The sequence below is a fragment of the Equus caballus genome, chromosome 13 (assembly GCF_041296265.1).
Source record: "Equus caballus isolate H_3958 breed thoroughbred chromosome 13, TB-T2T, whole genome shotgun sequence".
NCBI classification, from domain to species: domain Eukaryota; kingdom Metazoa; phylum Chordata; class Mammalia; order Perissodactyla; family Equidae; genus Equus; species Equus caballus.
The window spans coordinates 33,197,994-33,270,082 of NC_091696.1; the positions used below are offsets into that span (position 1 = coordinate 33,197,994).

General features: G+C 41.0%; 1 long non-coding RNA gene across 1 annotated transcript; it reads right to left on the minus strand.

Moving 5' to 3' along the window:
* Positions 1 to 272: 272 nt before the first annotated feature.
* LOC138917149 (uncharacterized) lies at positions 273 to 52,182 on the minus strand. Its single transcript, XR_011424701.1, has 4 exons — positions 51,956 to 52,182; positions 48,418 to 48,589; positions 11,069 to 11,243; positions 273 to 5,306 (listed from the first exon to the last, which is right to left on the minus strand). It is a non-coding gene; the product is annotated as an uncharacterized lncRNA (long non-coding RNA).
* Between the last annotated feature and the right edge of the window lie 19,907 nt (positions 52,183 to 72,089).

The window sequence follows — 72,089 nt, forward strand, 5'->3', positions numbered from 1 at the left end:
ACCAGGAAGTCCCTGAAATTGATCAACTGTTCTTAAATGGAGGTCTCAAGTGTGGGTGACAGAAGGGAGAGAGAGAGGAAAGGCAGGAGGTAGAGAGGAAGGAAGGTGTAAGGAAAGAATGAAATAAAAGCAGGACAGAGGAAGGAAGGGAGGCCACCAGGGAAGGAGCAAGGGAAAAAGGAGAAAGAAAGACAGAAAGGAAGAGAGGGAGAACAGAAAAAGTAAAGGAAATAAATAAGAAAAGGTGAAAGAAGATGAAAGGAAGGCAGTGAGAGAGGGAAGTATATTTATTGAGGGTGCCAAGCACAAGGTAGACATCTTTTGCTTATTTCTGTAAGGGAAGGACCTATTGCCTCCATTTATGATGAGGAACTCAGTGAAAGTCAACTTCTTTATGGTCATATGTATGACTCAAATCCCAAAGCTCTTTGTACCCCAATACGCCACTGGCTTTCCCCCAGTTTTCCCTGAGCCGAATGTTTAAGTGTACCTGCTTGTTCAAGGCTGGGAAAAATTACGGGAATGCTTAGCATCACAATTTTCTGTTCCATGTCAGATGCTCTGCTAGACATTTTCAAACAGATTAATCCTTATAACATTACACACGTTTTATAGATGAAGACACAGAGGCTCAGAGAAGCCCGACAGAGGCCGCACAGCTATTCGGTAGGGGAACCAAGACTCTTACGGAGACTGCCTTAGCTTAGAACCATTAACCTCAGTTCTAGTTGTGACTCAGCTATTGTCTTAAGCAGTGACTATGGGGCTTCTACCTTTAGAAGCCTATGGTAGGCTGAATATCGGCCTCCACAAAGATAACCCTGTCCCATTCGCTAGGACCTACAAATATGTCACCTCACATGGCAAAAGGGACTTTGTAGACGTGACTAAATTTAGGATTTTCAGATGGGGAGATTTTCCTGTATTATCTGGGTGGGCTCAATATGATCACAAAGGTCCTTACAAAGGAAAGAGGGAGGAAGAAGGATCAGGATCAGAGTGGGAGAGATTTGAAGATGCTGTGCTGCTGGCTTGAAGATGGAAGGGGGCCAAGAGCAAGGAACGCAGGTGGCCTTTCCAAGCAGGAAATGGCAAGGAAAGAGATTCTCTCCTAGAACCTTCAGGAGGAATGCAGCGCTTGCTGACACTTTGATTTTAGCCCAGGAAGATTCATTTTGAACTTCTGACCCCTAGAACAGCAAAATAATAAATTTGTGTTGTTTTAAGCCATTTAGTTTACGGTAATTTGTCACAGCAGCAACAGGAAACTAATAGCAGAGCTTCAGTTTCCTTATCTTTCAAAGGGAAATGATCATCTTGAAACTGCCTATTCTATGTGGCTTTGATGAGGATAAAATGTTGTGTTCTTATGCTGGCTCTGAATACCACCTCTGCTAGGACACCTCACATGGACTGTGGTGCCCAAACTAGTCTTGCCCTGTCCAAGGAAGCTCTTATCTAGATTTTCCACATCTCAGCCTATATTCTTCCAGTGCTCTGTTCTGCTCCCTCCAAAAAGTAGCCAGCTAGTCTGCTGGGATCAGTGAAGAATGAAGTCAAGCACAGAAGAAAACAGAGGCCAAAGATGGAGAAAGACTGAGTCCTGAGACATCGTTTGAGCCCCTGGATCCAGCTATGCCTGAAGCTGGTATGCTCATGAAATTTTCAGTTAGGCAAGTCAAGAAATTCTCATTTTTGCTTAAGCTGGTTTGAGCTGAATTACTGTCACATATAACCTAAAGTATTTAACCTATCCTACTATGTATCAGGTCCTATATCACAAATCTTTGCTGCAACAATCCCATACAGTAGGATTACTTCCTTTAATAGATGAGAAAATTGAGGCACAAATTAGTGAAGCAACTCGCCCAAAGTGCAATAGCTTGCATAAGTGAGTAACAGTACAATTCAAACCCAAGTTTGGGTCCAAAGTCTTTGCTCTTAGTACCAAATTTTTAACTTTCATTTAACTTGAACACAATTTGGGGGGCCATAAAGTCAAATTGAAAATGCTATTTCTCTCAGGTCTTTACTCTTGCACTAAAATAATATATCACAGTTGTTGTTAACCCGTATGACGGATCCTCTTAAAATCTCTGCTGAAAATCTTATTAAGTTGTTTATTCAGAATTCGATGCTCGGTAGTAAAAAGATACAAGCTCTTTGTGAAACAGCTTGTATCAGAAAACGTTGTAAAAGCTGTTGGCTGCAAGGTAGTCGTCGAAGGAGTCATTTTACTTAAATTCAAATAACATCTAGAACACTTAACAGCTGGCGATTTCCGTTAGGAAGGAGCTGTTGGTTCATTACTACGTAGGGGAGATTGAAGCTTGCAACTAGCAAGGCAGGAAATATCAACACATAACCCACAGCTTCCCCCTCCCCTCTCCCGTTCTAAAAAGGTTTCTGTGTTGTCTGATCAACTGGGTTTTTGTTGTTCTGTTGATCTCCACTTTAAGGTGAAAAGGGGTCTTTTTCTGTTCTGTTCATCTAATCTAGATTTCACCAACTCAGGTGCCCACAAGAATATGTAAGTGAGTAAGCAGCCACGGTTGTATTCCTTTTTCAAAGACACTTGATCTTTTTCTTCTTCTTTTTTGAAAACAATCTTAAAACATAGAGGATTACTATTTGCATCCACAGTGAAATATGGGATTTTGAGACATGCAATGTCTTCTCTCTCCCTTTCGTTTTCCTGTCTTTAAGGAGACTCGGAAACAAGTCAGAATAGAACGAAGCCTTGTGATGGAGAGACAATGAGAATGAACGGTGGGGACGAGACTGACTGGAGAGTGTGTGTGATGGGGCGGCCAGTGATGCAGACCTACTCTTGCTAGATCTTCTGGAAACCAGGCAAGGGCAAGCCAGAAATTGGAAAGTCTGTGTGAAAGCCACTGATTTTTCAGTGTTGCGTAGGATTGTTTTAAAAATTGTGTTGGCTGAACAAAAACATATCAAGTGGTTGAATACAGCCCATGGGCCATCAGTTTGGGGCATTTGGCATTGAGAGAAGAATTGGATAAAGCCAAAAAGGTTTGATGGATTTTCATCAGAAAAGGCACAGAATTACTCCCATGAGAAAAGAGATCTGCCATGGAAGGAGCAGGGGAGGGTGAGAGAGAGAGAGAAATAGTGATGGGGAAGTTTAGAGGAGACCAGGAGAGAAATGGTAGGTATCAGCCATGCTTGTGATGTGTGGGAGAAGGATGGAGAGAGGGATTATAAGAGGCTTCCCTTTATAGCTAGCAATGGAATTCCCTTTGCTGCTCCCACAGAAGGAAGACTTCAGTATCTATTTAAATTGTTTGTTTGTTTGTTTTTGACATAAGGGTGACTGTTTTGGCTACACCACACAGGGGCTGGGTGGCCTCGGACCCAGCATGTCACTCATGTCTCTGTGCCCTAGTTTCTTCATCTGTAAAATGGGAATCCTAAGAGCACCAAACTGATGGGATTATGATGAAGATAATGTTGGTAAAGCACTCGGCAGTGCCTGACCCATATTAAATTCTCAATAGACGTGAGCTGTTATTTATTACCTCATTTACTTTGATAAGTTGTCTAAACTGTCAGAATTTCACTTTCCTTACATTTCAATGGGAGCTTAAAAAATATCTGCCCCTTGGGGAGGATTATTAAATGGCCTGGTGTACACAAAGCTTTAGCACAGTGCCGTGCACATTGTAGGCACTCCACAAATAGTTCAGTGTGCCGGAATCTCCTCTTCCTCCTGTCTCCCCTCGCCCTCTACTCTGTTCTTCTTTTTCCTTCTTCCAGGGAAGCTCTGCTGGGAGTTACTTGCAAATACGTTCAGGAAAGCAGTCCAGGAGCAGATGAGGCATCCGAGAGGCCCTGGTTGGGGTTTATTTCAAGATGATGGGGGGGGGGGGGGCGGGCCATGAAGGTTATTATATAACAAAAATGTTTGCAATGATTTTGAGCGGAGGGAGAGAAAAGATTAGAAGCTATACAGCTGAGAGGTGATGAGAACTGAACTAAGGCGGGAGAGATGGGAAAGGAGGGGAAGAATCGAACACGGGAAGTTAGGAGGCAGCATCGATAAAGCTGGGCAACAGAATCGATAGGAGGTTATGAGAGGAAGGGGTGAAGAATGAGGATGAGGTTCAACCCCACGTGACCAAGAGACTGTGATGCCCTTAACAGAAGTCTGCCAGGCAGAGGACAGGTTGGATGGCCAAGATAATAAATCCAGACTGGGACAGGTTTGGGGCACATGAAAGCCCAAACATCTAACAGATAGCTAGAAGAGTGAGGATGGAAGTTCCATGAGAGCCCACTGTGTCTATCTGTCATATGCCCAGTGCCTAGGGTAGGGCTGGGCACAGCATAGACGGTAAATAAATGTTTTCTGAATGAATGAATAACTGGACCAGACCATGGGCCTGGAAATGAGTGTTTTGGAGTCTTTTTATGTAGATCCATTAGCTGAAAACAAGCAATTTAATGGGGGTAGCTCAAGCAGAGAGTGAATAGGCAGAGAGTCAGAGGAGGACAAAGGAGAGATCCTCACCGTGAAGATGTTGAGAGGCGCTGGCAGGTCTTTAGAAGGAAGGGTAAGAGGGCAAGGAATGGGGATGAATACACAGCAGACAGATCATATCAAAAAGTGGGTCTTCTATTCTGAGGCTTAGAACCATTACATCAGCCTCCCAAGAAGCTACAGCTTGGAATCCTAGAAGGACGAGGGCCTGTTGGCACCTGAACAAGAAAAGAGTTGCAGAAAAAGCAGCAGAGCGAAATTCTCCCCAGCTTGTTAAATCCTCCTTGAGGCAAAAAAATTCCAGCAGATTCCAGGAAATTGTCAAGAGGAGGAATTGCCCTCCCCAAGATAGCCTGGCAACCACATCCCAATAGGGCCAGGACATCTCGCCAGGGTGTCATGGAGCAGGACTCGCAGCAGCAAGAGAAGCCAGTCTGCCAGGGCCGTGGATCCTCCATTGTCTCAATCTGTCCCTCCAAGCAGTTCCAAAGACTTGCCTGTTCCCCTTCGGTCTGAGCTGCTTGCAACAGTGAAAGTATTTTCCCACTCAGCAACTATGATCCTTGCTAGTCTCGCGTGGTCTTTGACGAATGATTTTGCTCATCATTTAGTCGTCTCCTTGCTGTCTTTCCTGGGTAACCCTCAAGTTGTTGCCATTGAGGTAGAAGGGCCATTGTACTGGTGCATGTGGAAAGTCCTGAAGGGGCAGAGCTTGACACTGATCTTCAAAGGGCTATGGTGTTACTTCTTTTTGCTGTGGACGCTTTCACTGTTCTTTAGAAGAGAGGAAATATCTTTTCTGGTTCTGTAGGAGGAGAGGGAGAGAGATGTAAAATATTCAGTTCCAAAGACTTTCTTGACCTTCACGCCTTACACAATCCCTTGTTCCATGTTGCACCACCAAGGGCTTAATAAATGGTTGGTGAAGTCAATTCATGCAATCAGAGGGCTTTCACGCACAAACAACTCTTACTGTGGGTGAAATACAAAGATTTAAACCTTCAAGGTCAAAAAGTACTCTCCCAGCTGGTGCTCTGTCTGCCCCATCTAAGTCAGCGGCGTCTCCAAGACAAACACTCAAAGCCATTGTTGACGTTCCTTTTACTTTGTCATTTAGTCCCTCACCAAGCTATTTGATCTTACTTCACAAGTCCCTTTCAGATCTGTCCTCACCCTTATTTCCCTACTGTCACGGCCTTCTCTTAGTGTTTCTCATCCTGAGCTAGAAAGCATTACAATAACTTTCTCTCCCTGTTCTAGTCAAGAGGGACTTGTCCTAGTAACTCTGTCCTTTACTTCTGCTAGTTATCTTTGTCAAATAAAATTAGATCCTTATTCTCTTATTTAAAAACCCTCCTAGGAATCAAAATTTTTCAGAATAAAATCTAAACTCCCTACAAAATTTTCCAGTCACGCCCCTTGCTCTTATCCCGTGTCAGCCTGTGACCCAGCCACTCTGAGCTTCTCCCCACACATAGAACGCATCTGCTTCTAGGACGCTCTTGTACTTTTGTTCCCCCTTCCCCAGAATTCCATTCCCCCTTTTTCTTGCAGAACAATTTATCATCTATGATCCCCTTGCCAGTCCTTCATGGGTCTGAAACTTGGTCCCACTCACCCTAACCTGCTCTGCCTATACCCTCAGTGTTGAGCAAGAGATTTGTCATGCCCTGTCCTATGGGAGCTGCAAGAGAGGACACAGTCTTCCAAGATAGCCAGAGTTTTATCTCCACTGTTTATTTCTTGAAATGTTCCCAGAGTGGAAATGACAAATAGTATCACATCTGTTCGACATGTGGGGAAGCGAAAGGTGACGGTGTTGGGTGGCAGATGTCATAGCAAGGTGAGATGAGAACAGCAGCACAAACTTGCTTTCTGGCTCTGTATCTTCTTTGTCCACTCACTCAGCAGCTCCACAAGGCACCACCTCGTACCCAAGAGCTGTTCTCATCCAGAATCCCAAGAAAAGAACCACAGCTCTCAGCAGGAGCCCGGGACAACCTGCTCTGTCCTGCCAGCCAGGTAGCCTTCTAGAAAACTGTTCTGGGGGATGTAGACATTTGCCTAGAAGGAATGAAGCAGTCTCCGGGAGAAATTAAGCCTGAAAGTAAGTGCACACAACCACACAACTCGATTTTTATTATTGAAAAAAAAAACATACATAAACATGGTAAAATAAGCAAATAATACAGAAGGACATGCAAGGAAAAGTATGTCTATCTCTCAACGCTGGTGCCTCAGGAGCTCACCCCTGCCGTCGTTGTTTACCTCCTAAAAATATTCCACCCTATAAAAGCATAAGTGAGTGTCTGCACATTTTTTAAATGAATAGAAACACAGTACAAATACTAACCAACACCTTGTGATTTTTCCTTAATATACTTTGGAGCTCATTCTGTATGAGCTGTAGACATCTTCGTCCTTTCATAGCTGCATGCATTCAATTGCGTGGATGTGCCACAGTTAGTTCAACTTCCCTACTGATAGGCCCTTAGATGGTTTGCAGTCTCTAGTTATTAAAAATGTTGCCACACGCAGCAGTTAAGTGCGCATATTTCGCTTCAGCGGCCTGGGGTTCGCCGGTTCGGATCCCGGGTGCAGACACGGCACCACTTGGCAAGCCATGCTGTGGTAGGCGTCCCACATATAAAGTAGAGGAGGATGGGCATGGATGTGAGCTCAGGGCCAGTCTTCCTCAGCAAAAAGAGGAGGATTGGCAGCAGATGTTAGCTCAGGGCTAATCTTCCTCAAAAAAAAAAAAAATGTTGCCACAAACTGGTCACCCATATGTCATGGTGCACATATGCCAACTGTGACATAAATTCACAAAAAAGGAGAGTAACGGTCAAAAGATATGAAAGTACAATTTCTTCTTAAAGATGAAGATCTTTCTGTGGATGGTCCATCCCTGGAGTCGTGACCCACTGCACATGGCTCTGTGGCCTTCAGTGGGAACTGCTGACTCCAAATACAGGGGCTGGCATGACATGACCCTAGGCAGCAGAACTTGGGGTGCTTTGGAGCTTTCAAACCTGTTGTCCATACATAAACCATTAGCATGGCATTCAAGACCTTTTATCACCCGGCGTATCATATAATAAGGTGACTTGGGCCTTACCTATAAGTCAAACTCCTTAAAAACTTGAAAGCAGATTATAAGAGGTGCCAAGATGAACTAAAAGTAGGCTAACTTTCCCCAAGGCATATAGAGACCTGGCCTCGTGTTACAACATCTTCCTAATCTGCCCCAAATGACTAGCCACCCTCCGTGCATATCCCATAATAGTCATTAGCCTCTTCAAAGAGGCAGAGAAAAGACTTTTAGCAATTTAAGACCTAGGGCACACCCAATTAGGAATAAAGTTGTAGATCTGGAGTTGCAAACTCATATACCTACACAGGCCCCTCGCCACACACAGACACGCACACACACACACACACACTTTGTGCTATGACCAAAGCTGAGCGGGGTCAACTGGAGAGCTCAGGCTTGTCCAGAGGGAGCCGCCTCTCCTCAGACCAGCTCCAATTCCACTTCCTTTTGGGAAAGCAGACCTAGTATCACAAGAATTTATATGGCTTCAAGACAAATTATAAATCCAGATTTGAATGTAAATCCTCCCAATTTTACAGAATTTGAAAATAGCATTTTAAAAAGTTGATCCTGCAGGCTGAAAAAAAATGTATATAGTCAGATTAGGTCGATGCGTCCTCAGATCTCTCTGCTCTAGGTGTGGCCTGGCTGCTCACATATCGTTCCACCTTCTTATCCAAGCAGGTTCACTCCGGTCCTCAGCATCCATGCTTCCATCCCAAATGATAGACATGTATGAAGGTCTCCAACTTACAGCTGAAACAGAGGCTGGAAAGCAAACCTGCTTTTGTTCAAAGGAGAGTTCTGAAGCACTCTTTGAGCTGTGCTCCAGCTGCGGGAATGAGGATCACACATTGGGCATTCTGAGGACCTCAGAAGACACCTTATAACTAAGAGCTAAATTACATATGACCAGTGGGCAAAATGAGTTGGTTGGGCCATAATAGCCACAATCAGGTGGATTCACTTAAGAAAGCTACATTGCTTGTCAACACAAAAGCTGCTTCATTATTAGAGTCTTCTTGAGCATTTCCCACTTCCCAGGTGGTGTTCTTTCCTTGATCCTTTGAAATGAGTCGTGTGATCCTTCCTAAATTGCCTCAGAGGAAGAGCAGGAAATCCGGGGGCTCCTCACACCCATCTTTGCCATTCCCCCTTTGAGTGGGATGTGCAAATTTGCTTCTCCTTGGAACAGCCTCTGTACATATGGCATGTTCTTGGAGGAAATGTGCCTGCAGCTCAGGGAACTCACTCGGGGCAGGGCTGGCACTAGCAAATGGCCTTCCCCACCAGAACTAAAACAGCAGAGACACGGGACTTCAGGTCACCAGTCAACAGCATCCCAAATCTGGCTACCATTGTGTGTGCAGGAAAACAGGGATGCATTTAGATGCATTCTGACCCTAATGCCTTGTTACCATCTTGAAATGAGAGAGAGGTTTAATGTTTTCCATGTTTGTGGTATAAACTTTGCTGGGAGATCAAAAGCATCTCTCTACATACCCCACTCTGTTGGCTGCCCAGCACCCATCCAATTCTCTCTTGATAATATCACCTTGATTTCCTTTTGGAAAATTCTCTCTTCCCCGCTGGCTTGGGCCTTAGGGACTATTTTTCCAGATGCTCTATCTTACCCCAGTCAAAGAGTGAAAACATTCTGTTATTCCTGAATTGGTTCATTTCGCAAATACTCACTCAACATCTACTTTGTTTCAAACACTGGCTTGGTGCTGAAAACATAGATTGATAATTAATAGTCAATGTCTTCTCACTTCAACTTTAGGAAACTTACATGCTAGTGTACAATCCACAGCTCCCCTTGACCTAAGCCAGGCTAACTGTCGAGCTCCCTCTGGAATTAGGATCTCATACAGAATGACACAATAGCTAAAAATGACTGGCCTCATCTATTCCAGCTTGGCACTCTTGTAAGACTTAGAGGAAATCTGATTCTTAGACCCCCCCCCAGAATTGTTCACATTTCTATCCACAGGGACTCCTGGGTGCTTACTCATATCTATATCCCATTTCCAGTCTTCCCATCAATGCCATGAGTACCCAAAACTTCCAATGAAACCCTCTTTTATTTTTGTTTACTGGTGTCGGTCTTTGTTGCTTGTCAGCACAGAACCTCCACTGATGTTGGAGCTGCTTTTTGGTTATCTGGTCATTATGTTATCTTGGCACCTCATCCTTCCAACACCTGGAGTGTTTTTTTTTTTAAATCAGGATTTGATAAAAACAGCAAAGCAACTAGTTGAAAATAACTAAAGCCATGCTGTAGAAAACATTACCTGCAATTTGACCCCCTCTTTCTCTCTCTCTTTTTTTTTTTCTTTTTTTTTGGTGAGCAAGATTGGCCCTGAGCTAACATCTGTTGCTAATCTTCCTCTTTTGGCTTCAGGAAGATCATTGCTGAGCTCCGTCTGTGCCAATCTTCCTCTGTTTTGTGTGGGATGCCGCCACAGTGTGGCTTGAGGAGTGGTGCTACGTCTGCACCCAAGATCTGAACCTGTGAACCCTGGGCCGCTGAAGCTGAATGTGCAAACTTAACCACTATGCCACCAGGCCAGCCCCTCTCTCATTCCTTTCTTGACCCTCATCTTCAAAATCAGGGATATCTAAAGTGCAGTTTTAATGATAACTATCAATGTCTTCCACATTTCTTAAACAGTAGTGCCCTAGGAATATGTATGACCTAGTTCTTACCTATCTTGGTTTCTTCTATGTTTAATTAACCCACTTGCCTATCCCTCAGTGACTGCCATGGCTCACTGTTTGGGACGTGCTTGTACCCGCTACTTAGTAATGACTACTTCGTTTCAGGGCAATATCCTAATGGCTTGTCTTTCAGACTTTCTGTATATAGTAGCTTCAAGTCAGTCCTGAAGGGAATATGAGTCTGTGAGATATGCCACAAATGCAGCCTGTCTCTTTCTAAGCTGACCTCCTACATGGAAGCTGAAAAGATAAATTGTTTTGGTTATTTTCAGAGTCCCAGTAGATACTATAAACAAGTAACGATAGCTGGCTGTAAGGCCGTACAAGGTGGTAGGAACCTAAAAATAGGAGAGTATGTACCCTGCCTATAGAACCAGCCACTGCTCGAGGATGCCATGTAGAAATGTGGGCCCAATTTTGGCAGATCTTACCATTTTTCAAGAGAAGTTTTGAAATCTGGATTTGTGGGTGAAATCTACCAGTTTTTAGATGTTGGCAATTAACTAAAACGGAACTCATGGTTGAAGACCAAACAAAACACGCTTATGGGCAGATTTCAGCCCACAGGCTGCCAGTTTTTAGCTCTGGATCTCTCTTCACCTATTCTGCAACGCATCTTACAATATGTCAGCTAGCTGTGCTTCTGCGTACTTTTAGCTTTATATTTTGGTTCTTCCTTATTCTCTTGCCTTGTTTGGAATTGATAACCTTCTTCTAGATCACTCGCTTTATGGTTTCACTCTAGGAATTACCTCAGGCTTCAATCCTCGTGTGCAGCTTGACTTCATTCCAGGCCTGGGGACAGTTAGCCAGGCCTTCCAGCCTCCAGCCTCTGCTTGAATGCTCTCCGCGGCAGGGAATTTATTACCACCTATCAGTTGATTCCATAAAATGAAGCCATATACTGGAGTGGAAAAGATGTGGATTCTGGAGAAAAACAAATAGGAGTTCAGCTCTCATCTTGGTTGCCTAGCCTGTGCAAGCCACAGTTTCATCTGGTAAACAAATACTTGTTTGGGGAATTAAATATAATAACGTTTGACAGCATATTGTAGCTTTCACATAGGAAGTAAGAGGGTCACAGTGGTACCTTCTCTTCTTGCTGTTATTTCCTGTTCATTTGCTCTGGGAACGCCCTCCTGAGCAGATGTCAAATCTCACTTTCACATTACAGTCTTTCAAAATTAAGAGATCATGTTCACATCCCCCCTTTTTTCTCTTTTCCAGACTCAGTAGAACCAGTCATTTCAAGTGCAAAGGACCCCATATGGACATTAAGCCCAGTCACTCCTGGGATTCAGGGAAGATGCGGAAGTATGCTGGCAGTCAGGATGGAGAAGGCCTTCTGGAAGCCTGTTTGAGGCACTGAGGATCCACCTGGGAAGGGGGCATCTTAGGAAGGGGGGCCCTGGGGAAAGGGTTTTGTTCCGTTACAATGCTTCTATTTGGGAGTGAGAGGCGGGAGTAGGGAAAAGGCCTCTCCCAGCACAGTGCCTACGGGCACGTGCCTAAGTCTCTAAGGAGAAGGCAGAACATCAAGAAACGAGTAAAAGAAAAACAAAGGGGAAAGAGCTGTTGCGGCGTTGTAAAACAGTGGGACACAGGGAGGCACGGTTTGGAAACTCGTGAGACAAACTGGACTGGACCGTGAGGGTGAGAGACGGTCTTCCCGCCGACCCCCAGCTTGGCTCCTCACTACCACCAGCTCCAGCAGATTCCTCTCAGGATTAAGGGGATACTGGCTCTGTAATGCTCTACACGTGAGACCTGCAATAATTGCTATTATTCGGTGTGATGGCGTGTGGCTTATAGGGTCCGTGACTTGACAATCAAGTAATGAGCTATTGATGAGGGAAATGAACCTGATGACAGCCGAGGCTGGAGACTGTTAACACATGAGCCTTTTCCTGCTGAATGTTATCACCCAGGACTCTTGGATAACAGCTAACAATTATAACTACAGTTATTGAGATGTTATTCTGTGCTGAGTGCTTTATACAGATTATTCCACGTAAGCCTCACAACAACGCTATGAGAAAAGGATTATTACTATTCTGATTTACAGATAAGGAATCTGGGCAGACAAAAACAACGAATACCCACCAAGTGTTGGGAAATGGGGGCTCACTCACCACTAGAGAGCTTGTTAAGAAATACGAGTAAGGAAGACAGAGCACACATGGTCCCCTGAGCTCTGATGGGCCTCAGAGGAGGGATGCTCAGGCCGGGCAGAGCTGGGCTGGAAGCACCACGGGTGAGAGAGAGATGCTGCTCTTGTCCTGGTACATGGTAATAGGGGAAGAGCAGGGTCATGCCCCTCAGACTTTAATGTGTGTGTGAGTCACCTGGGGATCTTGTTGAAGATGTGGATTCTGACTCAGTAGGTCTGGGTGAGGCTCCAGATTCTGCATTTCTTAAAATCCCCCACGGGATGTCAATAGTGCTGGTCCACAGATTACATTATGAGTATCAAGCATCTAGGCAACTCCGTAGCAATGGAGCTTTTGGTTAGAGAAGTGACCTTGTTGGGAAGCAAAACTTCAGCTCTAGTCTCAGCTTATTTTGCCACTGAGCGAACTCCAACCTGGTGAGCCAACTCCCTGCTATGTCAGCACAAGGGTCGGGGGTGAGGAAATGAGGCCCCAGGGCCAGCCACAGGTATCTCTCCTTAGTTCTCCAAATGAAGCTAAAATGCGTTGTTATTACCCAACTAAAAAAATAGCAAATTAAACATAAGCAAAACCACAAAATTAATAAAATTAAAATTGTAATGTTAATTTAACATGACATTAATATCGTTAGTATTGTAGTAAATCAGCACCCATTAAGTGAATGGGATATAAATTACTATAGCCTAGTTTCTTCTCATGTTAGCAACGCCCCTCCAATTTTTAGCGTGAACTAACTGCAAAACTTATTTTTGGACAGCTCCCTATGATGTTATTTGGCCTCCGTTTGATTCAACAGTATCCTTTATATATCATGCTCACCTCTCTTATTTCTGTATTAGCCTGTGAGAATTGCAGTCATATGATGTTGCTTTCATGATGACTAATCAAAATCTTGATTTAATAACAACATCAAAAGCTAAAGCTTTTTTCATGAAAATATCTTTTGATTTCTAAAAAGACTCCTCGTTTTTATTCCTGCCAAAATAATTCTAAATGAATACAGGAGCCAGAAGAAGTGAAATTATGTGTCATTTTGTTTGTCTGTTAATTTTTAAAAATCATTTTTAAAACACTTTATGTTTTCTTCCATCAAAACAGTATATTTTTGCTTCCTACTTTCTAATGTGAGAATATAGGTACCCATTTCAGTTCTGCTCCTGTTTCTACTTCCCAACTTCTGAATGGTTACTTTTACAGTGTCAAATTTACAAGACTTACATTTTGTTCTCTGACGATAATTAGTACTCTGAGTGTTATTAGTGGGTTGATTCTTTTTTTTTTTTTTTAAGATTTTCTTTTATTCCTTTTTCTCCCAAAGTCCCTCGGTACACAATCGTGTATTTTTTTCAGTTGTGGTTCCTTCTAGTTGTGGCATGTGGGATGCCACCTCAGCATGGCTTGATGAGTGGTGCCATGTCCGCGCCCAGGATCCGAACTGGTGAAAGCCTGGGCCACCGAAGCAGAGTGCGCAAACTTAACCACTCGGCCGCTGGGTCAGCCTCAGTGGGTTGATTCTTAAAATTGAAAATCCATAGTGATTTCATTATTATGACTGTTTAAAAGTGGTTCACTACACAGCCATTGCTATGATTAAATGTTATTTCTCGTATGATTTTTTGCCTGGAGTTCAATTTTTGGGGAACTAATTACTTTAGACTTATTTTTAATTTTGTGCAACCTCTCCTACAAATTTGATATTCTTTCTAGTCCTCCTGTTTCCCCGGAGAGTCCCTTCTGGGCCTTACATTTATGATAATGTCTTTATTCTCCCATCATATTTATAGAACTTTAGCCATGTATTGAATCCTGAGTTGACAGGATTTTCCCTCAGAAAGTCAAAAGCTCCTAATATCTAGATTTGCTGATGGTTAGTTTGATGCTGAATTTTTGTTTTCATTTTGGATTTTTTCTCTTCTTTGCTTTTAGGATTTTCCTTTTATCTTTGATGTTCTGACATTTTGTGGTAATGTTCTACGTGGGGTTTTGTGTGTGTGTGTGTGTGTGTTTAATTCATTGTGCTGGGCACTAGGTGTACATTTTCAATCTGAACCTTAAGTCCTTCAGTTGTGGAGAAATTTCCTGATTACTTGCTTCATACCTTCCCCTGGCATTTGTCTCTTGGTCAGATGTTGAATGCTCCGGTGTCGACCCTCTGGTTTTCTTTCTCATATCCTCCCCCTCTTTGTTTCCCTGTTCTACTTCTGAGAGATTTCCCAGGTCTAATATTCCTACTTTTCTATCGAATTATTTTCCACTCTGACAAATGTATCTTTACTATCTAGGAGGCATTTCTCGGTATATATTTATTCCATTGTCACTGTGCCCTACACTTGTTTTCATATTGCAACGTTTTCTCAAATCTCTCTGAGAACACATATGACAGTTTATGTTCCCTCCTGTTCTTTGCAGGATGTCTGTTTCCTCCAGAATCATGTTTGCGTCTGTTCATTTTGATGTCTCTCCTCTATGTTGGAGGGTCTCCCATTGGAGACCTTTGACTGTTCATGCTCAAGAACAAGTCGATCAAAACTGACGCGGGTGCTGTAACATGAACAGACCTTGCTGCTTTTACCAATTTGCTCTAAGTGAGACTCATTTGAGGAAACAAGTGAATCATTACCCGGTGAGCACCTAAATGGTAAAATGTAAAAGACATTCTTCTGGGGACTTCCAATTTCTCTGGAAGAGAATACTTCTCTTTTTGAAGTCTTGGCATGGAAGCCTGGCTTCCAAGAATTATGCCCTCCAGGGCATAAGTGGGTTTGACTGTTTCGTATACACACTTTTGATTAATCACCTTGTTTTCTGCCCCACATGGTAATCCTACCCTCTTTTGTAAGTGATACTTCATAGTGTTGAGGTCCTTAAATGCATGGAAAGGCATACTAGCTCCCTCCTTCAGTTCATACTCTGGGCTGTGGCTTCCTTGATTCTCCTTCACCAGTTTTCAATCCTCCATATCATATCTGTCTTCCAAAAATTTGATGAACTCTTTCTTCTGATGACTCTCTTTCATCTTCTTATCACTGAGTATTTAAACATTCTTTTCATTCCTATACTATCATTTTATTGAGGCACTGGTAGAGAGAGGGAATAAACTCATGTGGCCAGTCAACTTCAACCAGAAGTCATTATTATTACTCAGGCATTGGAAATGCCAATCTGCTGACAGCCTGATCTTCTTTTCTAGATCTTTAAAGGTAAGTGCTGCCTTTAATTGGCACCAATGATTACGTGGTACCAACGAAATTATAAACTACATGCAAAGACAGTACTTGATCATAAGGATATGTGTCAAATAAGATGCTTTCACCTGTAAGTACTAGGAAACCTCAGCTTAATCTATTTAAACAATAAGGAAAAGTATTATCTTATATATTATTAAGTCAGGATTAGGCAGGATCCATAAGTAAGTAAGATCAGGACTCTGTTTCCATTTCTCTGAGGTTTTGTTGACTGTTTTTCTCTGTATGTGGATTCACATTAGTTTCCGTCCTTGCACAAGATGGCTTCCTGCATAGACATAAGATTAATTCCTGCATGTACACAAGATGGCTTCCTTCATGACCACTAGAGGCAAGTGGAAAAATTGGTTTCCCATTTTTACATCCTGTGAATGAGAGAGGGGAAAAAAAACTCTTCCCCCGACTACAAAATAAAAGGTCATCCAGGCAATCTTATGCCTACTCCACATGTTTAAGTCACCAGGGAATGCTAATTTACTTAAGTCTGGGCTTCTGAAACTAATACCTGAAGGGAAATAGGATTACCATGATTTGCATAAAGAAACCAGAATTTGTCTTTAAAACCTGGGCTGCATGGGGGATGGAAATACCTGAAAAAAGATGCGGCTTTGAAAAAGATGAATGGGAAATAGGACACAGGTTAGGTAAACAATAAGGTCCACCATTGGTGGTCATCTCAGTGACCCAGGACATGCTTTTAATTATTATTCATGCCAACATAGCAATGTACCATTTAAATGTCCTCATAGAGAACTCTCAGGCATCTGACAACACATTTATGAAATACCTCCCCTGACCACACTACACTATTTCTCCAGATGTGGGCCTCCCCTTCAATCACCCTCTCTGTGCTCCCCACAGAGAGCAAGCTCAGTTTTCTCTGCCCTCTGAGATGCAAGTTGCCTGGAGGATCTTAATTGCCTGAGAAAAGAGTGCCCAGCAAAGGTTTCTGGGAGGTAAAGCTACCCTGCTGTCCCAACCCCAGTGACGTTTGAAAAGGAATTACTGTCATTATCATTCTCCGACACTGCCATTCCTTCCTACTGCCGAACTTCAATTTACGGCTCATGCTCAGTTCTTGATCATGCTGCTGTCTGCCTCCACCTCCCACATTAATACTGTGTGTGCAAGGAATTCATCTTCAAATGTATTACAAAAGTGTCAACGTGCGAGGTTCATCCAGGCAACCTTAAAGTTCAATTAAAATAGAAACTTACAAAGTAAGTGAATCAAAGTTATCTTACCTAAGCCCAAGATTAATTTCTCAGACTTTGAAGGTCCAAGTTTTATTAGTAAAATCATAAAAATTGTGTAGCTTGGGAAAATTGTCCAGGTCAAGTCAGGCAACTTTGTTTTCGCTCATTCATGCATTCCACAGACATTCCTGAATGTCTACTGTGAGGAAGCTGCTGGATGAGGCCCCTAGGAAGAACTAGACGTTCTCCACCCAGAGAGGGTGTCTTATACAGTTCCCCAGGGCACAGACTGCTGAACTGGAAGTTTGAGAGCAGGAGGTCTTTTAGGGATGCTCTTGGAATTAATACCTGTAAGGCAGTGAGTGAAGCAACACGGATAATAGGAAGAAGTTGGACCATAGTGAGGGTACAGCAAAGGCCTGAGCTCGTCCCACAGGGAGGCCTGGATAAGGGATGACCTTCTGTCCTTGTCCTGAATTAAAGGAAGGGGATCAGGCCTCTGTATCTCCACCTGACCAATCACTGGACTGTAGCTGCTCCCAAGGAAAGACCCTAAGCTTGGGCAAGGCAGCTCCCTTCAGGTGAAGAAACTTTGTGCGGAGTGACCCAGCTGTGAGCAGTGAGCAGTCAACACTCCTGGAAACTGGGGAATGAGAGCTTTAGTCTGGAGGGGAACCTGGGCGGTTCTTCACTGCATCCATTCCAGGCAGCGGAGTTAAAAATGTATAGCTTGACTTCTGGTCAAGGAAGAATTATAAGGTACATGTCTTGAAGCCCAACTGCTATTCCAAACATATGGCAACAAAAGATAAAATATAAAAAGTAATAAGTAGAAATGAATGTTTAAATAAGACATAAAAAGCAAAAATTAAACAGATAGGTTCATATACTTGACACATTGTCCTGATATTAACTTTCTTCATGGTCACAATATGGTTCGTTATAGTGAAAAGATGACTTTCTGTAGCAATTAGAGTAACGGGCTTTCTTATTTCCATCCTGTGAGAGTGAGATGGAAAAATTAACCTTTCCTTTAACCACAAAATAAAAGTCCTTCCCTCCAGGCTTGTGTCACACCAATCCAAAAGCAGCCAAGGATAAGCATAGCTGTAGATCGGAAACCCAAGGTGGTAAAGGAGCTGCTGGAGCGGACAAAAGGCAGCCGGGAGCCTGGCTCCCACAAGAAAATAGAGACTAAACATTCCCCACAATGGGAAGGGGACAAGAGCCAAGATGACTGCTCGAGCGCAGAAGCTAGACTATCTTTTCCCACCTCTGAAAGCAAGCTGAAAGAGCTGAGACTTACCACAATGGGATAATGAGGCAGGCAGGAGGTAGTAAACACAGCCCCTAACCCAAACTCGGATGAGCAGCCCAATGGCTCAGTAGCTGCATCTGTGTTATCTCAATATTATCAACAATAGCCTTAATTCAACAAGAGGAAATGGCTCTGAACTGGGGGGTGGGGTGGGGGGTGAGGGCCTGAAGAGCCAGCTGCAAAACTGTTCAATAGGGAGGAGTGAGCACAGAGAAAAAGAGGAAGGGAAAAATGGTTTTCACTGACAATGAGCCTACAATACAAAATAATAAAATATACAGTAAGATCTAATGGTAAAGAAGAAATCCTATAGAATCAACTATGAGCAGTCCACAATGGGTGATTATTAATGAAAATAACAATAATGAAAAGAACAGAATATTCTGAAATTAACATTAAAATAATTGTGTTCCAGAGGGTGATGTCAGCATCACGATGGCAGAAGAAGTCCCTAATTTTTGTCCCCTCATGCCCAACAACAAAAATTCAGCGTCCATCCATGGACAAAAGTGTCTTTAGGGAGCTGTGGGATCCAGCACCATACACCAAGGGACCTGGGAGGAGTATCGCCCATCCATTTGTTAGATAACAGGCAGACAGACGTTGGTCCTGGCTGTGGACCCTGCAGTAGCCCATGTACTGGCTCTAGCAGCGCTCAGCCACAGTCTGAGCAAACACTGTCTTAGAGAATCACCCACAGATGACAGGGCCTTTGTGGAAGTCCAGGATTCAAGAGGAGAAGTTTTAGCACACCACTGGAGCAAAAAAATATGAGTTTGGATGCATTGGATGTGGTTTTTAATGGAAGAAAATACGGGGTATATATATAATGCAGTATTATTTAGCCATGAGAAGGAAGGAAATCCTGCCATTTGCAACAAATTGGATGGACCTTGACAGCATTATGCTAAGTGAAATAAGTTGGACAGAGAAAGGCAAATACTGTATGCTCTCACTTATATGTGGAATCTAAGAAAGCCAAACTCATATAAACAAAGAACAGAATTGTGGTTACCAGGGGCTGGGGAGGGAGCAGGAAGATGAGGGAGATGTTGATCAAAGGGCACGAATTCCAGTTATAAGATGAACAAGTTCTGGAGATCTGTTGTATAGCATACTGATTATGGTTAACAATACTGTATTATACACTTGAGAGTTGCTAAGGGAGTAAATCTTAAATGTTCTCACCACAAGAAAGAAATAGTAATTACGTGATGAGGATGTTACTAACGATATGGGTAATCATTCTGCAATATATGTGTATCAAATCAACGTGTTGAACACCTTAAACTTACACAATGTTATATGTCAATTATATCTTAAGAAAACTAGAAAAAAGTGAAAATCTAATTAAAAATAAATAAACTAATGTTTTGAATCCTTGAAAGAAATAAAGGCAGGAATAACGTTAATTTTAAAAAAGAACAAGAAGTTATGAGGGGACAGAAATGATTCTAAAATGTATATTTAAAAAGTGTCTCCTAGAAACGTCAGAAAAAAAAATATGGTCCTTAAAAATTTTTAATCATTAGATGATATAAACTCCAGACTGGATATAATTAGCAAGAATTAGTGAATTGGAAGATCCTACTGAGAATTTAACAAGAACACAGCATAGAGAGAGAAAAATACTTTTTTATTGAACAATGTTTAAGAAACATGGAAAATAAGTTGATAGGCTCCAAAATAAGTCTAATAGGAATGTTAAAAGTGTAGAATAAAGCAAATGGCTGAGTAGAAATATTCAAAAAGATAATGGCTGAGAATCTTCCAGACTTCCTGAAAGAATGCACCAAATCCAGGTAGTAAAAATGAAAATAAATGTACATCTGTACACACCCGAGTGAAATTTAGGGACAAGAAAAAAGTCTTGAAGTTACCAGAAAGAAAATACAGATTACCCACAAAGGAATGACAATTATACTCTCAGCAGACAACAAATGATGCCAGAAGTCGGTGGAGTAACAGATCTTCACAGTGCTGGGGGAAAATAACCATAATCTGTAATTTCATTGTGGCCAAATGAAAAGGCAAAAGAAAAGGGTTTTCAAATATACAAAGATTAAAAGAGCATCCTTCCTACAGACCCTCCTGGACATGTGCAGAAAGAGTTGTAAAAAGATAATTCAAGAGCAAAGAGATAATTTTTGAGCTGGGTCAGGCAGTCAGTAAACAAACTATTTATTGAGCATCTATTCTCCATGAGGCACTGGGTTAGACACTGCAGGTATGTATCCCTGCCCTCATGGAGTTTGGAGTCTAAGCTCTGAAGGATTAAGTTGAAGAGTATTTCAGAAAGAAGAAACTGAGGGTAAGAAGGTATATGGGCATGAAAGCACATGGGGTGTTACAAGAATGAGGTCAAATGGCTCATGGTTAAAAGAGCTAAAGCTGAAAAGACTGATTGAGTCCAGGATGTGCTCATAAGCAATGGAGATCCATTCAGGGATTTTATGAGCGCTTCAACTGTGGGGTCTGCCCCATGGCCGAGTGGTTAAGTTCGCCTGCTTCTCTTCAGTGGCCCAGGGTTTCACCGGTTCCGATCCTGGGCACGGACCTAGCACCGCTCATCCAGTCAGGCTGAGATGGCATCCCACATAGCAGAACTAGAATATGCAACTATGTACTGGGGGGCTTTGGGGAGAAAAAGGGAAAAAAAGAAGATTGGCAACAGATGTTAGCTCAGGGCCAATCTTTAAAAAAAAAAAAAAAAAAATGGAGTGATTAAACTGAATTGAATCCTGATAATTTCAGTTTGGTATCAACGTGATGGCATGAGTTGTTAAAAATGAGAATATAGAATGAGTAAATCCCAAAACCCGCCTTCCACGGAGAATAAAGTTAAAACTCTCTATGGAGACATTTAAAGGATGTCAGCCTTTTTCTGCACACCATTTGATGCATCTGAATTTTTCCAGTCTTAGCTATTGGCCATCTGTATATTTTGATGCTGTGGGTCAGAAAGGGAGAGAGTGAAAACAGGATAAATCCCAAATAAAATAGCAACAAGCTGAAATAAAAAGATAAACCCCTGACCTTTAGTCAGTTTTGTTTTCTAAAGAAAGATGTGCACATGAATTTGCTTCCCTAGCTACTATGCAGAAAAACAGAAGATGAGGTATTTGGTAATTTTATAGCCATTGGAGTGATAAAGTGTCACAGAAAGTTATTGTATTTTAAGACAGTATTCTCCTTCAGGCACAGACTCTGGGGAGCAGGAAAAGACGGGGGAGACGTCATCATGTACAGAAATAGTTCATGGGTTTATAGGTTGTTTTAGAAAAGTTCTGTGTGCACAGCAGGCAGGCAGGACACTAGACAGCAGTGACTGTACTGTCTGCTCTTGGGAACCAGCTGACAAGGTAGCTCTGCTGAAGGTAAATACAATGTAACAAATCTGATGCTGGAGTTTTTTCGTCCAAAAGGACATAAAACTGGCCAATTTGATTTTGTGCTGAAGGAAAAATAGGATAACACGCGAGTAGCAAACACACAAATGCAACCATGAATATGCCTTTTCAGGGACACACAGGGGCTTTCAAGAGGGCACATGGAGGGCAAGGAGTGTTTGCTACTGTAAATGGTTGGGAAATTGGAAAGCTTGGCTTTTGTCTAGGAAAACTACCAGGTTCTACATCTTGAAAATTATAAATTCAGTCATTGGAGTTGAATGGGAAGAAATTTAAGGGAAGGAGATTTTTATGAAGCTAAAAGTCATTGAGAAATCATTCAATCCAACCCTTGGAATCCAAATACATCCTAATTATATCCACAAAAAAGGGGACGGATATGCCAACCAATGCGATGGCCTTCTCCAGGATTCCATGATCTTTGGCAATAGGAAGTCTTTCTTTGTGCTCCTGAAGGACTTGAGTAGATTACCCAACCCTCAAGCAACACCATAGTGAAACCTTATCAGATGAAAGCCCATGTTTTCAAAAGTATCAACAATGCCTACTCTCTTTGTCATCTATCTCACCATTAGGAAAATCTTCCTAACATTTCAACATGTTGACATTGCTGACATTCTCCACCTTCCCTAGGTTTATATGCTCCAAAGGCCCCCATTGCCTTTGGATTCAAACAAAACCCCTTAGAATAACAAATACGGCTCCTCTTCTCCTTCCCCTACATACATGCTCTCCAGCTTACTCTCTGGACTCATATTCTTTGACTGCACCATGAGTATTCTGTGTTTCAGCCATACCAAAACATTCCGGCTTTTCAGGATATGCTGTGCTTCCTTGACTTCTGTTCTAGATGGTCCCTGAGTTAGCTTAAGGAATAAGGAAGCGCGAACTGGCATATCCAATCCTTCCTAATGCACTCCCACAAACAGAGAAATTAAGTGTTCTTTACCCAAGCTCTTGAAATCCAGGGTGATCAAAGAAGAAAGTTGGAGTTGCGCCCATGCCCCATCCCTTGCCTGAATGCTGGTGGTATACACTGAGATGGTGGTAGCTGACAGCAAATGAGATGTTCGTTGTTGATTCCACTTAGACCATGGTTTCACCATGGCTGGGCCATGACTCAGCAACTTTTTCAAGAGATAGACCAAAAAGTCAGGTCTAGAGCTGAAGCAATAGCTGAACAAGCACCAAAAAAAGGAAAAAAAAATCATTCCTATGACCAAGGTTCTGCCTTCCACCAGTTTTTTAACCTCCACCTGGTATCCATCAATGGTCCAAATACTCCAAGATTGGTATATCAGAATAAAAACTCAGCTCCTAACTGTTTTGTTAACTCTTAAGTCAAACATATGAGAAGCAAGAGCCTTTTACTTATTTAGTCAACTATTTTATCTTCGTTAACGAAGAAAATTTTAGTAATAGGAAAACAAAAAAAAAAGCTGACGATATTGAATATAAGGTTTTGACTTGCCTCTTTACTCCAGGGCGCTCCCAAACCTAAAAGTTTTCTTTTCTCTCACAAGTCAAAGTAATCATAACAATTCTTGAAGACACTTCACTATACGGCATTCATTACACTTTACACGTTTCTTCTTCTAGCTGGTTAATTACACTTAAAAATAAATATGCATGCATTAAAGAGCTAACAATGAACTCCTTCTAAATATTAATGATTAGATTTAAAATACTATACTCATTGCAGAGCAATAAAACAATGGGGTATAATAGATATTCTCCCGCAATTTGGCCTCCTCCCAACTTTAAACTATATCTGCCTTGAAAGTTCTCTCATATTTCTTCTATAAACCTTAAATCTGCTTCAAGATCAGTCTTCTCGTCCACCTCCTTTCTGAATCCTTTCTTCAACCTTCCAGCTGGTGGTGTAACAAGGGGTGGGAACGGTCAGTCCCAGTGGAGAGAAGTATTTTATCACTGATGCTATTTTGAATAGCTGACATATAGTAACAATAGAAAGTAGACTGATTTTGAGTTGGTTTTATTACTGTTTTTGAGTTTCCTATAATTGTTTGCACCCAGGGCAAACTTCATCCCACTTCCCCAACCCCACATTGGGGTGCCACTGCTTGCAAATGGGAGTAATACTTCCCTTCTTTTTCATCTCTGGTTTCTTTGATACCACTTACATGGAACTTATCAAATTTTGTCTTCTGTGGAGGATATTGGTGTCCATACTTTATCCTAAGCTGTTTGAGAGCAGGGACTACACCTTTTCCATTCCCCCAGTGCTCAGCAGGGGGTCTGAAACAAACAAGGCCATCAGTTCACACTAGTTTAATTAATAAGACATGAGTGAATATAGGTAAGAAAGCTGAGACCCAGAGAAGTTAAGCAACTTGCCCAAAGTCACAGAGAGTTGTCAATAATGCCAATATTGGAATCCATAACTTCCCGATTTAAGTAAAGCCACTAATCCTGCCGAAACTGCCCATTCATACGACTAATCTAAATTCACAGAAGGCTGACCGCTTATTTCGCATCAGCATTGACTTACAAGAGTATCCGAGGTTAAGGGTTTATACTTTTCTCTAGACAAATGTGAAATACCAAAACATTGGGAAAGATTGCTAGTTTTGATTATTTTTTGAGTGTGGTAGGCCTTTTTATCTTTTGGGGAAGAATGTAAGGAAGAAAAAGCACTCGCAGGTTTTTTCAGCCTAATTGAAATATTCTCTACATCAAATATGTTCAGTGTAGTAGAAACTACACATGTTATTGCTTTAATTTTATAACCCAATTATTCTTTTATTTCTAGTTGTCTTCAGGATAAATTAACTCTTATCAGCTATTCAAATAGGTAATTATCATAAAGCTAAATACCACACAACCTCATAATCCATGTCAATTTATAGACTAAAATGGAATAAAATCACACTCTGGAGTTACAGGAAAGGAACTCCAGATTTTTATTATTTCTCAACATTTTTTCCCAGAATACCCAAATGAAATTTAACAAGGGGATGATTTCTTTTTGTGAAGAAAAGGATCCAGAATTGGCTTTTTTATTGTAGCAGAATGAATGCTAAACTTGAGGTAAAAGATAATGAGTTTGGATACAAGATCTGTAATTTACCAGCTATGTGGCTTTGGCCAAATTATTTTACCCCTCTGAGTTTCAATTTCCTTCTCTCCAACAGAAAGATTTGGGATAGTTTATCTCTAAGATCCTTTCTACCTATAAAACCCCATGACATTAAGCTTCTAATGGTGCTGTAGTACTCTGGCCAGGACCTCTCAGGATTCAAGGCCTTATGGTTATAACAGATAATGAGGTCAAGTCACATGGCCTTCAAGAACAAAACTGTATTCATCTGCATCGCCTCAGGGCAAGGCCGGCATTAGGGTAAGGCTAGTGAGACACTCAACTCAGTGCAAAAGTTAAGGATGCCTTCCCAAAAACTCAGCCATCAAGATTAATATTATTAATGCAATATTTTTAAAAATCCAAATTAATGCAAAAATCCGTAATGAACAAATATCAAAATTTTAAATAAAGGTAGAATCAATGCTCAGGGAGAAGAGGTGTGCATTAGTCAGAATAGGCTTATTTACACTGAAAGTCTTTTTAAAAAACATAACTCCCCTATCTCAGAAGCTTAACAGAGAAAACATTGTTTTATTGTTTCTGTTATAAGTCCGGAGAGGGTCTACATAAGCTGTTCTCCCCACGGTCAGACAGGGACTCAAGGTAGGCAGGCGCCTCTAAGATTGCTGCAGCAGAAAAAGAGAGAGCTGGAGGGTCGCTGTGTGAATCAGCTGAGGTTAAGAAATGCTACAGTTACAAGTGACCCTGAAATTTCAATGGCTCACAGCAACAAAGGTGGATTTCTGGTTCACATTACATGTCCATTATGAGTCAGCTGCTAAACATATATTTCACCCCAGGTCCAAGGCTGAGGAAGCAGCCCTTATCTGGGACATGCTGCTCTCATGGTGAGAAAAAGATAAAAGGGAAGAATCTTAAGGTAATTATGAAACTCCTGCTCAAAATGGCACACCTCACTTCTGCTCACATTTCATTGGCCAAGGAAAGTTACGTGGTCTATCAGTTATCAATGGAGTGGAGAAGTATAATACTCCAGAAGGGGGGCTGGCCCCGTGGCCGAGTGGCTAAGTTCACGTGCTCCGCTGCAGGTGGCCCAGTGTTTCGTTGGTTCGAATCCTGGGCGCGGACAGGGCACTGCTCGTCAGACCACGCTGAGGCAGCGTCCCACATGCCACAAATAGAAGGACCCACAACGAAGAATATACAACTATGTACTGGGGGGCTTTGGGGAGAAAAAGGAAAAAAATAAAATCTTTAAAAAAAAAATACTCCAGAAGGAACAACAAAAACTGTCAATATAATGCTATGTTCCACAGTCCACCCTCTTTTCACAAATATTCACTTTTCTCCCTTCTACATATACACACACAAAACACTCCTCTTGTCCCTAAAGGAGTCAGCCTGAAAGTCCCATTCAATCATGGCATTAGGCACAAAGCCCAAGATCTCTACATCAGGGCCAGATATAGTACCCCTCAAGCCATAAACCTATGAACTAAAAAGAAAAGTTTTCTGCCCCACACATATCCCACATACTGTCATGAGAAAAGGGTGGAATGATATTATTCTATTTGAATTGAATTGAATAATATTATTCTGTTTGAATTGAATAATATTATGCAGTTATCTATCGCTGCATAACAAATTGTCCCAAATTTAGAAGGTTAAAACAACAAATACTTCTCTCAGTTTCTGTCAACCAGGAATCCAGGAATAGCTGAGTAGTTATGGTTCAGTATTCTTCACAAAGTTACAATTGAGATGTGAGCCAGGGCTGTGGTCATGTAAGGGCCCAAGTGAGGGAAATCCACTTTTACACTCACTCATGAGGTTGGGTGCAGGCCTCAAAAGACCCACTACCAAGATCACTCACATGTTCATGGTGAACCTCAGTTTCGTGTTATGTTGACTTCTCCATAAGCTACCTGAGTGTCCTCCTGACATGGCTTCCCTCTCCTGAGAGCTGTCTCATGACATGGCAGTTGGCCCCAGAGCAAGAGAGAGAAATAAAGAATCCAAGATGGAAGTCGTTCTTCCATTTATGTCCTCAGTCAAGCTATCCTAGCCATCTCCAGCCCTTTGAGCATCTCTGAGATCCCAGGCATTGTAGAGTAGAGATAAATAATAACAATCCCCGTTATGCCCTAAGAGGATCCCATACTCAAATAATTTTGAGTGTAATAAAATGTTGTTGTTTTATGCCTTTAAGTCTTGAAGTAGTTTGTAATACATCAATAAATGATGAGAACATAAACTGGTACTTGGAGTGGGGTGCTGCCATTGAAAAAAGAAACAAACCAAAAAAACTAAGATATATGACATTATTTTTTGGACTGAATTGTAGACGAGAGCTGGAAGAATCTCAAGGAGTCTTAGTGAAAGCTTAAAGTTCGGTAAGGAACTTGTATTAGAGACTAGAATAAAGGTGATATGGATCCTTAATGGTGAAAAGTTTAGCAACATCATTGCTAGTGTTAATGTGGAAAACAAAATATACATAATAAACTTACAGATTTGGCTAAGGAAATTCCCAGGAAGAACACTAGAACTGCCAGTTGATTTTGTTTGGCTACATATAATAACGCACTGATGGGGAAAGATGAGCTGAAAAAGGAACTCTTTAGTTTTCAATTTCAATAAGAATTTAGAAGAAATATTAGGAAGCCAGGACCTATAGTTTCAAAGAAGAAAACCATCCCTCATTCCCAGACTCTCAAGACAGCAAAAAGATCTCGCTACAAGAACTAGCCTCAGGGTAAAGGTCATCTCAATCATGAGACTGAGATCCTTTCTTAATACTTCAGAAAAGATTTATGGGCATGCCTCTTGGACTCTCTCAACTAGACAAAAAAGCTTCTAAGCATCTTAAGAGTATTGTCTCACAGCGCTCTGACTCTAAAATGAAGCCAGAGAAAGCCTGTCATGAGGAGATTTGTGAGTGTTGTTTTTGTATAATGGAGGCCTAATCAGATTTATAGGAAACTCACATATATTTAAGAGAATTAAATTGGTGGAAGTACTGGCACTTTAGTAAAAGAGCCAGAAATAGCATATCATTATGGGTCTCCAGCTTTCTATGGGAAGAAAGAAGGCTAAGAAGGCTATTCAGTTACATACCTGAACTGTTTCTTATAGAATAAAAAAGTCTCAGAGTGTAGAACCAAGAACCGTGGAAAATCATTACCAGAGAGTAAAACTGGGCCCAAATCAAGGAACAAGCCATGTGTTCCTGACTGGATTTCAGAATTGCTGTAGACTAGTAACTGCTGTGTGCACCTACTTTCCCCCCTTGCAGTATCTGCTGTGGTTATCCTATCTTTGTCTTTCTATTGCATGTAGGGTGTATTTGGGAAATAGATAGCTTAGCTCTTTAGTTCACAGGTCTTCAGATGGAGAGGAACCATACTCAAGGGGACCACATCCAAAGAGCCTCATCCATACCAGGATCTGATTTAGATGATAATACCCTGAGACTTTGGTGGTTTTGGAAAAGAGTGAGTGTGTTTTTCATGTGAGAGGAATATATTTGTGGCCAGAAGCATATTGTGACAGATGAAAGATGGCCACAAATTCTTTGACACCCACCTCCATTCTTTTCCCCCTCTTTTGATTCTGAGCTGGCCTGTGAATTCTTTGATCACTAGAGTATAGTAGAGGTGACATTGTGTGAGTTCAGAGCCTAGCCTTTAAGAGGACTGGCAGTTTCCATCTTGGTCTCTTGGATTTCTGGCTGAGCTGCTACAAAAGAAAATGATGCCAAAATCTCACTAATTTGTTCCTTACTCCTATTTCAAGTCTACTGCGAGTAAGCTCTGGCCCACGTCTTCTCCATTACAGGTCACAGGATGAGTGAAGGGCCTCTGTCTGGACCATAACAGTCTCATGGCAGAGGGAAACAATAAAATGGATTAATCATATGTTGGCTCCTGGAGCTTCTCTGCAGACATGTCACACCTCACATCTGCTCTCAGCCCATGGATGAAAACCAGTCAGATGGCTCATACGTACCTGCAGGGAAGCTTGGAAATGAGAAGACATCACAAATATTTAGTAAGCAGTAAACATCTTCATCACAGAGGGAATATTAGCAAATTCATAGAAGCTTCTCTTGCTCTGAGGGCCATTTAAATGGTCAATAGTGCTTTGTATCTTCAGTCAGAAGATCCAATAAAAGGCGACACCAAATCTCTTGTCCTTTGGAAACATAGGATCCTATTAGGATTTCAATTCAATTTTGAGAAACTAGAAAATATGGCCAGATCTGCACTCTGAATATCGTAGAGTGGCTCAGACTGCTTCAGCTAGTATTTTCCATGGAAATTTTGGAGAGAAAAATTAAATGCCTGTGCTCAAATCAAAATCTTTCCTGGAAGTCCCCCAGAAGTGCTTTTCAAAAAACCACCCTGGCAACATCTGGCACTGAACTTTAGAATTCTAAATTGGAAGCAGAAAGACTATTTAGGAAGCTGTTGCAGTAACATAGGCCAAAAATAATGAATTCTTAGCCAGGGTAAGGAAATTGGAGGTGAAATGAGGGGCTACATTCCAAAGATATTATAGAAATAGAACTGCAAGAACTTCAGGAACAAATGGTTGTAGACAGGAAATCCAAAAAGGCAGAAACTAGGAGGAAAAAACTGTATCACAATTCACTCCACAAAATAAATTATGGTGAATCAAATATTTTTAAAAATAAAAAATTAAAATTCCAGAACAAAATATGGGTGAAAGTTCTTGCTTTTCTTTTCAAAAATAGAAAATCCAGAACAAATTAAAATTTGAGAAATTTGACTACTGAAACTTTAAAAATGCCTGCATTCTTCAAATATATATGCTTACAACGTCAAAAATGAAGGGAAAATGAAGTACAAAGTGAGGAAAAAATGTTGCAATACCAATAGTTGAAAGTGAATGTCTTAATATATAAGGATTCCTTGCAATCAGTGAAAAAATATGAACTCCCAAACGTAAAATGGTCAAAAGACACAAAGGGGAAACTCACAAAATAAGAAACACAAATCACCAATAGACATGTGATCACTGCTGATCAAATAAATTCATAGTTTAAAATGTGAACTTTCACTACTAGACCACAAATACTGCAAATATTTACAAAATCTAGTCCTGATAATTTTGGGGTAACTATAACTCCAATCACTGTTAGTGAATGTGTAAACTAATATGATTTTTCTGAAGGGAAGTATGACAATTTGTAAACAATTTTGAATTAAAGTATCTTTTGACTAAGTAATTTAACTTCTAGAATTTACGGGAAGAAGAAAATTGTGAGTACTTTCTAAAAGTATGTACATTGTAGGAATGAATCTATTGGGAACCTTAATATCCATTACTAAGGAGAACTTGTTAAATAACTCATAGTGTGTTCATCAAAAATGAAATATAGCCCTGATAGATTTATATTTATTGACCTGGAAAGTTGGCTAAATTATATTGTTTAATACAAAGCAAAGCTACAGTATTATATTGTCTGATTATAAATATACAACTTTATGTTTACAATCAAACCAGCTTATTCAAAAAAGGAGAGTTTTCCATAAGGACATAAAGGAATCTTACAGCCTCTAAGGACGGAATTACAACCAGAGGCAGCGGCACATAATTTCCTAACACTCTGTCAGTCTCTCTACTCTTCTTCTCTGTATATTGATGTCATTCTTAAGTCTCAGTCCACCCTATCTTTTCTCTTTTCCAGTCCATATGATAGAAAAATGGTCATCAATATCATATTCTAAATTTGCATTTCTTTCGTTGAACCAAGCAGCCAAAGTAGACTGGAATATTTTGGCCTCAACTAAAAGTCGTCAACAATCCACTCTGATTGACTCAATCTAGGGAACCATCCAACCCTGGTTTAATCAATTGTTAACTGGGTATCAGTGTCAGATTGTATAAAATTGTTTTCCCTATGGTAACCAAGGGTGGAGGGGAGGTGGTGTTGTTCCTATAAAATGATTGCAATTCTCAGAAAATCCAGGGTGGAAAAACTAATTAAATAAAACAATTGTCATCTAATATATTCCACCCATTTTCTCCCTAGCAAAAACAGACAGTCAATTCTTCCCATATGTATCAAAACCACAACCACCAACAAACTCAAGCAAGAAACATAGTAGCTACCATGTAGGTGATATCAAGATCTAGCTCTCTGAGTGATGTACTTTTTTCTCTCCAGGACCATATCCAAGAGATTCTTACTATTTCATATATTCTAAAAACAAAATTGAGGAGCTGGCCCAGTGGTGTAGTGGTTACGTTCACACGCTCTGCTTTGGCAGCCCAGGGTTCAGATCCTGGGGGCAGACATACACACCACTCATCAAGCCATGCTGTGGTGGCATCCCACATACAAAATAGAGGAAGATTGGCACAGATGTTAATTCAGGGACAATCTTTCTCACTAAAAAAAAAAAAAAAAGGGATACATAACAATGGAGGAAAACAGCATAAATTCAATAGATAGTCATTTAAAAGTGACAGTAAAGGAGGAACCATATCGGGGCCACTCCAGAGGACATACTCTATTACCAGGTTTCTCGAGCTTGACACTACCGGTATTTTACACCAGGTAATTCTTTGTTATGAGGGAGCTTCTTTACATCTAGCCTCTACCCACCAGATACCAGTAGCACCTCCTGTCAGTTGTAACAATCAAAAATGTCTCCAGACATTGGCAAATAGCCCCTGGGGACAATTACCCACCAGTTGGGAACCACGGGCCTACTAGGACAGAGATAGTTTGTACCAATGAAGCGATAAGGTCAGCAAATCTCCCAGTAGGAGAATAAATTTCTGGTTCTGAAATTTTGCTATGCTGAAGTCTTCCTGGATAAAACATCATCCTTGTCTAGTGATTTTCAGAACCACCCCTATGAGGGGGAAATTCTAGACAATTTCCCTAACGGAAACTGTTGCGCCTAGGCGGTGTGCTCACGATTAGTGTAGGTATTTGGGGCCAGGAATTGCCTTGAGGGATGTGCAAGCCCAGGTCATTACTTTCCAGACTTGGAATTCTTCTGAAGAAACAACTGCCTGTAAGAATCAATAAGTTAACTATCAATCTTTCATTATGAACTTCTTTTCCTGATAGCCCATGGCAGTGATATTAACAAGCATGCCTGTTGAAACTCTATCCAGGGCTTTGCCTCACCCTGTTGGCCACTCTTTCTTAACCTCATGGCAAGACAGGATCTTCCTGTGATGTTACCCATGACTCAAGTTTTTATTCCAACTGAAAGAGGTACACAGTCTCCTTTATCCAGTATGGATTGTACTGTAATAGGTGGTTTTGGGGGGTAAAAGAAAAACTGTCCATCTCTCCTGGGCTTCTCCCTAATATCCCTCAATCTGGCACAAGTGGTCCGTTTTTCTAATCCTCACATTTATTAACAATACAGTAGAGAATCTATTACCTGCCATTGAGCAAGGCATGTTTGATCTTAATTTGCTTCAGAAGGCTGGCTATAGACAGAAAAGATATCCCTGTAAGATGCTGACTACTGGGCCAAACTACTACGGACAAGTGTTGAGTATTTCAAACTGAATACAAAGTAACAGTTCCTCTGATAATCACGGTTGGTCTAGTTGCCTCCAAAATTGAAAACAACTCCAAAAGATCAAGGAAGAGAAAAATTCTTTGACACAATTTTGAATCACTTCAGAGAGAAAGAGAGATTGGGAGGAGAAAAGATAGACATCAAAATGTTGACCTTAGTTGCCTACAAGGAATGCATCTTGGGGTAATTTTTATTAGTCAACTTTGCACCATTCTGCATTGTTTTAATTTTTCAATAATTACGTGTCAATTTTAAAATCAGAAAAATAATTTCAGTGGATAAAAGTAATGAAAAGAAATTTCCAGAGGATAAGGATTCGGCTAAGAGAACTGAAAGGAAATAGCCAGTTAGGAAAAAACAAAACAGGAAAGACATCAATTCCGAATGCAAAGCGAAGATTTTCAATACGGAAAAAGCAGTCAGTTTCAAATGCTATCGAGAGGTCAACTAAGAAAAAAATAAGTAATATCCCATTACACTTAGCAGTTGGGAGTTCTCTGGTGACCTTGGAAAGTTCAAGTTCAGTGACTGGGGAAGAGGGCAAAATATAGCAGCTGAGGAGTCACTGAGAAGAGAGAGAGCAAACATAGCAAGCGGATGACTTGAGTAGTATAGAGTTAGGCACTGCCTCTTGCTGAAGAGTATGAAAAAGGTCATAGACACTAGATGGTCTTTGGCCAGTCGGAATGAGCACTTAGACTTTGGGTCTGGCAGTCAGACCTCATTTTACAGAACAGACATAAATTTGGGGAATTAAGATGCTCTTCATGAAGGAGAGTAAACTTTAACTTACCTGCAGCTGACCAGAGTCCAGGAGGAATTTTCTTCTTCATTAAGTAACCTACTTAAGAAAAGGCAGAATCCCAAGGATGCCCATGTCTGCTCCTCTCCACTGAGTTCCAGACTCACCTAGGACAAATCTATTTAGATGTCCACAAGTATTTAGACACTAATATATCAAAATGAACTTCTTACCTTAATAACTTACCCTCTTGTGTTCTAATCTTGGAGGAATAGCATCACCATCCACCTAATTTCCAAAGTTAGAAATGTCTTGGTAATCTTTAACTTCTCCCACATCTAAATGGCCACCAAATCTTCTTGATTTCCATTCCTAAATTGCTCTCAAATTTGTCTTCTTCTTTTCTACCCGCTTCCATTCTGGATATTAGTTCTGGGTCACATAATTTCTTACATGGACAATAAAATGGTCGCACAACTGGTCTTTCTGCCTCCAGTGTCAACCCTTTCATTCCCTTCTCCATATGTGTACCCAGAGTCATTCTTATGAAAAACTAAGACCGCTTAAAACCATTTAGTTGCTATTCGTCACCCACAACATGATGTGGTGATACTTTAAAAATGAAGGATAAGGCCCTTTTACTAATTGGTCCAATTCTAGCTACTTTACAAACATTATTTATCACCACCCTTTCTCACACACTTTATTACATGTAACTCCCTTAGTAAATTCCCAGCTGGGGCCTAACATATGAGATTCCATCTTCTTAGAATACCTCCTCCTTTTTACCTCGAAATCTCCTACCAACTATTAAATGGAGAGTTAGAATGTCATTTCATTTGTGAAGCTTTGCACTTCTCAGGGGAAAACACCATTTCTTTTTGATTTTTGTATCATTGATGTCTTATGTGATACTTGGAAACCAGTAGGAGATAAAAAATGGAATGTTTCTGCTCTACTCTGAGCCCATGAAGCACAGTCAACACAATCACGGAATAAGCTCTAGCCAGCTCACAAAAAAGTCATGACCAGTAGATATTCCTCTTAACTCTAACCCTTTCCCTTTTAAAACCATTTGATCATTAAGTTAGTCATTATATAAAAAAGTAGGTATTTTCCCGGCACTGTACAAGGGGCTGGGAACACAATGGTGAACAATAAACGTATCTTGCTCTAGAGGAGTTTAGGGTCTAGTGTGATTCTCCACGGTTTGCACTCACTCTCATCTCCTTGCCTCTGAACTCCTTGTGAATACAGCAACCTACTAACTAATGCCTCACCTTACATTTTGGACATTGACACTATTGAAGGGCTTCTGGCTTCTCCACCTCCCCTGGCTTTGGTGTATTCTGTAATCTCTACGGGGAACTTTCCATTCTAGCCCTGGGACACTGTGGGTACACAAATGCTGCTCTGACCCTTGACTCTGGTGTAGAGGAGGAAAAAAATAATTTCCTCCTACCATCTTAGGCCCTCTGGCTGGGGCCCTGGAAATTAGTCTGGCAAAATACAGATCAACAAGAGAAAAACAAATAGACATTTACTAACATGTGCATCGAGCATACACATGGGAGCAGCCAGTGGTGAGCAACTCAAAGGGGTGGTTAGAACTTGGGCTTATATTCTATTTTAGACTAAACAAAAGAAAGGAGTTTGGGGATTCTGGGAGGAGGAGGAAATTTCTGGGAAGGTGACAGGAAAAGCCTGGTAAACAAGGGTTGTTTAGTAAGGTTTGTCATGCAGATTCAAGTGATGCCTTCTCCACTGATGAGTTGTTAAGAGTTCTTCTCTTCCTGGCAGGAGAATTTGAATCATCTCTACAAATGGAAATTTTCTTTATAACCGTAAATTGCCTTTACAAAGGGAAAACTTGTGCCTTGTTTTTTAGAGCTTTTCCTGCATGGCTGGTTCTCAATGGCCTTTAGCTCAAAATAATCCATATGCCAAAGAGGCATCTTTTGAGGTGCTGCATTCTAGTACCCTTCCTCAGTATCCCATTTTACCAAACCTGACCCTTCTGCAAAGATTATGGGAAAATGGATGACTAAAGTATTTTTGTTTTTATCTTTCCCATGACTTTCTATATTTCTCTTGACTCTTAGTAGTATTTGTATAGTTTTCTCCACTTGCATTGGGGACCATAAGAATGCAAGGCTGAGGGTCTTATATCGAGACAATTAAATTTTACCGCTGTCTTTTTCAGCTTTGCAAGTGAAGGAGAGAGAGAAGACTAAAAAGAGAGACGCGAGGAGCCAGAGTGAGCTGTCAGTTTCAAGAAGGTCACTGAGTATGCTCAGGTTGCCAAGTTCCTGGGATTGTTCCCAGACTCCCACCATGCTCCTTCAATTTGGCTATGGACTCTATGCCATAGATAGGATCTCTGGCTCATTCTATGGAACTGAGCCAGGTTCCTCTGGGGTTTCAGATGCTCCAAGGCTGTTAGCTGGGCACCTCAAGAAGTCACATTCTTGCTTTCAGCTTCCTCATTCATATTTTCTGGTCATAACTAAAAGCTGGAAATATTGTATTATACTTTGAGCATGTTATTTTATCTATGTGGGTCCACCTGATACATGTTTAAAATCCTCAGAAATAGCCAGGCTGGCAGGACCATCCTGGGGAGCATGCAATGCAGCCTCCCACTGTGTCTACTGCACCTCGAAAAGCATTACCACAATAACAACAACAGTAATAATGTTACTGCCAGAATCCCTCTCCTGGGAGTCAGCGACATATCCTCCATAATTTCACAAGAAAAGTTTTGAACAATCTTATTAAGCATACTTATTGTGAAATAATAATGATGAACATTTATTGAAGGCTTATCATATCCCAGTCACTGGTATAAGAATTTTCTACGTATTAACTCATTTAATTCTCTGTATGATTATTTTTCCCACTTTCTAGAAGAAGGGAAACTGAGGCATGAGGTGTCAGAAGTAATAAACATAAAACTTCTGAAATAGCTCCTCCTCTGAATTATACAACTTTAGCCACCCCCAAGATTTCATGGCTGTTGAAGCGTTGAAAATGTCCTCTTTATACTTTATATCTTGAAATTTCACTGCAGAGATTCCACATATGGTCTTTTCTTCGTTCATTCTTCTCAGTACCCAGAGGGCATTTTGATCTCTAGAGAATATCTTTATTCAACCCTGGAAGGTTTCCTTATGCTATCTATTAAATTATTTCCATCTCTCCATCCTGCTTGCTGTCCTTCTGAAATACATGTTAAATCTATCTTGGTACAGCCCAACACACCCCAAATCTAAACTGGGGTCTGGAGAAAATGCCTTGTAATCGTAGGCCTTGACTATAAGTGCCTCAGAATCTCCTTTTGGAATTTTTGGAAATGCAGATGTTTAGAATCACAAGATCCTGATTCAAGAGGTTTTGAATGGAGCCCAGGTATCCATATTTTAAAAAATTTCTACGGGTTATCACATAGTTTAGAAATACATCCATATGACTGCCCTCACTCCCCAACATATGGCATATATTCCCAGTGCTTTTCTAAAAGATGGCTCCAGCTGGATTAAGGCTGGAGAGACCCCTGGATCATGCTGATTATATTCCAGCAGAGAGCCAGTTTCAAGATTCACCCTGGCTTACAAGCTGGATACTAAAAACTCTCTTAGCATGACATTTTGATGCTGAGTGAAAGATGACTGTTTTCAATGGAACAGGAATGTTGAGAGAAAAGCCAGAAAGGACAGTAAAGCCATAGCTTCCAGGTCCCAGAACCAAAATATAGGAAAGACAGGAAATACTACAATGTTAAATTCTTGTGGGGGCCGGGTTTGTTTTATAAATCAAGAAAGATAACATGAATATTTAAAGGATCATGAAGAGCCTATATTCATTTTTTTTTGTTTTAACTACCATATCTGATTTCCCTTGCACATAAGGTAGCTGGTTAGTACTCATCTGACCAGTCTGGAACCTAGAGAGCCACTGAAAAAGTGCGGATAATCTCTTGTCAACAACTTTGTTACGTGGAGCTGGAAGGGAAAACCAGCTCAAGATCTAGAACAAGAGGTCTCAACTTCGGCTGCACATTAGAATCACGCCAATGCTCAGGCTTGGTTACATCAAAATCAGACCAGTTACACTAAAATCTCTGTGGATGAAATCAAGTCCCTGATACTTTGAAAGCTCCCCAGATGATTCCAATGTGTAGCCAAAGTTGAGCGGGCAATCCTAAGGTGAGTATTGGGAACTGGTATGCAAACTTAAGAGAATTAAAGATCTAGGAAAGAGGAAAGCAACAGAGGGTTAAATGTGCAGGTGGGAGTTGGCTGAACGGTTTAATGGGACAGAAAGAAATGAACACGAGTGTTCTCTAAGCCTCTACAAAGAACCCCATACTGGTCTTACCTCATTTAGGGGACAAAGAGAGGTCTGTTAGTAACTCATTCATTCCTTCTTTAAGCAACCATTTACTGGTACCTATAATGCTCCCAGCATTGTGAGGGATGGTGGAGCTACAAGAAGTAATGAAACTTAATCTTGTCTTCCAAGAAGTCAATAATGTGGCAAAGAAACATAGGTAAACAACTAACTACGCCCATCAGAGTAAATCTTCTAACAGATAAAATTGGAAATAGCTATTGGAACAGTAAGAAGGGATACAGCCAAATCTAACCTACAGCTGAGGAGAACCAAAAAAGATTCCGAAGAAAAAGTGATCTTTGAGCTGAGACTTCATATTTGAGTAAAAGTTTTCTGCACAGCCATGGAAGGTGGAACATTCTAGCCAGGGAGACCAGAAAAAAAATAAAGTTATATACATGAAGAGTTTATTTTGACAACTGTGTCAGAGTGGCTATGCCATAGGGTATGTGGAAAAGGGTAGCAAGAGATGAGACTGAAGCAGTAAGACAGAACTAAATTTTGAAAACTTTTGCATTGAGGAGTTTGTAATTTGTGGGCAATGGCAGATCAACTACTGAAAAGTTTTTAAAAGGAGTAACATGAATAGGTTAATGCATGTTTTAGATAATCTCTTTCTGGTTATGGTATAAAGTTTGAGTGTGGACGGGGATATATGAAAAATCAGACATATCAATTAGGTTTTTTTTTTACATAATCCGGATGTAAATCTGTACTAAAGCAGTAGCCATGTGAACAGAATAAAGAGGATTGACACAAAGAAGATTTCAGACAAGTTGGTAATTTGGATGTGAACTTGGTTACAGTGAAGGAAGGAAGAAGAAAATGAGGTGGTCTTTAGGTTTCCAGCCTGAAAGAAGGGGTGGTACCATTAACTAAAACGTGGAATAAAGGGGAAGCAAGAAGTTAGGATGATGAGGATTTTTAGGCTGCTTAATTTTAAAATGGCTTATGATGAGGATTTTTAGGCTGGTTAGTTTTAAAACTACAGATGAGATTCAGGCTCCAAGGAGTGGACTTTGTCTGCCCCTTTGTTGGGAAACATTTACATTTCTAAGGGAAACCTCTATCTGTGAAGATGCCTCCCTCTCTGTGCCAGGAAGAAGGGGGAATGGTCTTATCTCTAGAAGCTCTTAATGGGGAAGGCAAGAACTTAAGTTGGTTGCTGTCTGGCAATCTCATGTAACTGGTTTAGGGTGGTGGCGTCTAACCTTTCTAACCTTTACTTAATCCGATTTGATTCTTGTCTAAAAGTCATGGGATCACCCAATGACCAGACCCCACCTGCACTGATACCATTTTAACTTTTTTTCATGTTCTTTCCTTTGTCTTGTAAAGAGATGAATCATATACCTATGCCTTAAATTTAGCCCTAACCCTCAACTCGGGGCAGCAGCAGAAGCTCTGACTGCCCGTGGGTCCTGTCCCCACGCACCAGCTCTGCCTGCCCATGTGTCCTGTCCCCATGCCAGCAGGGGCAGCAGCAGCGGCTCTGCCTGCCCATGGGCTCTGTCCCCATGCCAGCGGGGGCAGCAGAAGCTCTGACTGCCCATGGGTCCTGTCCCCATGCTATTCCACACTATTCTCTAAATAAAAGAGCACTACTGCCAGATCTTAAGAGTCTAAGAAATCTTTCTTTCGACTCCTCGGCTCACCGACCCCGCATCAAGGAGATGAGACGATGGGTTCAGTTTTTGACACGAAGTTGCCCATCCTACTTCGAATGATTGAAAGACCCTCTGCTAACCTGCTTTCTATAAAGGGCATGGAAAATAGAGCTCTGAGTTCTCCAGGATAGAGGCTCCAGAAAGCTCCTTGGGAAAGGATCCAGTTACCCTTCATGACGACAACCTAAAACTATTAATGCTGATTTTTCACACACTCAAGAGCCCTGTATATCAATTCAGGATGAGTCATTGGGGTTCGTCAAAACCAAAGATTGTAAACTCAAAAGGCTTTGGGGCAAGGCAGGTGATACAGGCCAGGAGGGGAACCGAGAGAATTAGAAAGTTTAAGTCCTATCAAAAGGAGGAAGCTCTTGGGGCTGGCCCCGTGGCCGAGTGGTTGGGTTCGCGCGCTCCGCTGCAGGCGGCCCAGTGTTTCGTTGGTTCGAATCCTGGGCGCGGACATGGCACTGCTCATCAAACCACGCTGAGGCAGCGTCCCACATGCCACAACTAGAAGGATCCACAGCGAAGAATATACAACTATGTACTGGGGGGCTTTGGGGAGAAAAAAGGAAAAAATAATTAAATCTTTAAAAAAAAAAAAAAAGGAGGAAGCTCTTGCTTAGCTCCAACAGCTGTTCGTGTGCTTTAAGAGACGATCTGCATTGCCAGATCTTTGAATGTTTCACGAGAAATTGTATTTTCATGAAAATGAGTTTTTACATAAACTCTCCCACTTTTACATATTGACAGGTCATTTATTTTTTAAAAACGCTGTGCTAGTCGACGAAATTCATCCGTGACCCCTGGACTTTAAACCTTCTGGAAGCTGAAAGTTTATATATTTGGCTGTATTATCACGTTGAGATTACTTTGTGAGAAGTAGGTCCAAAAGTTTCTTTCAATTGTAAATGTAGCTCTTTTCATTGGTCCTAAATCTAACTCCCCAAATCTCTCAGAGTCCTTCTTTACACTCTGCCAGGAATTTAGAAGAAGACTCTGTTCAATTTATCCTTGTCATTCGTCATTTTATTGACTTTAATCTCAGCCCCTTTCAGCCTTATTGTTTCTGAGCAAACATTACAGATTAGTCTATGTTCACAAGACAGTAATTCTATAGATACATAAAAGCTTATAGCTAAAATTGATACCATATTGGGTCATCTAAAATCAGTATAATCTCCTCACATTAGAAGAAACCAGAGGCAGACAGACAAAGCACATTGCTCAGGGATCATCCAATGTAGTTCTGGCAGAGTGAGTATGATAACTGGTTTTACTGACGTTCACTCCTTTGTCTCCCTGATGCCTGGGCTGAAAGCTCCTCGTGTGTTTGATTAATCTTCTTTTGGTTGTATCAGTTAGCTGTCGCTGCATAACAAGCTACAAAATATCAGTGGCATACCCCAACATGCAATTATTTCTCACTCATGTGCCTGCAGGTCAGGGGTCAGCTATCTTCAGCTACAGTCTCCTGGGCTGGCTCCAGATTTCAGGTCTGGCTCAAGTCGTCCGGAAGAGTTCTGCTCCCACTTCTGGGACCCAGGCTACCTCGGAGAAAAAATAGTGGCTACCTGAGGGGCAAGCAGAAACATATGATACCCTTAAAGCCTAAGCTCAGAATTCATGTGCAGTCATTTCTACCTACATTCCTCAGGCCCATACAAGTCATTTGGCAAAGTCCAACATCAATGGGGCATCAAGTACACAACCCTGTCGACATCAGGGTGCGAGGAGGAAATGAACATATGCTGAACATTAATTATATCTATCACAGCTTCTGTTAATTGAGGGAATACATTGTGCCCAGCCCTGTGTCAAATGCTTTATAAATATTAGCACAATCTTCACAAGAACCCTAGGTAGTGTGTATAATCACCTCTACTTTAGAGATAAAGAAATTGAGTCCCAGAGAGATTAAACAGATTGACGGAGGCCACACACACTTACCAGTAAGTGGCAGAACAAATTTTGAAACCAGATCGCCTATGCACTTCACCACTATGTAACACTGCATCTTTTCTCTCTTCCACGCTCTAGAAGTCACTCACTATCTTCAGAAGCTCAATATACTTTTGAGCCCTAGAAATGTGTCAGTTACCAATAGTCAATGTCTGTCTGTGTGGCCGTGGTCAAACCCCCGTGTGGTCAAACCCCTGTGGTTACAAGACACAGAAGGAATAAAGAGAAAGGCAAGAGGACTGTAGGAGAAAGACTGACTTCTTCCGCGGCAGCAATCCCATTCTGCACGTTCCTAGACTGAAATCATGAAAAAGAATGAAAATGCAGCTCTGTGTCAAGATAATAGTGTGCAACTCTTGGGTGACATGTTAGCTGTTTTACAGTACAGTTCAGCCTTTGAGTTAGAGCTATAAATAAGAGTGAACACTTTTTCTCTTGAAACACAGCCCCAGAGACCATATAAATAACCGGAGTTGATTTAACTTGGGAGTTCAGATAGAGCAGACAAAGGGCCACGACATTAAGTCAAATGTCACTGTCTCTCCTTTGTACTAACACAGATTCCCAACTAGAAAGTACAAGACCTGGCAGTGACACTGGCCATAAAGGGACACGTGATGAATTAGGTCCTGAGTCAGAGATCATCGATCTCTCTGATGTTCTTCTTCTGATAATGAGGTAGCTGAGTCTTCCTAGCAGCTTTTATTGGGCCCTAAATCTTAATGCTGGGTTTTTAATTTGGTCCTCACTAAAAGTTGCTCTTCTGATAATTTTCTGGTTCCCCAGACTATCTCTTGAGATGGAGGAACTGCCCTAATCTGACAGACTTCTCCCTGGAACCCAAGCCCTAGTTTGAATCCATCCCATCCTCTCCACTAACCACGGCCCCGAAAGATTCTTCAAGGACCTGTTGATTGACCTGATTTTTGCTGTCCACCAGCCAAGACTAAACAGTCACTAGGCTTTAATATAGGATCTGCCTTGCCAGATCTTTGAATGTATTAAAAGAAATAGTATTTTTATGTAAATGGATTTTTATATAAACTCTCCCATCTGGTACTTTGATCATGAGGGAAATTCAGGAGTAGCTTCAGACTCTCAATTAGCCGTCAGAGGTCAGTGGAGGAAGGGTCTCAAGCTACCTGAGGGCAGACTTGTCAATAACAACATCACTTTCAGATATCTACCACTGAGAGCTGTCACCTCCCTGGCTAGTGTGGAGCTCCAGAAAGAACCATGGTCTAAACCGAGGGTCAGGAAACAATGACCTGCGGGCCAAATTTGGCTCACTGCCTATTGTTATAAATAAAGTTTTATTGAAACACAGCCATGCTCATTTGTTTGTGTATTGTCTACAGCTGCTTTTGTACTATAACAGCAGATCTGAGGAGTTGTGACAGAGACCAGATGGCTTACAAAGCCTAAAATATTTACAATCTGGCCCTTTACTGAAAAAGTTTGCCAATCCTGGTCTAGTTTTCTGGATATCTAAAGAAAGATATATCCAGGTCCTTGAGCTGAGAATTATCTTCTGCACAGTTCACTGTCTCTCAATTTTTAGGGAAATGTTCTATCTTGTAATTGGATTGGATGTTTCAAGGATTAATGTGTTTAAGGCTTAGCTATTATATCAGTTTTAATATCTATCCACAAATTATATATTTATATTTTATATATGTTTATGTATATTTATGTTCTTGGACAATCCTTCCATCAAGAAGTCGGGTCTATGTCCCCTCCTCTTGAATCTAGGCAGGCTTCTAACTCATGTGTAACCAACAGAATGTGGCAGAAGTAATGTTGTGTGATTTTTGAAGCTAAATCTGAAAAAAAGGCAGTACAGTTTTCATCTTTTTTGCTGGAACACTTCTGTTGGAGTCTGGAGCCACCATTTAAGTAGTTCGACTGACCTAAGGCCAGCATGCTGTGAGGAGGCTCAAGCCAGCTGGGGAGGCCGCCGTGTAGGTACTCTAATCAGTTGTCCTGGCTGAGTTCCCATCAGCCAGCATCACCTGCCAGTCATGAGGATAAGTAATATTGTACATCCAGTCCGGTTAAGCCTTTAGATCACTACAGCACCTGCTAACTTCGGACTACAATTTCATGAGAACCTCTAGCTGGGCCTCGCCTGGATTCTTGACCCACAGACCATGGGAAAACTTAAAGGGCTGGTTTATTTTTTTATTGTGGTAAAAACATAACATTAAATTTACCATCCTAACCATTTTTAAATGTATAGTCCATGTTGTTGTGCAACCAATCTCTAGAACTTTTCATCTTGCAAAACTGAAACTATACCCATTGAAGACAAATTCTCCTTCCTTCCGAGTCCTTGGCCACCACCTTTCTGCTTTCTGTCTCTATGATTTAGAGGACTTTAGATACTTCATATTAGGGAAGTCATCTAGGATTTCTCTGTTTGTGACTGGCTTATTTCACTTAGCATAATATCCTCGAGGTTCATCCATGTTGTAGTATGTGTCAGAATTTCCTTATATTTTTATGGCTGCATAATATTTCGTTGTGTGTATATGCCACATTTTCTTTATCCGTTCATCTGTCTACGGACATTTGGGTTGCTTCCGCCTCTTGGATATTGTGAATAATGCTGTGATGAACATGGATAAGCAAATATCTCTTCAAGATCCTGCTTTGAATTCCTTTGGATATATGCCCAGAAGTGAGAGTGCCAGATCACCTGGTAATTCTATTTTTAATTTTTTGAGGACTCTCCATACTGTTTTTCATAGCAGCTGTACCATTTTATATTTCCACCTTCAGTGTACAAGGGTTCCAATTTATCCACATCTTTGCCAGCACTTATTATTTTCTGTTCTTTTGAGATGGCATCCTAACGGGTATGAGGTGATACCTTATTGTGGTTTTGATTTCCATTTCTCTTGTGAGTAGCAATATTCAGCATAATTTCATACGCTTGTTGGCCGTATACTTATCTTCTTTGGAGAATTGTCTGTTCAAGTCTTTTGCCCATTTTTAAATCAGGTTCTGTTGTTTTGTTGTTGGATTATGGACATTCATTGTATACTTCAAATGGCTGTTTTAAGCCTCTAAATTTCAGGCTAATTTCTTATGCAGCAATACTAATGGGACGCAAGTTTTACACTTGGAAGTTGGGTATTTCCATTAAAAAAACTAAACTAAAACACGTGGCACAGGCTTTATGGCTGGATGGCATATTAGTCAAGTCTACTGTTAAACTGTTAGTAAAAGTCTAAAGAGCTTCAAGCATAGTGTTCATGGGAGTTTAAAGATCCTCAAGGAGGCTGTAGGTAAAAACTTACAATTAAGTGAGGGAAAAGTCATTGAAAGCTGGTTGTGGGGACTGGCCCCATGGCCAAGTGGTTAAGTTCGTGCACTCCACTTTGGCAGCCTGGGGTTTGCCAGTTTGGATACTGGTCACGGACCTACACTCTGCTCATCAAGCCATACTGTGGCAGTGTCCCATGTAGAAGAACTAGAATGACTTACAACTAGGATATACAACTATGTACTGGGGCTTTGGGGAGGAAAAAAACAAAGAGGAAGATTGGCAACAGATATTAGCTCAGGGCCAATCTTCCTCACCAAAAAGGAAAAAGAAAGAAAGAAAGAAAGAAAGATGGTAGAAAGGAGATCATTGTTTTGTAGTGGCATTAAATATGGCAAAATTTTCATCCATCGTAACATAGAGGATCAGAAATGTACCTAAGAACTCAGTCATTTGGCTAAGGAGTGATCTTGACAGGATGCTGAACGTGCTCTCTGGCTTAATCTAAAACTATAGAAAAATCCAAGACGAAGGAGATGAACTAGTGAGCAAACCGTTCAGTTTTCAAGTGGAATTTAGAAGAATTATAAAAAAGCCAAAATTAAAAAGTTAAACTATTTCCTATGCCCAATCTGTCCCAGCAAAAGATTCTCAAAGTATAAAAGGGTCTCATGGCAAGGGTCAAGTCCAAGATGGCACTACAAAGGGAACCAAAAATACTCAATGGGGAGAAGATAGTCTCTTCAATTAACGGTGTTGGGAAAACTGGATATGCGCATGCGAAAGAGTGAAACTAGACCTCTATCTTACACCACTTACAAAATTAACTTGAACGGGATTAAAAACTTAAATGTGAGACCCGAAACCATAAACTCCCAGAAAATGTCAAAGAAAAACATCCTTGATATCGGGCTTGGCAAGGATTTTATGGATATGATAACAAAAGCTCAAGCAAGAAAATAAAAAATCAACAAGTGGGACTGCATCAAACTCAGAAGCTTCTGCACAGCAAAGGAAACAGTCAACAAATGAAAAGGCAGCTTACAGAAATGGAGAAAATATTTGCAAATCATCTCTATCTGATAAGGGGTTAATATCCAAAATATATAAGGAGTCCATACAACTCAATAATCAAGGCGTAAGACTGAACACGAATCAACAACTGATGTTTGCCTGGCTAGATTTCAGAATGGCTATGGACAAGTGACTGATACGTATCTCTCTCCCACACACACCTTTTCGAACTGGAGTGTCTGCTGCAGTTCCATACTTAAATCACCATTATATATTAGGAGTGTGGAGGAGCAGAGGATTTGTCTCTCCAAGTCATTAGACTGAGAGGAAGCATACCCAAGGAACCACACCCAGGAGCCTCACTCACACCTGGACCTGACTTAGAGGATGAAATCCTGAAATCTGAGTCTGATGCCCACTCAAGCTGAACTCTCACCTAACGGGGAACACCACTGCCAGTCCTGTGCAGGAGCTAACTTTGGAAAAAGCAGAGCATTATGAAAAAGAACAAGAATACTTGAAAAGGGGCCAAATAGAAATTATAGGAAAGGACATAGTCATTGAAATTAAAGTCTCAATGATGAGTTAAAATGGAGTTTAAGGAGATATGCTAGACAGCTTTGTAATTCAGCAAACTTAAAAGCAAGTCTTTCCTTGCCTACTGTGACACCATGTAACATTGAAAGCAGTATCAGACAACTTTCCTTGCTGCCTAGAGGTCAAGCAAAAGCTGACCTTGCCACCCCATCTCACTTGTATCACGTACTTAGATTGACCAATGAATAAATGGCCCAGATGCCACCTTTGTGTTCACTTAAAAAGGGAGTCACACAAGGAAATTGTCAGTGTCTCTACATCATGAGCTAGAGAACAATATTTGACAGCAGTGTCTTAGTCTGCCATGCTCGGTCACACTCTGATCCCAGACTGAGTAGCAGAGTAACAGAGAGGATGACGTAGGAAAGAAACTACCAATTTGCCAAGTCTACCCCAAACTGGAGTCTATCTTAAAAGGCTTGCAAAGATTCCTTTTACAACAAGGAGATTCTTAGTCCAAAGTAGTGTCTCCTGGTGTTCACTACCTGTGGCAGGAAGATAAATTTGTTAGTTTTACTTTAGCAAACTCATATGAGTAAACCAAGCCCTTGTGACTTAGGGGAGAAGAGAAAGGGCAGAAACCAAGATGTGGACCTAATTAGCAGTCGGGTCACAAACATAGTTAGTTGTTGCTATTAGGTTTTATCCATGTTACTTTTAGTAGTGATTTCAGGATTGGAGGTGAGTAAGAGACTAGGAGCTAAAGGCATCTTCACCTCTGAGCCCGTGTTGGGTTCCATCTTGCCAACTCTTCTCTCATCACCTTATATAAAGTTAGTGGGACAACGGGAAGATCTGAACAGGATCAGGAAAATAGCAAGGAGGAAGTAGGATGGAGAGGGGCATTGGAGGCCACTCTAAGTAATGAGGCTATAGGTAGGGAGACTGCTGGGGAACCCATTAGTTCCAGCAGTATTTTTGCCAATCCCATTGCCTGCCACAAGCCTGCTTCCCCAGGAGAACTACAAGGATGAGCATCTGGCTTGCTGCTGTGAGCACAAGCAAAGCGCTAAAAACCCAGGGGGACTTGGAACTGGAAAATCCAATTGTTAATGATGATCACTATGAACTATCCACGTCTACTGAGGAGTGACACTTCTCAGAAACCTAAACACCTTGTCATTTGCACACCTGAGACACAGGACATTGTGAGCCTCACACGCAGTGCTGCTGAATATCAAATTCCACATTTCAGGCACCGGCCTCTCTGGGGAACCCAAGCAACACGGAAAACATCAATGCAGACACACGCACGGTTTGATCCAGTAGAAAAGCTTTCTACAGGTACTGCAGAGTTAAGTAACACAGCAATAATGGCAGGGCAGGGAATACAGAAACTGAGGCAGGGTACACAGAAACTTTTAGCCGAGATGTTAAATGACCCAGGGAATTAATGGGGGAAAAGAAAATGGAGATGAGGGAAGGAGAACAAGCAGGAAGAGACAAATCAGGGGAGGGGAAAACAGAGACGATGAAAGAACGGTGGTTTATAACAGAGGAATGATGCAAATAAGGAAACCTCTATTTTCCAAAATCATTGTGCTTATCAGGTAGCGTTGTAATTAGTTGTTTACATCTCTGGTCCTGCCTTAAATTCAAGACTATTTAGATTGCAACTATAACTTTCATAGCATTAGCAAGGTTCTTAGAATAGCTGTTTAATAAAGATATGTAAAGAAGGGATGGAGGGAAGGAGAAAACCAGCCAAAAGAGCTTAAGTCTTTCTCTCCCTCTCTCCATCACCCAAGTTAAGAGCCCAGAAGCCATCCATAATTCCTCCCTCTTCCTTGCCCCAATGCTCCATCATCATCCTGCTGACTTTGCCCCCAATGTTTCTTGTGTCCATTACTTCCTTCCCATCTTTGGCATCTCTGGCCTAAATCATTGTATGACAGCTTTATAATATCGTCTACCTCTTTGGCTGCCAGTGATCACAGCCAAGACAGAAAACATATTCTGTCATGTCCTTGCTTGAAATTCTATGGTGGCTCCCTATCACCTACAGGCTGAAGTCCAAGGCCAGGTATGTTCTGGTTAGCAGACACCATCAGGGCTCAGCCCAGATCCCTCTGAATCTCTTCCACTATTTCTGGGTACGTCTCCCCTCCTAGCTTCTGTATACTGCGCTTCTACGGCAGCACACCTTAGACTCCCGGGAAGACTGCCCATGCACGAAGGGAGCCTCTTTGTCCACAGGTACAGAGTCAGAAGTGTCAGGGCAGGCCATCGACTGACTGAAACAAGAGGAGGAAAACCCAGCTCCCTTGCCTCAAGTAAGGACAAACTCTGAGGTGTAATTTACACTCCAGAGCTCCTTCGCAGGATCAAGTTAAGGGCAGGACCTTGCCTGAAATCACACCCTTACTTGGTATATTATTTATCTATTGATGCACAACAAATTCCTTAAAAACTTAATGGCTCCAAACAAACATTTATTATTTCCTGCTGTATCTGAGGGTCAGGAATTTGGGAGCAGCTTACCTGGCTGCAGTCAAGCTGTCAGCTGGGGCTGCAGTCATCTGATGGTCATAGGGAATCGGCTTCCAAGATCACTCACAAGGCTGTTGGCAAGAGGCTTCAGTCCTTGCCAGATGGGCCTCTCTATAGGGCTGTTCACACAGCATGGCAGGTATCTTCTCCCAAATCAAATGATCTAAGAGAAGGAGAGAGCTAGGAAGTGAGCAAGAGAGCACCTAAGCAGAACCTAATCTCTTGAGGGGCATGCATCTCTTCTGCTATGCGCTGTTAGTCCCACAGATCACTCTTGGTACAATGTGGGAGGGGCCTGCAGGAAAGAATACCAGGAAGTGGGGATCATTGGGGGCCATCTCAGATACTGGCTACCACAGTTGGCTTCCTCCCCTTCTCCATCTTGCTCCTCCGGTTCTCTTATCAGATTTTCCTAGGAGCACTTCTTAATGAATCACTTGCACCTAACTCCTGGTCTTAGGGGCTGCTTCCGTGGAACCCAACCTGAGACAGCCTTCAAAGCCTTCCATGATATGGCCCTTGCCTACTTGTCCAATTTCATCTTTTGCTAACACATGCTTTGCCCTTGATGCAGCAGCAACATTCAAGTGATGCTAGAAATCACCTGTACGTGGCACGTAATCTTCCTATACCCTTACTCAGAGTCTTATTCATCTTTTTCAAAAATAATTGGTACCTGAGCTAACATCTGTTGCCAATCTTTTTTTTTCTTCTTCTTCTTTCTCTTCTCCCCAAAGCCCCCCAGTACATAGTTGTATATTCCAGTTGTAGGTCCTTCTGGCTCTGCTATGTGGGATGCTGCCTCAGCATGGCCTGATGAGTGGTGCCATGTCTGCGCTCAGGATCCGAACTGGCAAAACCCTGGGCCGCTGAAGTGGAGTGGGTGAAATTAACCACCTGGTCATGGGGCCGGCCCTCTTACTCATCTTTGTATCTCTATCATTTGCTACCATTATATATTTGTTGAATGAATGAATGAGTGCGTACATCCTAAAGTACTCTCTGTTGTCCTAAGTTGGTTACTGCACAGAATAGGTGGAGGAAAGAACAAGAAATTTTCTTCTGTCACCTTGGGCAAGTTTGAGAAGTTTACCATGCCCTCCAAACTCTGGGAAAGGGAAATAAGGAAATCCATCCAGTCATTTATTCATTCATCAAATATTTATTGAAAGCTTACTGGGTGCCTGGCACTTTCCTAAGCACTGGAGAGTCAGCAGTGAAAGAAAGAGACTAAAAGTCTACCTTTAGGGGCTTACATTCTAGTGGAAGAAACAGTAACAGCTAAAAAGTATTGAGTGTTGCCATGTCCTAGGCACTATCCTAGATATGTGTATATCTATGTCTATATCTATATCTATATGCATGTCTCTATCTCTATCTCTGTCTATATCTATGTATGACTTCATTAATTCTTACACTGTGAGGTAGGTCTCATTATTATTTTCTTTTTAGTTAAGGAGAATAATACACAAATACCTAAAATTTGTAGTACTAAAGAAAATATTATTTATGACTCGTTAAAAATGGTGAAGCAGACTTTTTTCAGGGTGACCACTGCAATAGGAGTTTTGCAGTTGGGGAGAGAGATTGGCTCAACTCTGAATGCAACAAGGACAAGTAGAGATTTATAGCCAAGGCGCAGGGTGAGGGTCAGTGGATGGAAAAGTGTTAAGAGGAAACATCAGGGATAAGGATGATTCTGGCTAAACCAACTTGACAAGATTCTTGCTGAAGGCAGGCCAGGGGGATAAGAGATCAAGGGTGGGAGATGAGGAATCTGATCAGATATCAAGGGTGGGGGATTTTCACTAAACTGATCCCGCAGGATCCTTGCTAAAACTGGACTAACCGAGCCAAGGCAGAGTCCAAGGTCAAGGTTTAGTCAAAAAGAGGGCTCAGAAGAGCTTGACTTGAATGAGGTTGAGGAGAGTCTTTCAGTAGCATTCCAGATCCCATGTTCTTGTCTACTCTACTCAATGAGTGGAAGAGCGCTAAGAACTGCCTTGACATGGCAGTGCTAACTGCAAACTTGTTTGCTGATCTGTATTTTCTTATCCCTACAATGTGAAACAGTGCTGATATCTAGTTTACCTAGAATAAAACTTCCACTTTGAGCTAGAATGGGCCTAAGAGGCAACACAGTAGAGAAGTGACAATGGAAGTGGGAGTCAGGAGTCAGATCTGAACTAGAACTTAGAGTGTGGTCTTGTCTGTATCCTCATCTGCAGGATAAGGGAGCCAAGCAATGTGGTTCTAAGGTTCTTTCCTCCATTCCCTTGATAGCAACCTTGATCATCTAGCTCTTAAGATTCCACCACCTTTACGGCATGTAACCTTGCGTTCTATTTGTCAGCCTGCTCACCTCCTCTCCTCTGCTCGACAATAAGCCCCATGTACAGTGAACACTCCTTTACACACCATTGTACACCATGTGCACCACGCCACCTTGGGCACGTCTTACCATAGAGAATGGGCCTCTGTATCCAAGGAGCTCCCTTGAAAAGGCTCCTTCAAGGTCACAGAGAGAGCGAATAAAAGTCAAGATTTAGAGGCGGGCCTGTCGCATTCCAAAGCCTGTGCTTTCAACTCACACCCAGTGACTCAGGAAAGAGCAATTGCCGAAATAGAATTTCTGCTGGGTCAGCATATAATTCCTCCAAACCTCCTTCAAGTAACTTGCTCACAGCCACACACGCCTGCTCGCTCACCAGGTCAACATTTATTTTCCGAAATGCCCCAGAAGGACTATCTCATGGTGACAACTGTCTTCTTGTGATCAAGGTAGGCTCTGGCCTGGATCCCCAACTCGAAAGCACTGTGGGGCTGTACTTCTGAGGAAATAAAAAACATGGTTGCACCTATATTGATATTTTTATTTCTTTAGATGCATGGGAACTCGTATTGTTCCTTGCATGCCTTTACATCTTAATTGTTAAATAATAATAATTTTGTTTAAAAAGGGAGTCTTTTCTTTCTTTTTTTTTTTTACTTGACGAAGGTTGTTGCTGAGCTAACATCTTCCTCCGTTTTATGTGGGACGTCGCCACAGCGCCCAGGATCTGAACCTGCGAACCCCAGCTGCCAAAGCAGAGCACAGGAACTTAACCACTACACCACTGGGCTGTCCCCAAAGGGAGGCATTTTTCCTCAAGTATACCAGTTTCTTGGAACATTCATGTAGTTTCAACTTCCTGGTGATACTCTGGTTCCCATGAGTTTATGAGAGTTGGGGGTCCCAGCCGGAAACACATAACATACTCAGAAGGAGTAACTTAAGAGAATTTACAGAAGGGACCACCTAGAAAGTAGTGGGCAGAGATAAGGGAAATTAATGAGGGTGATGCGGCACTCCAGGATTAGTATTAGCAAGAAGGCTTTACCATCCCTGGGCCCCAAGGAGCAAGGGGAGGGGGCACTTGAGACCTGCTGACAGTTGTGGAGAGGATGTCCAGAGTGGGGCCATGGTCTCCACAGAGGAGCCTGACCACCACTCATTTGCAGCCGCATGCGGGTGGGGTGGGATGGATACCTCTTTCGTTCCGCCTTCCCATCTTCTGCTGGTGCTTCCCAATGGCCTAATGCAATCAGATGCTACAGGCAAAGGAGGCGAGGTGATGCAGCCGCCAGGGCACAGAGCAGGATGGAGAAGAGTGGAGAGTGGAACTGGAGAGGCAAAGTGAAGATCCAGCTCAGAGGCCAGTCGAGGTTGCATGACAACAGCCCCCACTTCTGCCTGGGGCGCAGCTCTTCAGAAGTCTGAAGTCAGAAAAGAGGTAATAGAGGCTGACATGTAGAGTATGACATATCTACTGTTCCAGGAGTGAACAAGCATCCATTTGGCTAAGATAGGACATCTCCTCTTCAGTCATCTGTGGTTGGACAGATATATTAGCTTTGCTTTCCATAAAGGTGAAAAGTTTGTCAACAATGTGTAGAAGAAAAAGAAGTGAATCAAATGGTATAATTAGGAAGCAAAACAAAACCATAAGAGTCATGCATTTAATATCTGAAGATTCAAATCTGTTGCAGGGGTGGTCAGAAGGAAGAAGAGAACAAGTTTAAATAATGCAGGAAATTCTGCCCACCACGTACTCCATAAGCTTATGCATGAAATTGAGTGTGAGATAGATAATTTTAATCCACTCTCCTCCATCAATTTCAGTTCCCTTGAGCCTGTCATAGTCAAGCATTTGCCACACTAAGTGTGATTGTAGTGTATGTAGATTCAATCACTTAGGTAGCCTTTATTACATATTTTAGATGCCTGTATACATTAATGTTTATGCATATGTGCAGGTTTATACACAGTAAATCATGTGTGTCATTTTTCAAAAGAAATTTAAGAAATTTTCAAGGGTTTTAATGCTTTAGAGTTGTAATCAACACTTTTTTTAAATCACAAAACACCATGAAAAAAGTTTTTGAGAATGAACTGCCTACTTTTATGCATTGTTTTCTGTTTGATGACTTTAAAATCTCACTCCTGCATAAGCTATGACTCCACGATAGTCCCTTAACAACCAGAAAGGAATTAGGAAAGGAGCCTAAGGGGAGTCCATTGTGGAAATGAGTAGAGAGTGAAAGGAGATTTCTTAGTAGAATAATGAATTAAAGTCTTCAGAAAAATCTATTAACTTACTAAATTTTGTTTCTGTGCAGAAAAATTTTTAAATGCTTAATAATTTGCCTTAGAAGGTCACAAATATGTAGCCCTTAATCATACAAAGAATCTATGTAATTATTTGCAATTTACTTGTAAGAACCAAGGCTAGTACTTTAATACTGGATGGGTTTGAACCCATCTAGAACACTCTTGGGGTTACTGGTGAACTCTGATCTCAAAGTCAGCATAGGTTAAGTTGTGCTGTAATAACAAATATCCCTCAAACTTTGGGGTCTTAAACAAGTAAGGGCTTATTTCTTTTTTCTCTCCAGCTTTATTGAGGTATAATTGGCAAATAAAAATTCTATATATTTAAGATATACAATGTGATGATTTAATATACATTAAATATATTAACTCATCCATCACTTCACATAGTTATCTCTTTTTATATGAGGACAGTTAAGATCTACTCTCTTAGCAAATTTTGGGTATACAATACAGTATTACTAACTGTAATCTCCATGCTGCACATGAGATCCCCAGAATTTATTCATCTTATAACTGAAAGTTTGTGTCCTTTGACCAACATCTCTCTATTTCCCCCACCCTCCAGCCCCTGGCAACCACCATTCTACTCTCTGGTTCTCTGAGTTTGACTTGTTTAGATTCCACATGTAAGTGAGATCATACAGTATTTGTCCTCTGTGTCTGGCTTATCTCACTGACCATAATGTCCTCCAGGTTCATTCAGGTTGTCGAAAATGTCAGTATTTCCTTCCTTTTTATGATGAATAACATTCCACTGTATATATATGTTCCACATTTCTTTTATCCATTCATCCATTGATGGACACTTAGGACTCATTTCTCACTCAGCTGGGGGCTCTGCGCTCTGTCTTCGTTGCCTTCTCTCTATGATCCAGGTTGATGGAGCCCCCACAATATCAAACATTGTGGTCATGTTGGTGAAAAGGAAGGTCTCACAATAGTAATCAAATGCTTGCACTAGGAGTGACACAGTACTCTACAACTCACATCTCACTGGCCAGAACTGGTCAAATGGCTCCACCCAACGGGGCCAAGGATAGCGATTATCATGCATCTAGAAGATGGAGAGCCAGAAAAACTTTGTGCTTAGCATTAGTGGCTGCCATATCAATAGAATGCCCTTTCCCATGTCCTGAGAGCAGAGCTTGGGACCTGAGAATCTGAACAGAGTAGAAAATTGGGATTTGCAGACTACTTGGTCATCAAATCCAGAGAAAAGATTGAGCACTTAGGTCACTGAACCTGTGCCCGTGTCATCAGGACCGTCTCTTTTGGAAGACTGGAAATGTGGCCAGTGATGTCACTTGCCAGTGTTTCAGTACCCTAGAGGTGTAGTTAACATTGTGATCATGAAACTCTGTGGAAAAAAATTTGGAGAAATGCACCACCAATGCATATACACATTTCATACACATACTACTATGCTAATACATTATGTACATTAATAAACATTTAAAGGATGAAAAAATAAATATACGCTTTAATCTGTTTCCCATCCAGTATATCATCTCACAACCTCCCTGGGATGTCCGCACTCTACTTTGGAGACCCGCTCCCTTAGAGGACCAAGAGGGTTCAGCCACATTCTTGGGGGCAAAAGATCAACAAGAAAGGGATATGCATTAACATAAAGTTATCTGTAATTCCAGCTATAATCCCAAAATTACAACTGTTTATATCTTGGTACATTTTCTTTTTCTCTGCACAGCTACCCATATATGTAAGTATTTTTAAAAAGAAATAACAATGGACAAACTGCTTTGTAATCTCCTTTTCCCGCAGAACACGTTGTGAACAACATATTGCATATTCTTCTACACCATTTTTATCATTTTCCTTATTTCAATGGTAATCTGTGTTCATTGTGAAGTCTTATTAAATGTGTATAAGCAAAGAGAAAAAATGAAAATTACCCATTTTTCATTATCCAGACATAACAATTTTAATACTTTGCTGTTAACGGGTTTTGTCCATTTTCTTTTCAATGCACTCGTAGGTTTCCATTAATGGGATCACATTACACACCCTCTTCTGTAAGCTGCTTTATCATTGTATATGTATCATGTACACCTTTCCACGTAATGAAATGCTTTTCTACAATGCCATTTGAATGATTCTATATGGCAATGTTTCCAATACTGATGTCCTTTGAACATTATTCTAATAGGTACATTGAGAAAAAATAAGTTCCACGGTAAAATAATTTGGAAAATACTGCCTATTTGAACTGTTATAATGCACATCAGCTATTAAAGTCTCTGAAAATTCTACAACTGAAAAAAGGTTGACTTTGCTTCACAAATTTATTTGAGCATGACTCACTTTTTTGAGGCACTTCAAATAACATCCTTCAGAGCAGTGCTAATTACTATGTATTCCAGTCCTGTCTTCTTAGACATTTAAGTCAGCACAATGAACATTCTTGTTTCCATATCTTATGCTCTTCATATATATACATATTTTTTTTTTTTTAAAGATTGGCACCTGAGCTAACATCTGTTGCTAATCTTTTTTTCCTTCTTCTCCCCAAAGCCCCCCAGCACATAGTTGTATGTTCTTGTTGTAGGTCCTTCTGTTTATGGCATCAGCATGGCCTGATGAGCGGTGCTAGGTCCACGCCCAGGATCTGAACCGGCAAAACCCTGGGCCGCCGAAGCTGAGTGTGCGAACTTGACCACTCGGCCGTGGGGCCAGCCCTACTCTTTATATGTTTTTAAGATAAATTTAATAAAGCAGAATTGTTAGCTTGAAGATATGCAGATTTTGAAGGTTTCTCTCCTGACAATAATTCTCCAGGAATGTTGAACTTATTTACACTCCCCCCGTGAGAACATGAGAGTACCCATTTCCACACAATCATGCCAGCACTGGGTGTTATCACTGAAAAAGTAAGTACCCATACAAATAACTGATCTTCCTATTTCAAAAGAAATTAATGCTCAATGTAGAAAATTTAAAAATTAGTGTATGAAAAAGAGACAGCAATAAAATCACCCATAATCCCACAACTCAGAGTTAACCATTATCAACATGGGAGGCAGTATATAACCATGGGTGTCTGTTTCTTTGCTTTTACAAACTTATAATTATGCAAGTTATAGATCATGCTATTTTACAGTTAAAATTATATCTCTAAATTATCTCATTGCTTAAATTTACATTTGTTTTAATTCTAGCAAAATTTAGCAGTTTTTCATATGTTTATTTTCTCAGTTTCTTTTAGATAATTTTGTTTTAGATTTCTTTTATATTTTTTGTTTCTTTTACAAAATTTTAGATAGTTTATTCACATCTTCTGCTCATATTTCTGTTGAAGTCTTTGTCTTTTTCTTATTATTTTGAGGTGTTCTTTATATACTTATATATCACTGATTTGGGGGGCACTCCTTAGATAGATAGATAGATAGATAGATAGATAGATAGATAGATAGATAGAGATAGAGATATGATTAAGAAAAGGAACTTAACTTTTTTTATGTATGCTGCATTTTCCCCAGATTACTGTTTAGTTTTTAGTGTTATTTATGCAGTCTTCTAAATACATAAATTTCTGATTGTTATGTAGTTAAACTTATAAAAGTTTTTTGTCTTTAGATATTGGTCATGGAAAGATTAGAAATCCCTTCTATGCTTCCAGATTATATTGTTTTCTTCTAGTATTAATGGTTTTCTAAAAATATTTACATCTTTGATCCAGTGGTCAAAACAAAATGCAGGTGCCAGATACAGGAAGATGGGTTTTATCATACCCTTTTATTCATATTCAACCCTTGATGAGATGATTTTTTTTTTTTTTTGGAGGAAGATTAGCCCTGAGCTAACATCTGCTGCCAATCCTCCGCTTTTTGCTGAGGAAGACTGGCCCTGAGCTAATATCCGTGCCCATCTTCCTCCACTTTATATGTGGGACGCCTACCACAGCATGGTGTGCCAAGCGGTGCCATGTCGTCAACCGGGATCCTAACTGGTGAATCCCGGGCTGCCAAAGCAGGAATGTGCACACTTAACCGCTGCGCCACTGGGCCAGCCCCTAAGATGATTTAAGTTATCCTGTTGTGCACAAATATCTCTCAAATCCCATCCCAGTTCTTCCCTCCCTTTTTTTTTTAAAGATTGACACCTGAGCTAACAACCGTTGCCAATCTTCTTCTCTTTTTTCCTTTCTGCTATTTTTCCCCAAATCCCCCCAGTACATATTTGTATATCCTGGTTGTGGGTCCTTCTAGTTGTGGCATGTGGGACACCACCACAGCATGGCCTGACGAGAGGTGGCATGTCCACGCCCAGGATCTGAACCCTGGGCCACCAGAGCGGAACAGGTGAACTTAACCACTCAGCCATGGGGCCGGCCCCTTCCCTCCCTTTTGTGGTCACCAGAATGTCAAAAGTATACCAAGTCCTCCTCTTCATGATGTTTGCAAAGTCAAATATCATGCTGATTGTGGCACGTTCTCCTGCCAGCAAGTTCTACCCATCTAACTCTATTGATTCAAACTATTTTATTTTTAATAACAAAATATTATATACAAAATATTCTCAAGTACATATACCCATTACAAAACCTCTCACCAAATATCTTTTCATAGTTCTGTTATTCTGTCTGATACATCTCCTTACTCTGTTAAAATAGATTTGCGCTGATCAACACTAACCATCAGATGGCATCTGACGTTATAAAGACGCTGTTAGGAGGAAACTTTCTGGAGAGTTAGCGGGAGGAAGAATGGTGGGATCAGCTTTAAGCTTTAATGAATTTGACCACATAAAAATTACAAACTTCCGCTAGTAAAAAAATACAATTAAAATAAATATTTAATATCACTAATAATCAAAGAAGTTTGCACTAAAATAATAATGTTTCTACATTGTTTCTCACCTATAAAATTAGTAAAAATTAAAGAATGATAACACCCAGTGCTTGCAAGGCTATGATCATATACGTTTTGTCACAGTGCTTAGGGATATAAAAGCTCCAACCACATTTCTGGAACCTAATTTGACAAAACCTATCAGAAGTTTTTAAAGATCATTTGACTTAGTACCTCTATTTCTACAAAACTAACCTAAAGAAATAATCAGAAGTATGCAAAGAGATTTTTGCACAATATCAAGGGGAAAAAAATAGGCTGCAACTGTAAGGCACAAATTGGAATTTGTTAGATATATTTTGATGCACCCACACTCTTGAATTCTATGTAGCTGTTAAAATCATGTTGCAAAAGGAAAATTAATGACATGGAAAAATGCTTGCAATATAGTGTTGGATGATGTGGTGTGAGAGCAGCAAAGGCGAGGAGTTGATCCCAGGAAAGACACAAAGTGGTAGATGCCTTAAATGAGCTTACTCAGTCAGGCTGGAGGCAACAGTGTGATATAAGGAAATGGTTTGGGACTCTGAAGCCCTCGGGGCAAGTTGGCTACAGTCCATAAAGGGACAGCGCACAAAAAGGGACAGGGACAAAGGGAAGCACAGGAAACTTCAGCAATTATTTCTTAAACTCTCCCTGGTCTTTTGAAAATTCTTCCTATGTTCAGAGAATTTTCCGTATTATATGTGTCTCCTCCCCAAGCCACCTAAAGAACTAACTTTCTCCAGCCTCCCTTGCAACTGTAGCACCATCATGTGACCCGGGCTCTGCCAATCACATAAGCCCTCATGGGACTTTAGTTCGGATGAGAGAAACCTGAAGAAGAGCTTCTGTCTGGAAGTCCTTTTCTGTTGAGAATATTGAGGGATGCGTTGAAGAGTAGGATGCCGTCTCACGATGTGGGTGAACTTTTTTCCTGGCTGTGTAGTTTCCAACTTTGACTCAGGCCTCTTGAAGATTCCATGAAAGACCTACCCAGAAAGATCCTTTTCACTGGCTAAAGTGAGTGAATTCAGTCATTTGCAACCAAGCACATTGTCTGAATCAGAAATACTACGTTGCAGTGCCTGCCGTGTGCTCAGTACTTTAAATCCGTCCATCTCATTTAGTCCTCCTCTGCCATCCTGGCTCCTCCATCAGTAAGCAGCAGAATTGAGAATGGATCTCCAGGTCTGCGAGAACCCAAAACCCATTCTCTAACCAAGAGCAAGTTTCTACTCCTGTAATCCTATCTGTTCTATCTATAGAATGAGAAGTTTGGAATAGAAAGAACTCTGAGTTTCTTTCCATTTTAAGTAAGTAGGTGGTTCTACGTCCTGGAGGACTTTGCCCCTTCACTGTAGGGAACCCAGGAAATCTCTATGGGGTTTCTGGTCTGGTGGCCATCTTTCCACCATCTTAAGAAGAAGCTGGTGGAATAAGATGGAGCCAGGGGCTGCCAGTGACCCAGGGGCCGAGACCTCTGGGCCCATAAATTTTGCTGAGGACTGGACAGGCTCTGGAATTACTCTCAACAGCCCTAAACTCACGTTCCCAGGAGGAAGTTGTTTCACACCCTGACTCTCTTCAGGCTACCAGTAGCGGTGGCCTCACAAGCGCTTTTCCAGTTAGGCTTCCAAAGTCTTTGACAAAGAAGCTGAGGCAATGGATTCCAATATTCAAAGTACAGAGCTAGCACTGGGAAAATTGGCTGTTCTCCCAGCCCTGTTACTTATTGCATGGCCCTAGGCAAGTCACAGCACCGCTCCCATCCTCTGTTTCCTCCCTGAAAAATTGAGGACTATGATACAGGCAAAATGAGATAATGCAAGTAGAAGTGCTTTGAAAAATGAGAAGCATTGTACAAATGTGAGGAGCCGTTATTAATTTAGAGAGGAATCAAAGAATTTAAAATTGTCTTGCATTTGAATAGTGTTTCTTATTTTACAACATGCTTTTCTCATTTTGTCTTCACAGCCACCATGGGAGAAAGTAGGGCAGTTATTATTATCTTCATTCTACAGATGAGGAAACAGAAGGAAAAGTGACAGTGCCAGCCCTGGAAGCCAGTCATTCTGATTTTCCGCCCCAGATTCATTCTTACGTATTTTCACGTAATTCATGTCTAGCCACGGTACAGGTGACATGGACTAGACACCAGAGTACACCTGTCGGTAACGGGGTTGGGGTTTGTCTGCAGGATCTGAGTCAATAGAAAGACACTTGGCTTAATGTGCTAATTTTGGACTAACAAGTGGGCTTTCTAGGAAAAAATGTAAAGTTCTAGAATTTCTCCATTGCAATGAGGGGCAGGTTAAAAACCACCATTAGGTGAAAATTAAATGCTGGAGGAGACCCAGCGTACACTTTTAGAGAGTGCACCCACTCCTGTCATCTTCTTTCTGGCATCCTAGAACTCCCAAGTCAGCATCAACAGTGTGACTAGCACTGTCCGTACCAGCAGGGGCAGCATTAGGCTGTCCCTGGAACCATCCCACAGAAAAGTAATGTGTGAGCAGGAAGCATGGGTTAAGGACTCACAGACAAGCTTGATTTTCTCATCACCATTGTAACGATTATGAAGAGTACACTTTAGCTGCTTCTGCTTTTATGGATCACTTCAGCACCCACTGGTCTTTCAAAGTAAGGCTATAAGGTAGACTGATATCATTCTTAGAAGTGACTTTCCAAAGAACACGTAGCTGAGGAGGTTTTATCATTTGAATTGTGAGAAAACCCAATAATGCTGTTATGTGACTGTGAAAGACTGGATTATTGTCCCGCATACCCCCTTGAGACAGAGTATACCTGGGCCTTGGCCATTTGATTGGTTTGCCTCACAAACTGTGGATGCCAGTTTCAAGCCAGGGTCTGAGCAGGCACTGCGTGTTCCCACTATCCTCATTCACTCATGTGACCTACACAAGAAGAGCATGCCCCAGGAAGTGGCTAATCCACAATGAAGGAGGAGACATGTGGAGAAGGCCTGAACTCAACCTGCACGCTGGTGCTCAAAACGTGGAATCCAGCGGAGCCAAATTGCAGCCAAACCATGCACGAATAAGCATGAAATAAATCTTGGGCATTCTAAGCTTCTGCATTATCAGATAGCTTGTTATGCAAACTCTAGCTGCAAATAGTTGACTGGCACAGTTGCCTTCATGAGAAGCAGTGATTATAAATTATAGGGCCCGTTTGGGTTTAAAAAAAGGATTCTTGATTCTTTGTGGGTGGCAGGTGAGAATTCTTCTACAACATATGAAGCAGGAAATATTCCGTTTCTTTATCTTTTTAAAGCAAATTAATTACAGCTCAAAATTTCCAAGTGCTAAAGTGATGACATGATCAATATCATTCAAAACTAGACTCTCTTCCCAATACACAGTCTCGTATAAAAGTCCTTGACATATGTGTCCCCAGACCAATGGAAGACGGGCCAAGGAGGTGCTCATTTTTGCTCTTGCTCCTTCACTGCTCCAACTCCATCAGAGACATTGCTGCTGTGTGCAGGTTCAGAATTCACCGCGTGAAATGGAAGATTTCTCTTTTTGGTGACTGACGTCATCCAGGATTTGACTGATATAGGCCAAGGTGAAAGTCCTTGCACGGTATTGAGTCTGACATTAAGAAAAGTTTGATGACCACATAGTCTAGAGAGTTTACACTGGGTCTTGATGACAAAGACAACTCCATGTTTCTCCATTCATTCAAGACTTCCTGTACGCCTCTCAGAAAACTTCTGTATTTGTGTTTTCTTAGGTCCTGCACATTTCTCATTAAGCGTATTATTAAGTTATTTATAGAAGTTCCCCCACTGCCAAAGATAAATGCTAAGTTCCTTTCTGTGCTTAGAAATATTCTTCATTATCTGACCCCTACCTACCTCAGCAGTCTCCTTTCTCACTCTTCCTGGTGGCCATGTTACGTTTTACTCACATTGAATTACACAAAGACGCTATTCTATTTTCTTGCTTTATGCTTTTATAGACACTTTCCTCTTTGCCTAGGATATTCATTTAGCTACCTCCTACTTAAACCTTGAGATCTACTTCTAATAGAACCTTCTCTTTAATAGGGCCAGGGCTAAGGGGACACAAGAGAGGTGCCCAGGATGCAAAATTTAGAGGCACTCACATTCAGGGTCGTGCACTGCTCCATTAAATTCTGTGCCCTGCACACCTCATTCACCCTACCCTACTCCTGGCCCCCCTCTTTTTTTTTTTTTTGAGGAAGATTAGCCCCGAGTTAACTACTGCCAATCCTCCTCTTTTTGCTGAGGAAGACTGGCCCTGAGCTAACATCTGTGCCCATCTTCCTCTACTTTATATGTGGGACGCCTACCACAGCATGTCTTTTGCCGAGCGGTGCCACATCCGCACCCCGGATCTGCACCGGCAGACCCCAGGCTGCTGAGAAGTGGAATGGGCGAACTTAACTGCTGAGCCACCGGGCTGGCCCCCTGGCCCCGCTCCTTAGTGCCCTCCTGATATATTGCACCTCTTCCCCAAGAACAGCTTCTTCATGCAAACTCTGTACTTTTCTATGTTACAGCATTTACCACACTGGATTGCATCTTCTTAGGACAGAGACCATGTCTCAACATCTTTGTAGCACCAGCACCATGCCCAGCATAGCATATCTGATGAATAATAGCAAAATAACAGCCGTGATATAGTATGAACACTTATTTTATAGCAGGCATGGCTCTAAGTGCTTTACCTGAGTTGACTTAGTTAGCTCTTACAACAACTTATATAGATATCATGCTCCCAATTTTACAGATGAAGAACAGAATAAAAGAGGTTAAGTACATTGCAATATCACACAATGTGAAGTGGTAAAAGCTGGGATTTGAACCCAGGTCCTTCTGATGACAGACCCTGTATGCATAACTGAGAAACGTGCCTCTTATGACTACATCACAATGAATAAAAATCAAGGAGGAAAAGAACATCTTGATTGTGTCATTCAGGATCTAAGACAATTACTGCAAAGGGCAGTGAAACTTTATGAGATGGGGTGTCCCTTTGGTGTTTTGTCCTCCTGGGGAACAAAGTCCTAAAAGGCTGACTTCTTCCTTAGTCCCCAAAGGCACCAATATTGGTGGGAGAGACAATCCTAAGTGCTGGTCCCAATCTAGAGATTTAAGAAGAAAAAGTTCGGGTAATGCTTTGGATGGCATTGACCAAGGACAATTGTTGCCCAAAGGGGTTTGAGCCTATTAATAATCCAGCTAGAAAAATCCTGCCTCGTTGGCACTGGATCATTTGCCAGTCAGAGGTTATAGAGACACTGTGTCTGCTCCACCAGCCCAAACCCATCAGCCATGAGCGGTGAGCACCAAGGCAGTGTCACTACATCGCACGCATTCTGCAGTGTTACTTCCCAGGCAGGGAAGCTCCCACTGCCTGCCTGTCCCAGTGGGAAATCGACACCAAGCTAGGAATCTCAAACTCAAATGCTTGTAGCAAATGAATGAACTTGGCTGAGTGGAGACTATGGCAAGCTATAGCCCACATGCTGTGTGCATCATGCATTTTTATTTTCTGTATTTCTGATGGTTTGACATCTTGGGGTCTTGCTGACCCTGGAGAGACTGCCCCTCGAAGGGTTGGCCAATTCCTAGAGAGAGTAAAAGACTAGCCTGCCAGCATGCCTTTTATATGCAAACCAACCAACCCGGAACTCACACCTCAAACCAACTCCTTTATCAGGGGCTCTTACCCCCGTGTACTAATCACCCCAGGGCCAGGAACCAGACAATGAAGGACACCGCTGTGCCCCGAGCCCACTTAAATGATTCATGCTAACCAATCCTACACCTGCTCACCCTGCCTTGCTTTGCCTGGGGATACTACAATAAAAGTTCTTGCCCACGTTCCCAGACTCCCTGTGCCTCCTGACCAACCCTGGTGCTTCCCCATGTGTCCCCCTACCCTGTGGCATGGTGTGGCGTGCCTCCTCCTCTGTGAGTAACAAGCTAGCTTTTCAAAGACAATTGCCCCCTGATCTGTTGGCCTCACCATATCTCAATAATAATAAATAAAACCTACATTTTAAAACGCATGCCCATGTACGGGGGAGCAGTCCCTCCTCATTTCCAGCTGATTATTGCCAAACAAGCATCCACCCAACATTATAGACATTCTGAATTTTCAAGAGAAGCCAGAAACCCAGATTTTATTCATCTCTGAAAGTTTAACGTTGACAAGTAATTCAAACTTAAAATGTTATGTGGCTCATGCATGTATCCAAACATCAGAAAAACTAGGAAAACAAAAACAGAGGAAACGGAATAGCCGGATATAGTAGCCGCAGAAGGTAACCTGTGGTTTTCCATCCCTACCCTAATGGAATTGACCAGACTAGAGTAAATACGTTATTTTAGATCTGACAAATAGTCTCTTTGATCATTACAAAAGGAAGCATTTTTCAAGCTTTTCTAACCTGGCTTCCAGTAAAAAATACATTATACATTACAACACATACACATATTCGGATCTATTTATCTACCTGAAATAAAAATGTTATCCTTACTACACATAATGCACTTCAATATTTTCTATTCCATTTAATTTTTTTATGATTCTAGTTGCTACCCACTAAATTGATTTCACAATTTGTCAGTGGATCACAAACTACAGCTGGAAAAAAACCTTCCAAATTTAGAGATTAGTGGTACCATCATATTACAGATGAGGAAACTGAGATTCACAGAGTAATGGGATTTATCCAATATTACACAAGGTGAATGGCAGAGCCAAGGCTAGAATTAACTATCAAGCTAAGACCATTTCCCTAATATATTCACATCCCTGAGTATACAGTGTATACATGTATCAGTGTTGGTGTTGTTATCAGTCGGGTTTCAATCAGAGAAGTAGAATCGCTATAATACACACACACACAAACACACACACATACACACATATATATGAATCTTTATAGGAATTTGATCATGCGCAACTGAGAAAGTTAAGGAGTTTCTAGAAGGCTATTTTCTCATGTCTAATGCTAGAGTTTGAAGTTCACAAAGAACAATAAGCTGGATCCCATGAGGACAGACAGAAACCATGTTTATTCTTGTCGTCTCTGACACAGTGGTGTGGATGTCCTACGGAGGATGGCGGAGGCACTTCATCATGGATTAACAATGCACACATAGCCCAGGAGTGGAGAAGTGGAAGGAAGAGGCAAGAGAAGGCCCCGACACTGCTTCAAGCCCAGGACATGTGTCGGCAGATCAGCAACAACCTATGAGCTGCAAAATGGCTGCTGATTCCCTTCCACCCTCCAGATCTCCCACAGGAATCTCTCTGCGGCTCACCCTTTATTTAGTCATTTAGAAAGCATGCTCGTGTTCACTTTTAAAAATCGAATATCTATTTCTTTCGTTATTAAAATTGAGAATACACAGTATGTACAGAAAAGAAAAATAACATAGTTTGTTTTTATTACTCTCTCTTCTTTCTCCCAGTTAGTTATTACCTGAAATTTTAAACTCAAGTTCTTATTCTCAGTATATTGCTGTTTTATGATGGGAATCTCAAGGTTTATTCACATCTGCATGCTGTTAGTGGATGACAATTACATGTCTTAATTCCACCTTCCATTGATTCCATCTCTTTCTGCCAGTCCTTTTAGGCCTCAAATTTCCTTCTCTGAGATTTGTTTGCTTTAATTCATTTACACATTAGATAGCTAAGTTCTTTGTGGAGTTTGTTTGTTGGTTTGCACTTAGTAAAATACTTCCATGGCCTTGCCTATCTGGAAAACATCTTTCTACTGCTTTCAAATTTGAACAAGAATTTTGCTTTTGAGTTACAACCTTTTCTCCTCAAAACTATCTATGTAACGTGGTCTCTAGGATATCTTGTTAGTTGAAAAAGCAAGGTGCAGAAATATGTGTATACCATACTACCACTTATCTAAGAAAAGATGAGACCCCTACAGGCATACATCCTCTGTCTAATTAATATAGAGCCTATTTAATTGACATACGTATTGAATACATGAATGTTATGTTAAATTGTGCTAATTGACACAGTGTGTTAATATAGTATTACATGTTTTGTGTTGAATTATGTTAGATTAACATATTAATGATATCACACAATAATGTTATAATAACATGATTGTCATTATACATATATATTATTATATGTTATATTATTATTTGCTATTACATGTTAAATATATGAAATTAACACATACATGTTAAAAATAGAATCAGCCTTAACACTTAAAATAGTTAAATTAGGAAAGGGAGGAAATATGTTGGAGGAACCAGGAATTGAAAGTAGAATTCTTAGAATAGCCCTCGTATTATAGACCTGCCTTTGAGCCATGTTAATATTTTACATAATTATAAGACAAAATTAAATAAAGAAAAACACAACCCCTAGACTCCAAAAGTAAATTTAAACAAATGAACCTAATTGTGTATTCACTTTCTAACCTAATCTCACTCAGAGAATGTTCCCAGTGACTCTGAACACAGCAATGTGATTCTACATCCTTAATGGAATAGATCCTAAAGACAAAAAGATTGGTAAAAAAAAAAAAAATTTTTTTTTTTTTTTGAGGAAGATTGGCCCTGAGCTAACATCTGCTGCCAATCCTCCTCTTTTTGCTGGGGAAGACTGGCCCTGAGCTAACATCTGTGTCCATCTTCCTCTACTTTATATGTGGGATGCCTACCACAGCATGGCTTGCCAAGCAGTGCCATGTCCGCACCCAGGATCCAAACTGGCGAACCCCAGGCCACCGAGTAGCGGAACGTGCACACTTAACCACTGCACCACCAGGTCGGCCTCAAAAAATTCTTAAATGCTTTTAGTAATAGCGTTATGGATGATAGTGTTGGTATTGTTATTTCAAGATAATAAACCAAATGAGTAATCACATCAGTGTCGCTGAGTACTGAGATTTTGAGCTTGGTTGAAATGAGATACGAATATGAGATTGATGAGGTGAGACAAAATCCCTGTAGGCCTGATTTTGAATTGGATATAAACTCATGATATATTTATCTTAAAATCTACAGATATCCTAGCTCTGTCCACTTAAGAGTGCAAGAAATAATGACTAACTTGGCAGCACTGAGCACTCCTGGTATCCAGATTGTGGTCTCTTTTCCTTCTAAAAAGAACCAGAGAGGGGCCAGCCTGGTGGCACAGCGGTTAAGTTCGCATGTTCTGCTTCAGCAACCCGAGGTTCAGCGGTTCAGATCCCAGAGGCGGACCTATGCACTGTTTATCAACCCATGCTGTGGTAGGCATCCCACATATAAAGTGGAGGAAGATGGGCACGGATGTTAGCTCAGGGCCAGTCTTCCTCAGCAAAAAGAAGAGGATTGGCAGCAGATGTTAGCTCAGGGTTAATCTTCCTCAAAAATCAATTAAAAATTTTAAAAAAAATAAAAAGAACCAGAGATCTATGGAGAAATGGTTCATTCCAGATCTGCGGCAGGAGGTATATTAAGTAAGTTGGAAAACATCTTGACATAGAGAAAGCTAGCAAAGCCTGCGAAGGTTATCCTGCATTGTCTCTGGGCACTTAATCTGAGGCCAGCCTTAATTTTCTTACTTTGTAGGTAGTTTATTTCAGTCCTCTGCTTGATAATAGCATATTCTTTATCTTTGAAATTCAAATATTTTCTCAGGTTTTGTATAGGAGTTGATCTCTTTACTTTTCTGGTGTCTGATGAGCCTTTAATTTTTTTTATTGGAATTTAGATACAGAATCATCATACTCCTCATTTCATGCTACACCTTCACTGTTTGGCAGGACTCTTCTCTTGCTTTATTTATTTATTCCCTTTTATTTTCATATCCAGCCAACTCACCTCTCCTTCTCTTTCCCTTTGGCAACCATTGTAAGGTGTTAAAATATTTTTATTTCTATGTGTCCTTGTGAAACCTGTAGTATTGTTTTATGCACACATTTTTAATTCACATAAATGTTGTCAGGCTGTGGTCCTCATTTGCTCCTTACTTTTTTAAACTCAGCAGCACATTGCTCTGGGTACATTAATCTGTTGTTTCTAACTGTAAATAGTATTACATAGTACACATACCACGCCTTTTACTTATCCATGCCTTAATGATGGAACCTACATTGCCGTCAAATCGCCACTGCCACCAACAACACTTGGGTGACCATCCTCAGGGTTGCCACCTTACAAACCTGTGTGATAACTTCTCTGGAAAAATCTCCAGAAGTAAGACTGTTGGGTCATATGGTACCTGTATACTTAACTTGACCAGACGTCTCTGGTGTGTTCTCAATGACGGTGCCAGTCCCATCCTCACCAGCAATGCGTAAGGGTTCCAGTGTCCCTGCCCCTGACAAGCCTTTTTCAGTCTTACATCTTGAATGTACTCAATTCAGTTCTGAATATTTTTTTACTACACTTGTTCATATCTTTCCTCTGGTGATTGGAAATTATTCAATACTTAGAAGTATGTTTCTCTACCATAGTCATAACCTGTTATTTAATATGCTTTTCTACTATTTTATTTTATTTTTAGATCTTACTCCTTACCATTTTCTTCCGCGAACTGGAAAACTTCTAAAATTTGTCCTCTTTATTTTCTAACTCTTCGCTCTTTTATTTAATCGTGTTCACCTTCTGAAACCTATCCTCTATGTTCCTAACTATATTTTTAGTAACGCTAACTCTTCTTGTTAACACTTCCACCGTGACTTTTATTTATTTTATGGTTTTATTTTTCTCCTCTACGTTTTCTTCTTAAATTCTACTAAGTCATTTTTCTTCTTCTCTTGCCTTAATACATCTTCTGTGAGCCCTTGTATCTCTTACTTGATTTTCTTTCATTTCTTTGATTTTGTAGAGAAATGTTTGCATAATTTCCCCCTGAACTGCTACATAATTTTTCTAGGCTATATTATGCATTTGCCTTTTATTTTATTTTCTAAAGTTTCTTTACTTTTTAATGGGAGTCGCTTCTTCTGGAGAAACTGTGAGCTAACGGACAATGTGGTAGACAGGCTGGGAGAGTGAGGTGGGACAGCCAACCGCTCAGAATGAGGTATTCTGTCTCAGAACTTTGTCTTACCAACTGTGTTATTTAGCCTCTTCTCTCTTCTAGCGACATTTTTCTCTTCCTCTAGGTGGTATTTCCTCATATGTGTGTTGGGTGAGACAGTCCTATTAACTTGCAGTGGTGTACTGTATCTTCCAAGTTTTCATCATATGATTTAATGTTTACTCTTCGTATGTCTTCTTCCATCCCCCCTCCTCTCTGCTATACGAACATCTTGTGTTTTGTTAATATTATATGCCTAGGCAGTTTGTCAATCACCCCCCACTACTGTGCATTTGATTGGACTTGTGGGTGATTCTGCAGCCCACCCACACTACGTGCCTTTGCAGATAACAATGTATGACACTTGCATTTAGATAACTCTGCATGCTGACTGAGCTCTGTAGAGGTACATCTTCAGCAGATATACTCTCTTGATTTGGCCCAATTTAACTACATTTTGTGGATGCTCTTCATAGATGGTAGTTTGGAGCTGCAATCTTTCCTAGTTTTATTGAATACAGAATTTTATTATTGCTTTTCTTTATTTGTATTTTCAGTTATTTCAGGGAAGACAGTAGATAAAAACACTTTTAATTTGTAAGAGAGCCTGGATTGGTATTTTGGAAGGATCCTTTGGCTTTAGCAAGAAACATTGTAGAAGATGAGGAAGTGGGGAGGATGTAGGGAGTATACAAATTTATACAAATGAGAGATGATGAGGGCTATGACAGGTCATGGTCTGGGAGATAAAAACAAGATGGTAGAAAGACCTAGGGCTTTGGAGTAATCAGCATATTGATGATAATTTAAGCGATAAAATTGGATGGAAACATGTGGGGAAATTTTGTAGAAGAGGACTGAGCTAAGACATAACTCTTTGAAATCCTACTCTTTGGAATGAAAAGTGAAAGAGGATCCTACAAAATACAACTGGAAGTAAATACTAGAGAAGTGAGAGGAAAATAAAGACAGCAATATGGCAAAGGTAAAGAGTATTTCCAAAAGGGAGATGATTAGTGGTGCCCGATCCTGGGGAGAGCTCATATAAGGTAAGGTCTTGGTTCTTAGAGGTAACCTAAGTGCCCACTAAGGGACGAATGGATAAAGAAGATGTGGTTTATATACACAATGGAATACTATTCAGCCATAAGAAATGATGAGATCCGGACATTTGTGACAACATGGATGGACCTTGAGGATATTATGCTAAAAGAAATGTCAGAGGGAGAAATTCAAATATCGTATGTTCTCACTCATAAGTAGAAGATAAAAATGACAACAAACAATCACACAGAGACAGACATTGGATTGGTGGTTACCAGGGGGGAAGGGGGAAGGGAGGAGGACGAAAGGGGTGATGAGGCTCATGTGTGTGGCGATGGACTGTAATTAGTGTATGGGTGGTGAACAGAATGTAATCTACACAGGAATGGAAATATAATGTACATTTGAGGTTTATATAATGTTATAAACCAATGTTAACACAATAAAAAAAAGAAAAAGAAATGAAATAAATAGTTGGGCAAGAAAAAAAAAGATAAGGTCTTGGTTGACTTTGGATTTAGCCACACGAAAGTTGTTGACAACCCTGCCGAGAGCGGCACTGGTGGAAGTGGAAGGCTGATATCAGGGGATTGAGATGTGAATGGAAGGTTTCAAGGAAGGCTTGGCAAATATAAAAAACTCTTCAAGAAGTTTGATTGTGAAATAGAAAGATAAATACAGAAACAGAATATAGGGTCAGCTGAAGCAAAGCTTCTTGTATAGTGATATATTAGCATCAGAGCTTTAGGGTACCCCATAGCGATAATAATTCACATTTACATGGAAATTTAGTTTAAATGGGGCTTTCACATATATAATCTCATTTCAAATTCACCTCACTGAATCACCTCAGTTTTATTGATGAGGAAACTAAGGCTCAGAGAGATAACAAACTGACTTGCCAAAGGACACAAGAAAGAAAACAATTAAGGCATCACTTTGACCACATCTTAGGCACAATCCCACATCTCAAGTCCTGGATAAATCTCAGGCTCAGCATCCTTGTAGAGAGAAAAGCAGGGCCAACATGTCACCTGAGCCCGAATCCAATGTGTAAATGGTTCAATTGAAATCCATAATTTCATTTCCAATGAAATAAAATGGCAGAGTCCAATTCACTTCCCATTAACTTCTCCAGAACATTTTCTCTTCCCAGGTATTTCCATGCCAGGCTGATACTAGCTAATTACCTGAATTAAATACTTTACAGCCTAAAAGGGTTATCTGTATGACACGATTTATAAATATTCATTCTGCAGAAGGGAGGATGCAAGAGAAAGCTGGTTTCCTGTGGCTGTCTTTGTAGCGAACTATTCAATAGTAACCCTCTGAGGCAGCCTCAGTGCTTGGGTACAGTGTTTTTGGAGCCTCAAATCCCTTATAGAAAAACAATTTCTCCAAATGTACAACCGTTTTTGCTGAGCCACTAAATAACTTCTGCTTGCCCATGTCAGGGACAGCCTTAAGGTGATATGATAGATGCCAAGGAAATAATCAATCAATACACTGGTTTAGGTCTCTGTCTATCAGTTTGGCATTGTGTGGACTAATTAGATGATAAAATGTGATGAATGTGTATTAAACTCAGCCTCCTCCCAGAAGCTCCCAGGGGTCCTTTCCCATTTTCTAGTTGACCTTTCAGAGCTCAGCTTTATTGTATGTGAATGCAATTAAATCAATTTGTCAGATATTTGCATTAGTCTGGCTTGTTCAGAATTCAATTATTCAGTGTCACTTTACTGCCCTTCAGAGGCTTGTGCGCTGGCTCATTTTCAAGTGGTGGATAAATGCAGAAATGGGTAGTCTTGTCAGGATTCAAGCCTTTGAGTACCTTCCCTCAGAGATATTGCTCAGATCCAACTTGCCCAGATCCCTTCTCCTCTTAGGTAGGTCTCAGAAGAGATAACCATGTGGGCTCTCGACATGGCTGAGCTTTAATTCTGACTCTGCCTCTTACTGTAAAGGTGACTCGAATAGGTTATTTAACCTGTGTGAGCCTCAGTTTCCTCTTCTGCCAAAAGAGGAATCACTTTAGTTTGGGTTTAGATTCGAGGGCGAGTAATTTAC